Genomic DNA, 72089 nt, shown 5'->3' with positions numbered 1-72089 from the left:
TTTTCAAAATCGAATTTAAGTAATTTTTACCAAGTAAGCCATAAAGATTACCCTTAAGTGCTTGCAGAAGCATTAAGGCTATGATGCAAAGTGTTTATGATGCAATTTTGTGTAAGGGTGTTACACAAGTGACAATTGACAATTGAGATTGCGCATGGTTCCCGACAAAACCATAATCAAAACACATTAAGATGGTTAAGATACCATTGTGGCTATGTTAATTAAGAAGTAGATTTTCTAGAATCGTTCTAGGCAATAAAGAACAATGAGAAATATTTACAACAGAAATTGAGTACACTTGCAATCATGAGATGTGCAAGAAGGAAGAGTCCCGCACACTGTGAAAACAGTGGGAGCTATTCTTAGGCTAGAGGATCTATGTCTTGATTGGATCTCGACACGTGCTCAGAAAGTTTTGTGATGCAAATGTATACATTACAAAGGAAAACGAGTATGTAGTAAGGTTGAGTAAGGTACAAGAAGTTGATAAAACCTACTAACCAAAGCCTTCTCAAAGGCTAAACATGATGAGTCATGTCATTTCAATTGAATTGAAATGAACAACTACATACAAGATCAAATTAGATTATAGAACATGAAATAGTAATCAGGCATTGACTATCCATATGTGATAATCGCATTTGTCGTTCGAGTTTTACTTTAAAACTCTTTTATTATACCTTGTTACATCCAAACGGGTTGTAGAGACAACATTGAACCCCGTTAAAGTGAACCCGGATTAACATGGTATTTGCCCATAGTCACTTGTATGAGGTGAAGTCTCGAAGTGACTAGAGTGTGATGCGATTGATGGCAAGTTCAAGTGCCATAGAGTCATGTGAGATGACTAGTCGATCACATAGACAGACCGTTAGGAACACTTTGTCGGGCAGTGACCGCTTATAGAGTTCTGGCAAATTTATAAAGCCTGGTCGTGGCGAGAGCTACTATAGTATTCTAATGAGTCGATTCTTTTGGCTAAAGACTGTTCACCTAAGATGGCACAGTTTCAGATTAACTTTGATTTGTGTTACTACGACCTTCGTAAATGGGGTCAAATGGGCATATTTTGGGTTATGATGGCTGTGGCTAGTCGAAGGGAATAAGTGCGATAGGAATTGTCCACCCCCTTGTCAGGGTTAAAACAATATCTCAGGGCCACTCGAGGAGTAATGAACTGGAAATGCGTGGCCACGCTCGGAAGATATCCATGGTGGATAAATTCCGGTCAATCAGTTATTCTCTAGATCGAGGAAACCACTCTCGATATGATCACTTGCAAGTACGACCCGAAAGACACCTTGCATTGAGTGGGAGATAGTAATAGGACAAGAGAATTGGTGACGCACACTTGTCGAGGACAAGTGGGAGATTGTTGGGAAATGTGTCGTCAACAATAGTGCGATCACATGATTTAAATATCATTATTAAATCTCATTACAAGAATACGGAAGGGATGATACATAATATATATAGTCAACTGGTCCACACATATCGGTAATGATTGGTCAAGGCTAGAGTTTGACATTACCGTCGTGCGACGGTGGTGATCAGTTGATCCCTTGAGGTCACACCTAAAGGACGATTCCCTTAATTGAAAAGGTTAATTAATTGTATACCGATACAGATCAATTAATTCCTTAAAATTGAACAAATTATCATAAGAGAGAAAATGACATCTTATTATAATGTGATTAAATGAGATTTTATTTAGTAATTTAAGAAGTTATATTACTAAAATTAATCGGTGTTTTAAACGCGCGAGATGAGAATAATAGGTTAGTTATAATTACAAGATATTGTGAATTATACTAACTAGTAATTAAATGACCATTTTATGAGAAAGTAATTTTACATTACTAGTCAATTTGTTAAATATGATTTATTTAATTTATAAATGATATTTAATTTGTTAAATATGCATTTTTAATTAAAACATGACATAAGACATGTCACATGTCACATGACATACATTTGTACAATTGACAAAAATAAAATGGACTCCATATTACAAACATGTAAACCGAAATTAGGTGGGTTTTGGTCTTATTCATTTGTCTTATTCTTTTGTCTAAAGACACTTGATAGTGACTTGACCATGCAAAAGCCTTACACCTATTTGTCTTGTGAAGACAAAAAGAAAAATAATGATGGTCTATAATTGAGGAGGCCACCGGTTTTGTGGGTGGGTAATAGAGAATTTTATTCTCTTAATTCACTTAATCATTCATTCACACATCACATGCAAGTTGTTCATGTATTTTTCTCTCTTCTCTCTCTTTTATCTTCATCAAAAAGATGAGATTTTAATTGAAATTGTTCATGTAAGATTACTAAAATTATCAAAGTAATATATGAGTATTAGTAATCAAATTTAAGGTAAACCACAATATAAACATCTAGTATATGTTAGTTTGTGGGATTAAGGGATTGTCTTGGGTGCTACTAATTGGAGAATCTCTACTTTGGGATTTTGTATGTTCATCCATTATTGGAAAGGTCAAGAACTAACAAGAAGGAGATCTTGTTGGTGCCCATATGATGACCGAAATTTATATGGTGAGAATATGATTTCTTCCTTTAATTATTTTAGTTTGCATGCATAAGATCATTAGTTAATTTTATGACAAATTAAATTAAAACATATATGAGTATGTTAAGTATAGAGATCTACTTTTCCTTCAGCTTCTACTCTTTGAACTATCCCTTTAGGAAGAATAAACAATGAGGTCCAGTAGGAATAAAGACTCTTTAAAACAAATGGACCAAAACCAAATTACCTCGCATATGAGAATTTCCTAGCACCATAGTTATGGATTCTAGAGCAAATTTTTTCAACCAGGCATCACAATCTCTCTTCTCAGCCTAGTAGTTTGGATAGGCAAACCTAAATATCCGAATGGCAACTCCCTTCATCAACCCAGATACACTCAAAATCTCCCGCTGAGTTGATCGAGACCCCACGTATAAGCATTTGATTTTGATGCACTCACTTTTAATCCAAAGAGCATTTGAAAAAAGTATAGAAAGACCTCGCAAGAAGATCATCAGAGATTATGCATCTCCTCTGCCGAACATAAGGACGTCATCGAAACATCGATTAGTGAGCCTTAACTTCTTGCACATTGGATGAAAACCAAACTTATATTTAACAGCTGCATACGTGAGGGTTCTGGTCAGGTATTCTATACATAGGGTAAAAATGAGAGGAGAAAGAGAGTTTCCCTGTCTCGCACCCCTCTTCCCCGGGAAAAAACCAAACATCTCACCATTCGAGAGATATAGAAAAGAAGTTGTGGTAATACATTGCATTACCATGTTTCTAAATCTCAAGGGGAAATTCAACATGATCGTGACTTGTCCACAAACTCCCATTCCACAGTATCATAAGCTTTATGTAGATCAATCTTAAACATACACCTAGGAGAGGAAGAAGGCCTTTCATACAGTCTAATTAAATCCTAACAGATCAAAATGTTCTCTTGGATACTTCTGTGTTGTATAAAAGCTACCTGATTTTGGTCCACTATATGAGGGAGGACATCAGCCAATCTTGCACACAAGATCTTAGAGATTACCTTATAAATTACATTGCAGCAAGCAATGTGACGATATTGCATTACAGTCTGAGGTCTATCACATTTAGGCACTATAGTAAGATTAGTAGCATTTATTTGCTTCAAAATTCTACCATGTTGGAAGAAATCTAGGACAAAAGATTGATAACATCCTTGCCTATCTCACCCTGGCATCTTTAAAAAATCTACTATTATATCCATCGTGTCCGGAGATTTGACATCGTGGATACTAAAGAGAGTATCTTTGACCTCTCGCACTGGGATGTGTCCGAGTAGAAGGGCATGGTGAGCTTCAGTACACCTAGGGCCTTGATCAATGATCTTCCTGTGGATTCTTTGTACCCTTTGATTAGAGCCTAAAAGATGTTTATAATAATCCAGAAAAGCATTTTGCACCAGTCCAGGAGTATCACACATGTTGCCTTCCATATCCTCTATCATAATCACTCTATTCTTATTCCTTCTCTGCTTAATAGTGTAATGAAAATAAGCATTGTTAGAGTCACAACTACATGATTATTAATTACAATGAATTGTATCAGTCATTTAGTTCAACATTTAAAATCCATATCAAAATTATGTAGATCGAACCTAATCCAACTGAAGTTGAACTCAAATTACCCGTTTAGTTCACTCTTCCGAAGAGTTTTTTTTTTGTGTTGACCAGGAGTATCCCTACCGAGAGCTGTGGTAATCTCCTTCGGGGTACTGAAGGCAATTTAATGGGTTGACCCCTCCCATGTTTGACTTTTTCATTCGCAAGAGTCAGAAATCGAACCCCTGACCACTTGTTTAAGAGATGAGAGCTCTTACCACTCACACCAGTCAACTTTGATTACTTCCGAAGAGTTTGTAGCAAGTGCAATTGATGGCCATTTAAAATCCAGTTAGGCCCTGTTCTTTTGAAATGGCCGATCTGACGGAATCGAATCAATTTATAGGATCTCGAATCGAATCGAATCGAACTTATAGGATCTCGAATCGAACTTATAGAATCCGAATCGAATCGAATCAATTTATAGAATCTGAAAAGGATTTAAATTAATTGATTTAAGTCCAAAAAAAATAGGGTCTTAGTCTCCTTTAAGATGGCATTATCCGTCTTAAACCTAAACGGGTTAAATATATATCACTTGTGTATATAGGAACGTATAGAAAAAATAATATATTTATCTTATATATATAATAATATTATATTTTTTTTTTACAGCAAATAGTATAATACTTGATCCGTGTTAAATGAGAGTTTTAGTACCGTAGTGACACTACTTAGCTTGCATTGATTAGTGACCGTTGGAGGCATTTGTGTAAGTGTAACGCGATGGCCTACTGAAGGGAATGTTAGGATGTAGGCTTTTCGTAACAAGGTTTTGTAGACTTATAGGCTTTACAACTAAGTGAAGATTCTTTGTAGCTCCCAGTTTAGAGGAACTTAAATAGATTTTCATTCCTAGATACAGTAATTACCTTTCCCCCCCTACAGTATTATTTTCTTATCCATTTTTTTCCCTTTAATTTGTGTGCTATTCTACATATTCTCTACTTTATCTATTCCAAGATATATACGGAGTAATGTTGTTCATCGTATCATACCCTGTAGTCTGTACTCATTACCATATAAAATCCAATGAAAATTTATTAAAAGTAAATTCTCATAAATAACATATATAGAATTACCAATATAAAGTAATTTAATATATAATTTTTTTAGTTTCGAATCTACTATTTACATATGAAATATGTAGATAATCCAAAGATATTGTAAAATAAAGATATTGGATTAAAATTTTATTATTTTATTTTTTTTGTCATACATGTCGAGTATTTAATTGTTGTTTGAAGTCAAATATGTTAAATGTCGTGAAACGTTTATTAATCTAGAATTTACCAACAAGAACCAAAGGTTTACAACTAAGGCATGCCTCTTCCTGGGCCTCAAAAGAACCTCCCCTATCCCTCTACAATTCTACATCCATTGCTTCAATATTTTAAACTTGTTTGGAGCGACATATGTTATTTAAGCACTTTTGCCTTATACATTTGCCCTACTTTTCAGTTTTCATGTCATATTATATCATCTAATACACCAAAAGAAAACTATCGTATTATACTCCATACAATATTTCGGATGGACTGTAGTCTCAGATCACCTTTCCCAAGTACAAATTTGTTTCATTAGAATTATTTACTAATTTGCATCCAATAGGTATGCTAGTACTCCTCCCATGACAAGTAGAGTGACGTTTTTGTATCATTTTATTGACAGGGAGAGGAGTCGATTGAAAAGGAGGCAAATATAAAATGTTGAGGAGGGGTAACATTATATTAAAAATTACGACTACTTTTCATTAATGGTTCATTGTTATCCAGTATATAAGTTTTTATATAAAGACGGCAAAAGTATGCCTATTAAATTTACACATGAGGTCTAGACCACATCCACCAAGAAGGAAGAGTATCTACTTTATAAATCTGAGTAAATTAATTGCATCTCAAAATATATTGACAATGGGTTCGTTTATTAAGGAGATTATTCTCTCCTTGTTTCGCCTTTCATCGGTTGGGAATGACGTCGCCTTTCAGGTCTGTTAATAAATAGTTCGCCTCACAACTCATGTAATACTCATTTTAACTGAAAACGCTATTCGGATAGTGTACCCTATTGAACATCTATCTATTGGTAAACTCAGTTGACAAATTTAACTGACTAGTGCTTAAAAGGATTATTGAAAGTACTACTCTTTCATATCAATAAAGTGCACTTTCTTTTCTGGAAATCCATGATAACAAATTCATAGTTAAGCGTGCTTAGTGGAAGTAATAATCTTATGATGGGTTCGTTACCTCTGGGAAGGTTTACAAAATGCGCATGAGTGAGCATTACGAAATATGCTGAAAAGGTCTCGTGTTAATCTGTGGGCTAAGTACACAAATTGGCGAGCTTTCATGAGTAATCGTTTCTGGAGTTTTGGTCCAAGGTCTGGCCCGAGGAGTTACAACCCAGGTCACACAAACATGAGCTTTGCTACCAAATTAAATTTGCACATGGTTTGCGTCGCGTCTATCGAGAAGGAGAGAGTGTCCATTACTTCATAAATAAGTCAAAGAGGTTTCATCCCAAAATCAATTAAGAATGAGTAGTTTATTTAGATTAGGTTTATTTATTCAATGACTCACCAGTAAAGATTCCGTGCGAATGCGCGGTTTTGTAGATGGACAAATTAGAGAAAATAATAATTATATTAATAGTATTTAACTCCGGTTGACATTTAATTATAAAATTTAAATTAGTATAGTAATGTTTTGTATTAAAAGGTAGAAAAGAGTAGTTTCAACACTTTTAATCCGTATAAGATTGTCGGTTTTACTCGAATTATATTGTTAACTTTGTTTTAAAAAAATATTATTATTATATTCATTAAAGGCGTAATATAACAGTTAAGTAATTATTGTAGTCATCAAGTTTAGTTTTAAAAATAATAATAGTAAAATATTACTTTCACATTACTTATAATCAGTACAATTTTATTTATGTAACATAATAAGAATATTCTATTAATATGTCTAATCAAATTGAAAAATATTATCCCTTTTAAATGGGCTAGAATTATGTATTTATTACTCCGTGTATGAAATTAAACAATATGGCCCAATTTTAGATATGACATAATGAAGCCCAATTATAGAGTAGTTTTCATTTAGGCGGGAAAATATTAGAGATCTCTTATTCTATTAGTCTAAGGGGGGTGTTAAACCCCATAATAATAATAATTATGGGGTCTGTCCCAAGAAAATCTAAATAAAATAGAAATAAATCATGTAAAATACTTTATTTGATTAAATCTGATTCTTTACATTTTATTTTCTTTTATTTGGTTTAAATAAGCACACTATATCACGTATGAGAATCGAACCCTCCCAATTTCATGATTGGAGTAAGAGAGCTCTTTTTTTTAAAGTGGTACTAAAATAAAATCAAAATAGATCCAGTACATTACAATCAAGGTGGATCGGGTTGGGGAATAGGACTAGAGGTTCCATCGGCAGTTACATTCAATTTCCTTTTCTCGAATACAATTTCCCATTTGGGCGAGCCATGCAATAGTTCCCTATAGTCCATAATAAGGTTAGAACTAGCATTCAAAATCAAACTTTGGTGTAAATTAAAATATCAAATTTCATGATTATAGTAAAGAGAACTCTTATCACTTGCGCTAACTCTTGTTCTCACATTTTATTTTCTTACAAGGTGTAACTTAATTGAGCATAACGACATTGATTCTATGGAGGTATTGATTATTTTATTCTTATACTAGTTGGAAAGCCCGTGCGATGCACGGGGCTCCTAATAAGATCATCTGCAAAATTATATTTATAAGTTAATAAAAAAAAAGTCCAACTATGTTGAATCATTAAACTTTTCGCAAAATCAAATCCAACAGAATTAGTAGTCTCTAAATAACAATCAAAAATATTTGTGATTCTATTAAATAGAATGCAGGAGGCACCTGATAGTATCATCTTTGTTAACATTAGTTAGTAGTTTATGGCAGATCCCGTTACATAATCCTATTATGGAGTTAATGTTCCTCAATCTTGAATAACATAATCCACATACCATACTTGGTAGCAGGGGCGTGGCTAGTGTTGTAGCATGAGGTAGCACTTGCTACCCAAACCTTAAAAATTCTCGAGGAAGACGAAATTTTGCTACCCCAACTAATGTTGATTCAAAATAAAACATATAAAGGTCATAAGTTTAGCACTAGCACGCTTGTGGTTTAGCAAGTAAAAATGTAACAGATCTTCCCCAAAGGACGCGCCGAGGTTCAAATCCCGCGAGAAGCATTTTTTTCTTAAAATTTTTTAAGTACTATTAAAAACAGTTAAGTTATGGAGTACATTACATCACGTCATCACTATAATGAATTTGTGGCCTAATTTGACAATTATTCTATTGTTCCCATCAAGTTTTTCCACCCTGATTCTATATTTTTTATCCACATTTCTACCTTTTTTCTTGCACGGTTTACGTAGTACAGAGTAATATTTTTGATTTGTCAATATATTTTGTTAAGAGGTATAATCGTGTGTATTGATCATTAGCCTTAACACGGCTTATATAGAATACATAGACGATATGGGTTGGGCCTCAATACAATACAATGATATATTCCTAATACCCCCCCTCAAGCTGGAGCATGAAGGTCGAGAATGCCCAGCTTGCGGAGAAGGTAAGAAAATTGTGGAACACCTAAAGCTTTCGTAAAGATATCGGCCTGCTGATCGGTAGTGGACACGTGCTCTGGACAAATCAGACCATCAGTAATCGCGTCTCGAATGAAGTGACAATCAATTTCGATATGTTTCGTAAGCTCATGAAAGACCGGATTGCGCGCCAAATCTAACGCGGATTTGCTATCGGAGAAAATAGATATGGGTGTCACAAAGGACACGCCGAGAGTAGTGAGCAAGCCTTTGAGCCATTTCAATTCGCAAACCAATTGAGCCATAGATCGATATTCTGCCTCAGCGGAGGAAAGGGATACCGTCTGCTGTTTTTTGGTTTTCCATGATATAGGAGAGTCTCCAAGAGTCACAAACCAACCCGTAATGGACCATCGAGAAGTAGGGCAGCCTCCCCAATCAGAGTCACACCACCCACGAAGAGATAATGCACTATCAGCCCGAAGCAAAATACCTTGGCCCGGACTACCTTTCAGATAACGGACAACGCGGTGAGCTGCCAACATATGTTCACGGCGCGGATTACTTAAGAAACGGGATAGGATGTGCACGGCATAAGACAAATCGGGGCGTGTCACAGCTAGATAAACGAGACGACCAACGAGCCGTCGGTAAGACTCGGCATCGTCACAGGGAGGACCGGAAGCTAAACCAAGTCGATGATTCTGCTCGATTGGCATGGCCACGGGCTTAGAGCCAAGAAGACCCGTTTCAGCAATAATATCAAGGGCATATTTTCTTTGACTAAGATAAATACCAGCTTTGCTACGCGAGACTTCTAAGCCGAGAAAATATTTGAGTTTACCGAGGTCCTTCATATGGAAACACGCACCCAAGTAAGCTTTGAATTTAGCAATTTCAGCTGTATCATTACCCGCAATGACGAGGTCATCCACATAAATGAGCACGAATAAACGCACCGAACCATTGGAATAGGAGACTAAAGAGTAGTCAGAGTATGAGTGAACAAACCCAAAATTCTTCAACGCAGTGGTTAATTTAGCGAACCAGCATCGCGGTGCTTGACGGAGGCCATATAATGATTTCTTTAACCGACAAACTTTACCTTCCTTGCCTTTACTAAAACCCGGAGGTAACCTCATATAGACCTCTTCATCGAGATCTCCATGTAAGAAGGCATTGTGTACATCCATGTGATGTAATTCCCAATTATTGACAAAATGGCAACAGCTTAAGAAAGCGCGGATAGTAACCATCTTGACCACAGGTGCAAACGTCTCTCCATAATCCAAGCCTTCAACCTGATGATTACCAAAAACAACAAGACGAGCTTTTAGGCGTTCAACAGTACCATCCGACTTATATTTTATCTTGTAAACCCATCGACAACCAAGAGCCTTTTTGTCTTTAGGAAGATCAGTGAGCTCCCATGTGTCATTACGTTCAAGGGCATCAATTTCGGCCTTCATAGCAATGCACCAGCCGGCATCGTGTATAGCGTCCTTAAATGAAGGTGGCTCAATTCCCGTCGTAAGAGCTGCAATAAAATGACGGTGTTTCTCCGAGAAAGAATGACAATTAAGATAGTTTGCTAATTCATAGGGCGTACCTGAAGACGACTCAGACGGATTGGATGAGCTAGTGGAGGAGGATGGATTGCGTGTTGTGTCGAGCACATAGCCTTGTAAACGGGAATTAGGAAATTTAATGCAGTGTCCCCGGACCCCGGCCAACATGAGTATCGTGGGAAGTGCTGGTATTAGCATCAGTACCGGCTGTTTCATCGACAAGGGGACCTGTTTCAGTACCGGCTGTTTCATCGACAAGGGGACCGGTTTCAAGAGCAGCTGTATAGGTCTCATTAGCTACTGTACCAGCCGCGGGTGTAGCCGTATCAAACCCATTGGCAGCCATGTCATCGGAGCCATTGAAAGGTTCATCAGAAACAAGAGGTGAAGAAGGGTGTACAGGGTCCGTAGTTTGGGCAGTGAAGGGAAAAATACCTTCATGAAAAATAACATCGCGAGAGACAAAATAGGACTTCGTCTCAAGGTCAAACAACTTCCACCCTTTCTTATCACTCGGATATCCAACAAAAATACATTTGCGACCCCGTTTTTCAAATTTATCCCCGCGAGTATTTTGGTTGTGAGCAAAAGCTAAGCAGCCAAATACACGTAAATTGGCATAGGACGGGCTAACACCATACAAACATTCATAGGGGGTCTTATTGTTAATTAAAGGTGAGGGAGTGCGATTGATGAGAAAGACCGAAGTAAGTATACTTTCGCCCCAAAAGGATTTATTCAAATTGGCTTGAAATAACAGAGAACGAGCAACATTCAAAATGTGACGGTGTTTTCTCTCAACCCGGCCGTTTTGTTGTGGGGTTCCAACACAAGATTTTTGAAATTTAATGCCATGGGCTAAGAAATATCCAGCAAGACAATTGAATTCGGTCCCATTGTCACTTTGGACGACTTTAAGAGACTTAGAAAATTGAGTAGAAATCATATTAACAAAATTCAAGAACATGTCCGTCACTTCAGTTTTATCAAGCAATAAGTAAACCCAAGTGGCACGAGAAAAATCGTCCACAATTGTCAAAAAATATTTCGCACCACAAGAAGACGGGATACGGTAAGGACCCCATAAATCGCAATGGACTAAATCAAAAATATGCAATGCACGCTGTTCATTATTATGAAAACTATTACGATGTTGCTTCGATAAATGACAAACATCACACACCGAGTCCTTATTAAATTTGAAATTGCTAGCAAAAGAAATAGTCTTGATGACTTGATCAGACGGATGCCCAAGACGACGGTGCCAAAGTGTGGGTTAATATCCGTATACTACCCTTTAATTGCAGGACTATAACGTAAAATTTACATGTGAATGTTGTCATAAAACATAAAAACGATAAGGAACAAGAAATAACCTCGGGTCCTTTAAAATTGCGGCGTAAAGAACAGAAATCAAAGCAGATTTCCTCCTAATCGTTACACCCAAGACTTTGTCCGAGATATGCCCTTGTGCTAGAACAGTGTTCTCCGATTGCCTTGCAATATAGGGAGAACTGATGTGAGTTTTGTCGAGATGAGAGATCTCAGGTTTTTCAGAGGAGAATGCTCTTCAAAACCCTAGTTTTTCTACAAATGAAATTGTCTAGGTCAAAAGGAGAGGGAGTCTCTCCTTTTGTTTGGTTCGGCCGGACCGAGTGCATGCATGGGGAAGTGGGCTTCCACTTCCTCTTAATATTAGCTCGAGGTCCAGTTCACCAAATGCTAAAATGTATATGACGGGTTTATATTATAAACTGTTATCGGTTATCGGAAATTAAGGCATCAGCTAATAATACGGGTTAGCTGAATTATTAATACGTGTCCGACAAAACAGTATTGTATAATTATTTTTAATATACATTTAATTAAATATAAATCACGTATATTTAATTTTACGAATTAACTGGTTAATTCGCCTTAGCCCATGATATTTAATCCGTATTAAATATAATATCTCAACATCACATATTTGACTAATTACTAGTCAAATAACTCGGACTAACTGGTTAGTCAATTTTGGCATCTACATGACTGTATTTCCATACTGTCACGTCTCTCAAACGTATCCTATAGGTGTGACTTTTAGGGACCAGTTGATCACCGCCATCTGTATGACAATAACGTCAAACTTATCTAGCAAGCCAACCGTTATTGATAAACGTGGATCAACTGATAATAATACCAAAGTATGCCCTTTGATCCTTTTAGAGGTTTATAAGTCCTTGCACTAACTGTTAAGGACACCAACCCCAACAAGCTCCCACTTGTCCGTACAAGTGCATGTGCAATGACGTTATCCGCACTAACTGGAGGACACAAGCTCCAACAAACTCCCACTTGTCCGTACAAGTGTACGTGCGATAACCGATTCTCATATTCATTTAAAATTTCTCCCACTCAATGTAAAACTATTTGCAGATCTGGATCCACAAAGGTCGTATTTTACAATCGATCTGTATCTAGAGTGGTTTCCCCGACTAGAGAGTAACTTAACTGATAAAACGAATCCGTATCCGAGCATGGCCATGCATTTCAGTTACAGCTCCTCGAGTGGCCCTGAGAAATATCGAGTACCTGATAAAGGCTGAATATTTCCTTCAACTCGACTCCTTCCGATCTAAGCACAGCATGAAATGACCAGAAAATCTACTTGGCCCCCTGTTACGGATGACCGTGAGAAAGAAACCAAAGTCACCCAAAATCTGCCGTAGTCTCAAGAGACAACATAGTCAAAGAATCGACTCTTAGGATCACCATGGCGATCCCTATCCACGACCGGCAAAATGAATGTTATAAAACATTTAGGACTCCACGTCGATGTCACAATTGTGTCCTACGAGATATCCGTATAACTCGCCTCTGTGATTGGTCAGTCAACTGGTTGACTTATGGCTCGTTGAACCCACCATCAACCAACGTCACAAAATAATTGCCAGAGTTATCAGCTCATGTGGGTAATTAAGGACTGAAAAAGATATGATGTTTGTTCAGTTCACTTTGTGGTGTTCAAAATTGTCGTACAATTCCACATGAAAAACAAAATATATATATATAAAATATCAAAACGATGATGTCGTATAGAGTACAAGAGAGAATGAATCTGATCCATAAAAGAGTACTACAACTTAGGAACACGTTTAATTCCCATGGAATTAACGTGCCCTTCATGCTTATCTTGTCGTAATGCTTTAGTGAGAGGATCTGCTATGTTATCATCTGTAGCAATCTTTTCTATCACTACTGTCTTTTGCTCCACGTAATCCCGGATTAGATGAGCTTTCCGTTGTACATGTCTAGACTTGTTGCTAGACTTAGGCTCCTTAGCTTGGAAGATGGCACCACTATTGTCGCAATAGATGGTGATCGGGTCATTCGAACTAGGCACTACGGATAGCCCATGTAAGAATTGACGCATCCATATCGCTTCCTTTGTAGCTTCAGACGCGGCATAGTACTCGGACTCAGTCGTAGAATCTGCTTTGTAACAGTTTGTTTCGAACTCTTCCACCGATCGCAGCGCCATTAAGAGTAAAAACGAATCCTGACTGAGATTTCGAGTCATCACGATCCGTTTGGAAGCTAGCATCTGCGTAACCGGTTGCGCATAGCGTTTGAGAGCCTCCATAAGTCAATGCCCAATCTTTAGTCCTCCGGAGGTACTTAAGAATGTTCTTGACAGCCAACCAATGTGGTTCACCTGGTTGCTGTTGGAATCGACTTGTCATACTCAATGCATATGCCACGTCCGGACGTGTGCATATCATGGCATACATGATTGATCCTATAGCCGAAGCATAAGGAATCCGTGTCATGCGCTCTTTCTCTTCCGGTGTCTCTGGTGCCTGAGACTTGCTCAAATGCACCCCTGGAGCCATGGGAAGGAACCCCTTCTTGGAGTTAGTCATGCTGAATCTCTCTAGGACTTTGTCTATGTAAGACTCCTGACTGAGAGATAACATCCGTCGTGATCTATCTCGATAGATACGGATGCCTAGAATTCTTTGTGCCTCTCCCAGATCTTTCATCTGGAAATGGTTTTTCAACCATACTTTCACCGAAGTTAAGAGAGGTATGTCATTCCCAATCAGGAGTATGTCGTCAACATACAATATTAGGAAGACAATCTTGCTCCCACTCGACTTGATATATAGACATGGTTCCTCGACCGATCGAGTAAATCCATTTTCTTTTATCACTTGGTCGAAGCGATGATTCCAACTCCGTGATGCTTGCTTAAGTCCATAAATGGAACGCTTAAGCTTGCATACTTTCTTAGGATGTTCAGGATCGATGAAACCTTCGGGTTGTACCATGTACAACTCTTCCTCCAAAAAGCCGTTTAAGAAGGTGGTTTTCACATCCATTTGCCAAATTTCATAGTCATGAAAAGCGGCGATCGCTAAGATAATCCGAATGGAACGCAAAGATAACTACGGGTGCAAAAATCTCATCGTAGTGCAAACCTGGCACTTGGGTGAAACCTTTTGCAACTAGTCGTGCTTTGTAGATATCTTGCTGACCTTCCACAGAATGCTTTATCTTGTAAAGCCATTTGCATTGAAGGGGACGAACCTTAGCAGGTAAGTCAACAAGATCCCACACGTTGTTCTCATACATGGAGTCCATCTCGGATTGCATGGCCTCAAGCCATAGCTTTGAGTCAGAACTGGTCATGGCACCTTTATAGGTTGCGGGTTCACTACTCGTTAAGAGTAGAACGTCATCTATGTCATGTTCCTCGACCATACCGATGTATCTGTCCGGAGGAAAAGAGACTCTTCCCGACCTCCTAGGTTCCTCAGGAATGTTCACCGCAGCCGGGATTGAAGGAATAGGTTCCTCCAATAGTTGCTCGGTATTTGGTTCTGGAATCTCCGACAGGTCGAAGGTTCTATCACTCTTTGCATTCTCGAGAAATTCCTTCTCTAAGAATGTCGCACTAGCCGCAACAAAAACACGTTGTTCGGTTGGCGAATAGAAGTAATGACCACGTGATCCTTTAGGATAACCTATAAAGTATGTCTTGACCGATCGCGGGCCGAGCTTATCTTCAGGTCTCCACTTGACATAAGCCTCGCAGCCCCAAACCCGTATAAAGGACAAGTTAGGGACCGTTCCCTTCCATAGTTCATATGGAGTCTTGTCAACAGCTTTAGACGGACTTCGGTTAAGTATTAGAGCGGCCGACAAAAGAGCATAACCCCATAATGAATCAGGTAAAACCGTGTGACTCATCATGGATCGAACCATATCAAGTAGTGTTCGATTTCTCCGTTCGGACACACCATTCAATTGAGGTGTTCCAGGTGGAGTTAACTGTAGGGCAATCCCACAGTCCTTTAGGTGTTGATCAAACTCGTGAGAAAGATACTCGCCACCACGATCCGAACGCAGTGTTTTAATCTTTCTACCTAATAGGTTCTGTACCCTATTTTGGTATTCCTTGAATTTCTCAAAGGATTCACTTTTGTGCTTCATTAAGTAGACATAGCCATATCTACTCAAATCGTCCGTGAAAGTGATGAAATACCTATAGCCTTCTCGTACGGTGATTGACATAGGACCACATACATCCGTGTGTATGAGCCCTAATAGGTCGGCAGCCGCGCATTCCAACACCTTTGAAGGAAATCCGAGTCATCTTACCGATGAGACATGATTCACACGTGCCAAATGATTGAAAATCAAAGGCCGAGATAGTTCCATGTTTGATGAGCTGTTTTACGCGTTTCTCATTAATGTGTCCCATACGGCAGTGCCATAGATACGTTTGATCTTTGTCACCAACCTTTAACTTTTTATTCATTACGTGTAATATTTCCGAGGTCTGATCTAAAACATAAATTCCGTTCATGGAAACTGCCTTGCCGTAAATCATATCGTGTAATGAGAAAATGCAAGCATTGTTTTCTATTACAAATGAAAAACCAAGTTTATCAAGCGCAAACCGAAATAATATTTTTGGAAAGACTAGGTACATAATAGCAGTCATATAATGACAACTCAAATCCGCTTGGAAGTGGATCACATATGTCCCCTTGGAGATGGCAGGCTACTCTTGCTCCATTCCCGACACGCAGTCCACCTCACCCTTTACGAGGGGTTCGATGTTTCGGAGCCCCCGCACATGATTACACAGATGAGAACCACAACCAATATCAAGTACCCAAGTTCCGTAACTTGCGTGGTTAATCTCAATCATATGAATAAAAGTAGAAGAGAGAGAAGACATACCAACAGGTTTAACACGACCTGCCTTTAAGTCCTCATGATAAACAGGACATGTGCGTCTCCAATGCCCAGTCTTGTGGCAATGATGGCATTCCATGTTTTCACTCTTGCTCTTTGTCATGCCTGATGAGTTACTCGCCTCACCAGGACCACTCTTCCCCGAACCCGACTTCTTGAACTTCGCCTTACCTCTTTCGTTAGGTTTGCCGGAGCTTTGCCCTTACCTTTCCCTTTGTTTGACACAACGAGAACATCCTGTTTCGAACTCCCACTGAACTTCATGTCCTTCTCGGTCTGTACGAGGAGGGAGTGCAATTCATGGGGAGTTTTCTTCAAATCATTCATATAGTAATTCGCTCTGAATTGCGAATAACCATCGTGGAGTGAGTGAAGAATACGGTCGATAACAATATTCTCGCTGATGTTACAGTTAAAGGTCTCCAGTTTCTCGACATTCTCAATCATGCTGAGAATGTGTGGGCTAACCGGTTGGCCCTTCTGGAGTCTCGCATCAAAGAAGCGAGTGGTATGCTCATAGGTCACGATTCTCGGTGCTTTCGAGAATTCCTTAGTGAGCGTGGTGAAAATCTTGTTTGCACCTTGGGCTATGAAGCGTTTCTGCAAATTGGGTTCCATTGCAAAAATAAGTACGTTCTTTACCGCACCTGCTTCTAAAGCGAAATCGTTATACTCGTTGATTTCGTTAATTCCAGCCGTGGGGCCTGGGTTTAACGGCATGGGCTCAAGCAGATATCTGAGCTTCCCGTCAGCAGCGGCAGCATTCCGTAATGCTGCCTCCCAGTCCGCGAAGTTGGATCCGTCATTCTTCAGTCGAGTAGACTGATTCATCTGACTCATGAAGATCCTAAGCCAGGACTCACGGTCCAATGTGGCACTTGGCATTGGGTTATCACTTGAACCAGCCATTTGTTGTTTAGCAGTTTAATACGTGATCTACACTGAAAAAGAAGAAAAACAAAACGAAATAAGCAACTCATCGAGGTGATTTAAGTCTATTTTAAAATTCATTTTAAACATGTAGACTCTTGCACTTGCATAATTGATCTCCCTCAAGAATGATACAAGTGATCCCAAGACTCAATTTCAGTAAATTGATAAGCCAACTGTTTAGCTAATTCTTCCGGAAGAACTCTTGGTCGATAGATTTCTGTAAATCCTATCTATAGTCCACCATGATCACAGGATCGTACGAGTGACCATAGTGTTGAGATAAAATAGGTCAATTGGTTCCAACTTGCCCGACGTAGAAGGGGTCATAGTATGCCTACCGACGAAGAAGGGACTCATTGGAGTTTGACCTATAAAGACCGTTCTCAATTTTTGGTTTATACGAGGAAGATCCCATCAACTAAGTTTTAATTCATTTTAAGTGAACGAATAACTAGCGTCTGTCGTGAATGAATTAATTTAGATGATGGCTTAAAATCGTGTGACATGAGAATGTCAATGAAAACTAACTCGTGACCTCTATATGTGTCAGTTTTCATGCAATAAATTGTAGGTGGTTTGGTTTTTAGGCGGAATATGATGCAAATAATCGTTGCGAAAAATAAATAAAGGAATGCAATACGTAAATAAAAATTCCTAGTGTGGCCTATCCTAGTATAAGAACAAAATACAACTTTGGAATCCACCGTTGGACCCGAAAAGCTTGTCTTGATGTTCCATCTTGATCCAAGTAGCGGGAGTGAGCATCTGGTCTCCATCTTTGGTCTTCTCAAAAATTACAATTTAAAATTACAAATATAAACCTATTTACATTCTAATTAGAACTGTAATTACAAGTGAAAAATCCAAAACGGAGATGCGAGATCTCAAAATACAACCAAGACCGTGTTCCATCATTACGGTAACACGTTCTACTAAGGCCACACTAAGTTACAACTGATTGCAAAATTAAATACGTAATAAAAGGCATTCACGGCATTCATAATTAACGATAAATAAAATGCATCAACTAAAAACAAATTCATTCGTGACATAATTCCGTAATTATGTTAAAATTATCCAAACCACCTTTTAATGATTAAAATTCATGTGATAAAACCGCTTCTATCATTTAATTTTAATCCATTACAATCCGTCATTTTAAAGACGCTTTAAAACAACTATATGGTACGTGAGTGAACCGATTCACTATTAAGCGAGTGTACTATATCCGTATAAAGTACATAAAGAAGCCAAAAGAAAATTTAAATCAAAAGAAACAAATTTTCAAAGTCATTAAAGACGAAATCCCTCGATCCAGGGACACAAGTGCTCGATCGAGGAACAAAGGGCTCGATCGATCAACTGCAAGTCGATCGAGGGGTATGCTCGAGTACTCGATCGACTAACCTGGAGGTCGATCGAGTACCTATATCAAGAAATCTGCTCGATCGAGTACGAGGACAACTCGATCGAAAAGCGAGGGGTTTTGAAGCTGGTCGATCGAGTACAAGGACTCGATCGAGCAAAAAGTTTTGGAACAGGGGTCGATCGAGTACGGCGGGGGGATCGATCGAGCAAAAATTATACAGAAAAGCCACTCGATCGATTAAAAACATGGTCGATCGAGTGCTAAAATCTCTGGAAAATTCAAAACCCTCGTGAAAACATATTTCGAGACAAAATCAATTTCAAATTCGATCAAAAACGCATTAAAACAAATTTGACAATTGACAAAAACTTGACATGTTGCTATAATCTCTGTATAAAATAACAACATGTAAAAACAACAAGAAATTTGAAACAAGACAGCCGTGTAAAACATGGCACGGTATGGTTTTCGAGACAAAACAACAACAAGAGCAACCGTGTAAACAAGACACGGTTCCCAATGCAACCAAAAAACGCAGCAAATTAAAAAATTTCTGCCGAGTGAAAAAAAATATGGCTGCCGAGACAAATTGTTAACCAAAATTCATCGTTTCAACAATCGTTTGATGAAAAACACATATAAAAATTTACGTGGCCTCGCTCTGATACCACTTGTGGGTTAATATCCGTATACTACCCTTTAATTGCAGGACTATAACGTAAAATTTACATGTGAATGTTGTCATAAAACATAAAAACGATAAGGAACAAGAAATAACCTCGGGTCCTTTAAAATTGCGGCGTAAAGAACAGAAATCAAAGCAGATTTCCTCCTAATCGTTACACCCAAGACTTTGTCCGAGATATGCCCTTGTGCTAGAACAGTGTTCTCCGATTGCCTTGCAATATAGGGAGAACTGATGTGAGTTTTGTCGAGATGAGAGATCTCAGGTTTTTCAGAGGAGAATGCTCTTCAAAACCCTAGTTTTTCTACAAATGAAATTGTCTAGGTCAAAAGGAGAGGGAGTCTCTCCTTTTGTTTGGTTCGGCCGGACCGAGTGCATGCATGGGGAAGTGGGCTTCCACTTCCTCTTAATATTAGCTCGAGGTCCAGTTCACCAAATGCTAAAATGTATATGACGGGTTTATATTATAAATCATATTATCGGTTATCGGAAATTAAGGCATCAACTAATAATACGGGTTAGTTGAATTATTAATACGTGTCCGACAAAACAAATATTGTATAATTATTTTTAATATACATTTAATTAAATATAAATCACGTATATTTAATTTTACGAATTAACTGGTTAATTCGCCTTAGCCCATGATATTTAATCCGTATTAAATATAATATCTCAACATCACATATTTGACTAATTACTAGTCAAATAACTCGGACTAACTGGTTAGTCAATTTTGGCATCTACATGACCGTATTTCCATCTTTCCACGTCTCTCAAACGTATCCTATAGGTGTGACTTTTAGGGACCAGTTGATCACCGCCATCTGTATGACAATAACGTCAAACTTATCTAGCAAGCCAACCGTTATTGATAAACGTGGATCAACTGATAATAATACCAAAGTATGCCCTTTGATCCTTTTAGAGGTTTATAAGTCCTTGCACTAACTGTTAAGGACACCAACCCCAACACAAAGGTCACGAGATCCTAGAGCACTTACTTGATGAATACCCGCCGAAGGAGCACACGCGCGAATCCAATACAATCCATCCCTTAGCTCACCAATCCTAATCGTCGTCTTCAAAGAACGGTCCTATATCAAACATGAACTCTTAGCAAACTCAAAAATTAAATCACTATCAGAAGTAATTTGCGGTACGGACAGCAAACTACAAGTGAGACTTGGGACATAGAGGACTCGGCTAAGAGTAAGAAAACTATTAATATAGACCGAGCCCATAATTGTGGACTCAACCTGGTGCCCATTCGGGAGACCAACGGGTCGAGCTGGTATCGTCTGACAGTCCTGCAAACAAGAGATATCACCGGTAACATGATTAGAAGCTCCAGTATCAATAATCCAAGAAGGCATACCACTTAAGCGATCCGAAGTAAGGACGGTATTGGTAGAAATCATATTGGCCTGAACAACAGGCTCCTTATTAGAACCCGAGGCACCCGTGGTCCGACCAAAGAGAGGACGAAGTGCTAGGAACGGACTGACCCACGAGTGCTTTTAGCAGCACGAGCACAGCGTAAATCAGCAAGGGTACGCGGACGATCACCCCACCATTCCGGGAATCGCTGTGATTTAATGAAACAATTTGAAGGTTCATGACCACGAGTATCACAAAAGGAACAAAACAGACCTCGACGTTGTGCACTCTCCTGCTCACGCCTGTCACGCCAATTAGGAGACTGTCGTGGCATAGCATACGCCACAACATCAGCCGCATCAACTTCGGTCGTAGAGGAAGAGCGAAGTCGCTCCTCTTGAAGCACAGCATGATAGGCACGAGTCAAAGAAGGTAACGGGTCGAGTTGAAATTGTTGAGACCGAATGTTACCATACAAAGTAGAATCGAGTCCCATAAAAAATTGGTGGAGACGCTCGTTATCGAGTCGTTTAATGGCATCGGGGCCAATATTGCAGCTACATTTGCCACATTTGCAGGAGAAAGGAGGCTCATGAACAATTAAAGAGTCCCAAATCATTTTAAGTTTGCCAAAGTAAGTAGTGACATCCATACCTTTAGTTTGAACACAATTTTTGAGTTGAGTTTTCAGATTGTGAATTATTGTACCATCGACGACGGAGAATTGCTCGGCAAGATCATTCCATAAAACCGAAGCGTCCTCGACATAAGAAATCGAGTCAAGCAAGGACGAATCGATAGTGTTTCGAATCCACTGCACAAGAGTACAGTGTACGACTTCCCAATTTTCAAGAAGGATTGGGTCAGTCGGCTTCTTTATAGTGCCATCAATGAAACCGAATTTTCGACGCGATTTCAAGGACATGCGCATAGAGTTCTTCCAATCATCGTAATTATCACGTCGTAAAACGACATTCCAAATTTTGGCCTCGGGAACAGCATTGGAACCGAGGTAATAAGGAGATTGTGAGTCGATCTTAGAGTTGGGAGCGACGTCGTCATCGCCGGCCATTGTGGCTGCGGAAACGATCTTCGTCGTGAAGAAAAGAAAGGGTTTTTTTTTTTTTTTTTTTAGGGTTTTGTTAGGGTTTCGTGAGGAAACCTGATCCTGATACCATGTTAAGAGGTATAATCGTGTGTATTGATCATTAGCCTTAACACGGCTTATATAGAATACATAGACGATATGGGTTGGGCCTCAATACAATACAATGATATATTCCTAATATATTTGCAGTCAACGCTCGATAACTTCGACCTTAACAAATGCAAAGGAAATAGAAAAATAGAGAAATTATAATATTGCATCAGATAAAATGCTACCCCAGCTAATATATACTCCCTACATTCTTTAACAAATTATGTAGTAACTGGTTAGATGTGATAATTTTTATCTTGACATTTTTGTTAGTTACACTTAATGGCTGTATGAGTTATTCGCATAAACTATATGATTGCAGAAATGACCAAACTACTACGACGAACTAAGCTGCAATTATCAACAACCCAAAGCAATAATTGCGAAAATATTTTGTCTTGTTTCTTCATGCCGAGCGATAAGATTGTTATGAATAACCACAAACAAGTCATTTCTTAAGAAGTACTTCGTCTGAGTATATGTTTTAATGTTCTCGCCTCTTTTAGTAGAAAAACATATTATAAAAAAATTCGCTACCCCGTTTTATATATCCTGCTGGCTACGCCCTTGCTTAGTAGAGCATACCATTATGAGTTATATTAAAAAAATCATCATGTATATTCCCTCCCCTTAAACATCTTCCACCTTATTTCTTAGGGTCAAACTTTAATAACCCTTGACCATTATAATGTCTAAGATCATGGTCAAACTATTGCATTGCCGACTGTGTAAAAGCAATACAAACGATCATTACGAAGAGGATGAAGTACATTTAGTATGAAATTCCTAAAAGTGATAAATTTTGCTCCCAAAGTATAACTCGACTAAAATACTTTGTTAAGTCTTGCAGAAAAAAAATTAAAAAACGACTCCTAAAAGAAAATATGTCATGCGTAGGAGAGGACAGAACGGATGTAGCTAGACCTTATTATATCCGTATTTAATAGAAAAATTGCATGCCCGAAGTTGTCGGGGAGTAAACATTTTATTTTCAAAACCGTAACCGCCTCAACTTGTGGAGATCTTAAAATAGTTTTGTTCCATCTAAACGTTATATACTTGTTTATTCTATAACTTTCATAAATAATTCTGATATTATTTTTATTTATCCGTGTCCAAATCTCGTGGTTGACATGATTTAAAATTCAATTTGAACCTAAAATATTATTTATATTCGCTGCATCCAAGATAAATGTGATAGTTGGACACTTGTGATAGGTTTCCTTTTTCATCAAATTTTCTTTTTCTTATTGTAGAGCTAACAATTTTTATTCCTATATGTCAAGCTAATTAACATTTATTTTGAATCAATTACTTTTTTATTCTGTTCCTCGTGATGATGGACTATATACATACTTTGTGTTACAATGTCTAATTGCTTATATTTAATTCTGAACCAATAAATATTTATTTTATTAATCAAGGTTATAAAATTAAAAAAAAAAAAAGAAAAAACTAAACTTGAGATCAACTCCTAACAATATGCTCAAAACAAGTAAACATGGACAAAAAAACATCAAAAAGAAATCAATTTAGAAAGAGGATGGTTGGGAGATCATGGAAAATCTCTTATTTAAGCCATGTTTCCAAGAAATATGCTTAAGGCTCTGTTTGACAGAGCATTTCAGGTACCTTATTTGGTCAAAGTAGCTTATTTGACCAAAATTTCAGGTAGCTTATATTTTTGCAAGGGTTACGTACCTAGAGTACCATTTGGGATTTCAGGTACCTGATCCTAGTTTATATTCCCTTTTTGCCCTTCAATCTACCTTTTCAGTTAATTGTCAAACACTTTATTTATATAATCAGTTACCATATCAGCTCTTAATTTTCAGCTCCCTTATCATCTACCTTTTCAGGTTTCCGATAGCTTATCAGTTTTCAGATCGCGAAAGTGGTAATTAAACCCCTTAACTCTGTTCAATTGTGAAATTAGGGCCCATAAGTTTTATTTGGAGCAATCAAGTCCCTTAAGTTTCACCAAAAGTGAAATTCAACCCCATAATTAAAATTTTCACAAGAATTTTAGTTAAAAATATTTTATATTAGTATTAAACAATTGATTAAATACTAAAAATTACTAATTGTAACTTTACGCATTTCTACATAATTTATTAATCATTGAAGAACACTTTTACATACATATGTAGTAAATTGTTTATAATTTATATAGTATTCATACATATACAATAAATTGTCTATATACTATAAAATTCAAAAAAAAAAAACAATTCTCATTATTTAATATAAATATAAAAGTTCTAAAATTATAAAACAAATATTTTATATTTGATAAATTGTATTAAAAGTGATTTTAATATAAGAATTTGGTGAGAATTAGGAAAATGGTGTTGAATTTCACTTTTGGTGAAACTTAAGGGGCTTGATTGCTCCAAATGAAATTTATGGGACCTAATTTCACAATTAAACAGAGTTAAGGGGCTTAATTACCACTTTCACGGTTTTTAGGTACCTTTTCAGGTTTTAGCTACCTTTTCAGTTAGTTTTACCAAATAGAGCCTAAGCTTATTTGATCAAAATTTCATTTATCTTAGTTTTTAAAAAATATTTGGTAGGTAATTTATTTACCAAAATAAGAGTAACACATGAGAAAGCTACCAGTTTTTTTTAATCCTTAGATTTATAGTATTAAATATGGAGTACTTATTATGTCATTTTACAAAAAAAAAAAACAAAAAAAAAAAGCTACCTTTCGGTTAATTTGTCAAACATTTTTTATTTAACTAGTTAACTTTTTTTTTTTTTTTTTTTTGGTGACGAGGGGTTTAATCCCCCCGGGCCCAGGCAATCCAGCGTCACCACCTGGACCATGTAAACCACCCCAATTGGGGCCGCTAACTAGTTAACTTATCAGTAATTAATTTCCATTTGCAGTTTAAGCTACTTTTTTAAGTTTTAATTATTTTTTTAGTTTTAGTATAACTCAGATATAGTATATGAATAATCTGTATGTTATTCTTTCCTCCACCCACAAATGAGAATTTGTGTTGTTTTATATGTATTGATCACTTGAATGTATATGGAGGCATTTATGATTTATATACACACTCCAATAATTATTTAGTGATTGTATTTTGATGGAATCGTAGTTTATACTTTGTGTAACCATGTAAGACTACATTACATCATTTTAACATAACATTCTAATCAAATAAATTCACTATTTACCCGACAGCTTCTTAAATTTATTTTGATGTTAGGATACAAACTACAAATGTATTAGAGGTGATCATGGGTCGGGCCCATGTGGGCTTGGGCCGGGCCTTTCTAACAAAAACGGCCCATTTGTGTGGGCCGGGCCGGGCCGGGCCAGATGCGTGGGCTTATTTAGCAAGCCCAAACTCGGCCCTTATGGGCTAATGCGGGCTTTTGGGTCTAAATGGGCTTTTTTAGGCCCTAAAATTTACGACTTATCCTAAGAAATAATTAGCGTAATACCTTCAGTTACAACTTCTAAAACATACATAGTGTATAAAATTGCACAAAATATGATGAAATGCATATGAATTGCTCTCTAAAATAAAATAATGACAAAAATCGCCACTTTAGAATTCTTAATCATGCATTCTTAGATATGATTTATGTTATGTATACTTTGTTTTATAAATCTAAAAAAATATACTTGAGTTTATAAAGAGTTGAGTATAACTTTAACGCTACTTTAATATGTTTTATTAGAAAAAATATTCATTATTAATATATATGGGCCGGGCCGGGCCAAAATTTGGGCCAAACGCTTAGCCCAAACCCGGCCCCAAAATATTTTGGGCCTTTTTAGGCCGGCCCATGGGCTTTTTTGGGCCAAAACTAAAGGCCCAAGCCCTTCAAAAAACCGGGCCGGACCGGGTAAGGCCAATGGGCTTGGGCCATTTGATCAGCTCTAAAATGTATGAGACCATAAATGGTGAGACTAAAAACGATAACTTGAACTATTACAAATGTCTGTTATCTATTTGATAATTTTAATCTACTTATATTAGGATAATTTTATTAAAATTTATTTTCAATATTAAGAAAATCTGGTTTTCTTAGGATAATTTTATTTATTAAAGTTGTTTTGAAATCTACTCCTGTTAGGATTTCTTAAAAAGTTGGACTATCTAATATCGCTCGAAAAGTTCCTACTTTATATTGATGTATTGATTGATTGATTTGGGATCGTTTTGTACAAAAAAAAAAACTTATATTTGGAATCGTTGATCTCAATAAGCTCTTTAAATTGTTAGCGAATATATAAAATAAATTTAGAGCATATTTGGCCCTATTTTTAAAATATAGTTTCTGTTTTTCAAAAGTAATTTTCAAAATACCATTTTTTCTAAAAATTAGGGTATATTTGGTTAAACTCATAATAAGTGCTTTTTATAATTTTTAGTGTTTGGCCTAATTTACTTGTTTTAGTTTATTTTTAATTCATTTATTGTTGTATAAATATATTTTCCATCAACATATATAGAAATATAGAATCATAGATAAATGAAATAGGTACGGATTATACTATATTGTAAATTATACTATAAGACCGTTGTATACACTACTACAATTTAAGGCTACGAGAACGCCCCTTAGAGAACGGTTGATAGCGGAACCGGTGTGTTAGTTTTTTTTAGATATGGCGCGCATATATGACTCCAAAAGAGAACAGTTGTTTTTTTAACCGTTCTCTTAAATTAACAAAGAGACCGGTTAAAGTTGACCAACCGTCTTAAAAGATTTTAGAGACCGGTTACTAGCTACAACCGTTCTAATTGTAAAAACAAAGAGGACGGTGGAACCTAATCACCGTTCTTATTGTTAATCCCGTTCCAAATTCTAAAACTGTTCCTTACTTCTTTCAAACACCATTGCTTTCTCAAATAAACAGTTCCATTGCTTCTTTCAAACACTGACCATCATCGTGTTTTCCCTATCTAGCACGGTCTCGCCACTGTTGTCCGTCTCGCTCGTACTCCGGCCACCACGTAGTTGTCCCTCGTCGCTCGCTTTCTCGTTCTTTGATCGTTCTTGGTCTTTGGTAAGACCACTTTTCACTACTTTTTATTATTAGTTTAAGTAGTCATGATATTTTTCACTTAATTCATTAAATTGCTACTTTAATGAATTCAATTTTTGGTCATGTATAATGAATTCAATTTGTGGTCATGTTAGGGTTAATATTTGGTGATGTTAGGGTAGCGATAACAATTTAATGGTTTACTTAATTCACGGTTTGGGGTAGGGATACGGTTAGGTTGATGGTGAGAAAGGGTTTACTGGATTTGTGCTTGGGTATTGGGTTTGGGGGAGACGATGGTTACGAGTATATAGGGAAGATGAAGGTTCGGTGGTTGGGACAAAGAGACAAAGGGCGTAGGACTTTGAAAGAGGTTTATCTGCTTAGGAAAGGTGGGTATGATGGGAGGTCAACTGTGCATCGCAAACCTTGGTTATCTGTAATGCTAATCGTAGCTAACATTCACTAGCATTGGGACTTTGGTTTTTAGATAAACTTCTTGTGGTCTTCTGGGTTCTTGTGCTGCTAATCACAATGTTGCTTGTTATCTATCATACTCATGACTGTCAAATTATCTATTTTTTTGGTTTCCCTTGTTATTTCATGCTTGATGATAGTTCTTGGTTGTTCTTATTGATGACACCTTAGGGTTATGGCTTGCTTCTCCAAAAAATGAAGTTTTTTAGTGTAACCTTAGTTTTCCATACTTTTTGTTGGGCTGCATATTGATTGTGCCATTGCCTGATTGGTGGTGCTGTTGAATGCATTGAGTGCTGTCAGTCAAAGGGGAATCAGATTGTTATGATCATGGATGGTTGATCATAATCTTCTTCAGCTTCAATGGTTGTGGGATGTTGAGAAAAAAGAGGTTGTGTGTAATGAGAGTTATGATATTATTCAATTGTTGAATAGTGGGTTGAATGATTTGGCTCGGAATCCGGGGTTGGATCTCGAGCCACCGTCTTTGAAGGCGAGGATTGAGGGGTGGAATCGGGTTATTTATCCTAATGTCAATAATGGGGTTTATAGGTTGTTATCTTTAATTAGTATGTTAGAGTTGGATTCAATTGTTTGTTATGTTGTAATTTAGTGTATACAATTCTCGAGTTATGTGATTGGTTCTGAATGTTTGCTGATTGTACTCCTTGGTATATGAGCAATTAATGTGGTATTCTGTCCGTCCCAATTATTTGTTTACTTTTGATTAAATACCTCTCGTAAAGAATAGAAAAAGTAAACAAATGAGTGAGACGTATAATGTTGTATTGACGGAATAGGAGCTATATACCACCTCAGTATGGTTCTATAATATTTTCTCTCTACACTATTGGTACGTACAATGGTACATCCACTTTAGCTTGTGCAAAAGGTATTTAAATTGACACGTATAATGTTGTATTTCAGTATTTGTGTGAAAGTTCTTTTTATGTGATGGAAGGCTTATCTGGAAAGTTTGTCATTCATTTCTATCTTAGCACAGTCTCCGTTCCATTATTTTTGGTCTACCACAACATTAAGATTGAAGAGTATGATATACGTAGTATGTTGTAAGTGATGGTCTTCATTACTAGAATTCTGCAAAGTAGTTGCTTTATACATGGAATGATCTGAACATATCCTTTCTAAGGCCAATTCTTGGAAAGCCGAGCTTTCATATTGCCATATCAATTATCAACTACATTAATCATGGAAATTAATGTGGTGTAAACCATTCTAATAAAATATAATATATAGGATTATCAAGTAAAATTCTAATTAATTGTGTTCTATTATAGTCACAATTTGACACTTTGGTCGCTTTAGGTTTTATCATAGTGACTAGCGGACTAAGCCTGCACCTTTTCTTCTCGTCATTTTCGAGTTGTTTTTTATTTCCATCAATTTCAAGTTCTTGATATTTTTGAAACCTTAATGAAAACAGTGACTTATGTAACTTGTTTAACTGATTGAATCTTGTGCTTGCTTGGGTGATTTCTGCTTGACTGGTGAATCATGCTGATGAATTCAGTCCCGAAAGAAAATTTTTACATGACTCAAATTTGGTTAACTCAAAGTTTTACATGGCTGCAAATTTGTTATAGGAGTGTCGTTTTAATATGTCCTTTGAATCATGGGATTTTGATTTTTTTATTGAGTTGGTGTATATGGATTTATTTATTTTGTTTCCGGTACAAAACATTCTTGTTGCTTATTTTTCTCCTTGTAATATTTGTTGATTTTTTCTATTATATAGATCAATATGGATCGTACGTGGATGATAGATGGGAAAAGAGGTGATCCTAAATATGATGCCGGTTTAGCTGAGTTTTATGAATTCGTTAGAAATAATGTGAAAGACGCGTCTCATATGCCATGCCCTTGTGATATGTGCCTGAATATTAAATATATGAGTTTCTCGGAAGTTAAAATCCATTTAGAAAAGAATAATTTTAATCCAAGGTATAAACTTTGGAGGTTTCATGGGGAGTCTAGAGTGGTGCAGAGAATGGAGGAAGATATTGATGTTCGGTTGGGAGAGATTGAGATTGAGTGGGAAACTCTTCCTATGAAAAAAGGTATCGACTCACCGGAAGATTCGGATTGGGATATGAATTCTTGTGATATGAATTCTGTGTCCGCTGACGAGTTTGATGATGAGTTAGAAACAATATTAGAGGATCGGTTAAGTAAAGACAATGTAGAAGAAGATAACTCTGACCAATATCCCGATGATAAAGATGACATTCTAGGTGACGATGAAGATCTCGATGTTACTAATTTAGATGACATTACAAGCATTGTATTAGAGAAGTTAAAAGACTCCGAAATGCCTTTGTATAAGAGTTGTAAGAATTATACAAAATTGTCAGCCGTTGTTAAGCTATATAATTTGAAAGCAACCAATGGGTGGAGTGATAAAAGTTTTACCCACCTCCTCGAATTATTGAAAGACATGCTTCCAGAAGATAATGTTCTTCCTAATCGTACATATGCGGCAAAGAAGATACTTAGAGGAATTGGTATGAAATATGTGAAGATTCATGCATGTCCAAATGATTGTATATTATATCGCAAGGAATATGAGAGTTTGACTCATTGTCCAGTTTGTAATGAGTGGCGATATAAAAAGAAAGAGGGGATCCCAGCAAAAGTTTTGTGGTATTTTCCAATAATACCTAGGTTGCGACGACTCTTTGCGAATAAAGAAGATGCAAAGTTGTTAACATGGCATAAAACTGCGAAGGCTAATGATGGCAAATTGAGACACCCGTCTGATGGTTTAGAGTGGAAACATATAGATGTTAAGTATCCCGAATTCGGAAAAGAACCCAGAAATCTTCGACTTGCACTCTCTACTGACGGGATGAATCCTTATGGGAATTTAAGTAGTCAACATAGCACTTGGCCTGTACTTTTAGCTATTTACAATTTACCTCCATATGTGTGCATGAAACGGAAGTATTTGATGTTGTCTTTATTGATTTCTGGCCCTAAAGAACCGGGTAATGACATAGATGTTTACTTGGCACCCCTTCTTGATGATTTGAGAACATTATGGGATGAAGGGATAGAAGTCTTTGATGCCTACCAAAATAGTGTTTTCAATTTGAAAGCAATGTTATTATGCACTATATCTGATTTCCCTGCATATGGTAATCTTTGTGGACACACTGTGCATGGGAAAGAGGCGTGCCCCTTGTGTGGAGAAGATGTTGATTCTTCTTATTTGAGGTTTTCTCGAAAGCAAACTTTCTTAGGATACCGTCGATTTTTAGAAGAAGATCATTCATATCGCAAGCTACAAAAAGCTTTCAATGGAAAACCTGATAATCGTCCATGTCCTAAGTTATTAAGCGGTCATGATGTATATCAAAGGGTGAAAGATATTAAAATTACATATGGGAAGAAGGGTTCTAAATTAGCATCTCGTGGATACAAGAGGATGTCGCCTCTTTTTGAGCGACTCCCATATTGGCGGGAACTCTCCATAAGACATTGTTTGGATGTTATGCATATTGAAAAGAATGTTTGTGACAATATTATCAACACTCTTTTGAATGTCCCAAATAAGTCAAAAGACAACACGGCAGCTAGGAAGGATATGATGGATATGAAAATTCGACCCGAGTTGGCTCCGCAAGAGAAGGGACTACGGACATATTTGCCTCCTGCTGCCCATACACTCTCAAGAAAGGAGAAAATAGAGTTTTGTGAGTGTTTGCATGGTGTTAAAGTGCCAGAGGGATATTCTTCCAATATTAGTAGTCTAGTATCAATGCGGGATCTCAAGCTTAGTGGTCTAAAGTCTCACGACTGTCATACTTTGATGCAACAATTACTAGTTGTAGCCATACGTTCCATTTTACCTAAAAAGGTTCGATATGCTATAACCAGGTTCTGTTTTTTCTTTAATGCCATATGTAACAAAGTTATTGATCCTGGAGAGTTAGAGGCTTTGCAAAATCTAATTGTCACTACTCTTTGTCAATTCGAAATGTATTTTCCTCCTTCATTTTTCACAATCATGGTCCATTTGACTGTACACTTGGTTAGAGAGATCAAGTATCTAGGACCTGTTTATTTAAGGTATCAATATCCTTTTGAAAGATTGATGAAAGTATATAAGGATTATACGTCTAATAGATATCGTCCTGAAGGGTGCATTGCTGAGCGTGCTGGTACCGTCGTTTTGGTACCAAAAATAAATACCTAAGTTACAACTAACAGAAGTCAGCGGCAAGTAGGGTCGATCTCCACAGGGAGGCAAAAATGAGATTTATCTGTCTAATTTTAGTCTATGAGTACGGGTCACAATGTGGGGGTTTGAATATGATTTCTGACTAAAGAGAATAAGGAAGAGGGGAATAAAAAGAAGGGAGAAAACAGATAAAGGGGAACAGCTAAGACAGACGGTTCACCATAATCATCCGGTCAAGTAATCTAGGTCTCAAGTCAATGCAAATACGGTCTAAGGGGTAACGAATGTCACCTTTCGGTCCTTAATTCACCCTAAAGTGTAAACAGCTTAACTTTCGCCCTCACTGCAATACCCTATTGTTCGCTACTAGTCTTGCCTCTTCCAACCTTTCGGTCCAGGTCGAGGATCACTAAGAATTATAGGTCTAATTGCGTCGACTCAATCGACGGATACAATTAACTGCACATTTAACCAACAAAGACAATACCAAAGATTAACCCAATAAATCGATTACTCTCCCTTCATAATTATGGATCCCCTATAGTCTTAACATGAGAAAATTAGCTATTCACTACCATCGAATTAACAACAACAACAAATAAATAATTGAAACTGAACATAATGATAAACTGATAAGGATTGAATAAAAGCAATTATGATAATAAATAAGGGAAGAAGGAATTCAAGCAATAAAGATGATTAAAAGATTAAAGAAGAATAAATAATACCAATACAATAATTGATCCGAAAAATAGAGAATTGAAGAACAAGCAGTCGTCCGTTCCCTCTACTGACTCCAGGGAATGAATCATTCTTCTATTAGGTCTAAACTACTCTTATTTATACTAAGTAGTATCATTATTATTAACTAAAAATAAGATAAGCATAAGATAAATCTAATTATACTCGACAATAACCTTCTCGCTGTAGCTAGTACTCGATCGAGCGATTTATCCACTCGATCGAGTACTTTTCCTGCTTTGCGCACTGAACTTCAAACGGCTGCCATTTCTTCGTTACTTGGTCAAACAGGGCGATTCCGGTGGCGTTGGAAAGCTAAGAGGACAAAATTTCATCTCCAATTGGATTCACCTCAATATCAGTTGTAGAACTCGAGATATGGATCTCCAAAGTAGGCACTAGCAATTTGAAGTTCTTCCCTTGCTCGCCTAGCTATCTTTCTTCTTTGCGCATCCCAAAATAGCTACATTCTTGCTCCAAATTCACTCTTCCTTCAAATGCATGCTAAACGGACGGTAAAAGGCTCGATTTCACTATTTTCTGGTTCATTCCTGCATATAAGACAAAACAAACCAAAGTAGCATATTCGGGGCATTTCGTAGCATAAACTACGATAAAAGCATAAAGATACGCGCATAAATTAGGCTAAAAAAGACTATATAAAATGCACGTATCAAATCTCCCCAAACCAAACCTTTACTCGTCCTCGAGTAAACTAAAATGCAACTAATGGAACGGAAATGATAACTCAGAGCTAGCTTAACTTGTCTACTTGAACCAGTTTAATGCAACAAAAATCAACAATTACATCTACAATGGTCAATACGCAAACGAATTATAAGATGTCCATAAATTAAGCTGACATATCAACCCTGCAAGACCAACAAAATCGGACTCTCACGTGGTCACTCTTCTCTCATGAAGCAAAGGGTGAAAATATATGTATAAGAGAGAAAGAGAAAACAGTCGCTCACCTAAACTACGACCTACATAACATGCATGCAACAAAGATGATAGACGATTCAAGTACTACACATACATTCCAACCAACAATGTCCGTCAGAGCTGAGGGCTTACAAATGGTATGGGAAAGTGAGGTTAAGGTGAGAAAAGGCAAAACAAATTATGGAAATGTGGAGGTAAAAGCGCCAAGCTAGTTCCTAAACAGGACCATATAAGACCGTCCGAATCTCAACTGACTGAGAAATAAACACAAGTGCCCTTCATTTGGCACAAAACTCACTACCCAATACACAATCTCCTCAAAATGATATAGATAAAACAGAGGAGTAAGACCGTCACAAGATAGAGATAAACACAGTCGGTCTCTTTTATTCATACAACTCATTTTTTTTTCATACTTTTCTTTCTTCTGAATTTTCACGTGAATCACAAATTTTTGATTTTTTTTTTTTTTTTTTTTTTTTTTTTTTTTTGTTTTCTTTTTCTATCTCACGTAAATTTCTCTTTTTTTTTTCTTTTCCAATTTTTTTTTTTCTTTTTTCTTTTCTCCCTCCTTATATACACCAACTCCAATCAAAATACACACGGCCAATCTGCAGACGGAAAAATATACCACAAAAGACAAACTAAACTAGCTTAACTAGGCAGGCTGAGTTTTGGATGTAGCTAATGGGTCAAAAAGGCAAGATTTGGCTTAAGTGGAGCTATATGGGTGAAAAAATATAAGAAAAGGGGAAAATTTATAAGCACCTCCCTGCATGTGACACCGACCACAAACCCGAATGTACACAAGTGACAAGCAATCGAATTTCATAAAAGTGCAAAAGTGATAAACATGCTATGCAAGGAGTACTACTCTCAATTCCTATGTAAACCGGTCATGAATGTCACCAGTTATTAGGCTCTAAAACTCAGAATTTATAGAGTAGGTTGCCAATTTATCAGGTCAAGTCTAAACAGTCAGCTAAATTTGAACAAAAACTCGTAGATATGCGCAAGACTCAGCTAATAACCGTCAATAAAGTGCAAGGCTCAAGTAAAAAGACAAGTTAAAGTGCAATTTTATCACGGAAATTTACCGTTCCGACTCAACCTATATGCAAAAATAAACGTGAATATTTTTTGAATTTTTTGAATTTTTTTTGAATTTTTATGAGATTTTTGATTTTTTTTAATGAAAATAAACAACAATGCATACTGAAATTAAACGTGATAACAAAAATGCAATAAGATGCAGACACAGATATGGATGCATAACCTCCCCAAACCAAACTGTACAATGCCCTCATTGTACTAAAACATGGAAAGGAAATGCAAACTAAAGGAGAAAGAGAGTAAATGCGGAAAACTCACAAGATTGCGCGAAGAAGGGACCTCCCCAAACCAGCCAGCAACATGGGAGGTCACTAATAGCTCCGAAACATCATCACAGGAAGCTAATCCAAGCAATGGGCGTCCAAAACAGCTCGATCGAGAGGAATAGTGGTCGATCGAGTGGAATAGTGGTCGATCGAGTAAAAAAAAAAAAATTTTTTTTTTTTTTTTTTTTTTTTTTTTTTTTTTTTACTCGATCGAGTGGAAATATCACTCGATAACTCGATCGAGTAAAATCAGCAGAAAAAGCTCTCGATCGAGTACAAAAAGTACTCGATCGAGTAATCTCCAGTGTATTCCTGCAAAACGCAGTAAAACCCGCAAAACTAACAAAGCAAGCATACTGATATAGTCTATGGTACGAAGACCAATTATTACACACAACCGAAATAAAATGCAATGTTTGAAAAACAACTTAAAAAAAAAATCTCCGGGTTGCCTCCCGGGTAGCGCTAGTTTCGACAGTCTCGGCTCGACCTTCTTTTTCAACCAACTACTCTAATTGAACCCAATCAAAGCAACTCAAAGCTCGCACCAACTTTGTCAAATAGGTGCATGTGCTACACAAAACTGTAAGTAGCACCATAATATAGTAATAGCATAGGAAATTGAAATGCAAGATCGTTTAAGCCTAACAAATTTCCTATGACGACTCCCAAAATCATTCACAAGATAATTCCGCCTCCAAACTAAGGGCGGAATATAAAAACTCAAAATAACCGCAGGTGGAAAATGAAGGAGCTCAACAACATTCAACTTAAAAATAACGCGAGTAGAATTTAAATGCTCAGACGGGTAAGAACTGTGAGGTGAAGGAGTCTGGTCAGCTAAAGGTGAAGGTGGATAATCATCCCAGATGCAAGGGGTTGTAAAGTCAATTGGGTCAATTGGGTCCTCTATAATAGGTTCATCTACTATATCATCGTAAGTATCCCATTTGACCTCAAGACTGTTTAAATCTACCTCCTCTCTCTCCTTATTGCTAGACTCGTCAAGATGGAGATTCTCAAAGAGAGCCTTCAAATCACCCTCACTATCAGTGCAAGAATCATAAAGGAGTTCTAAACTATCCTCATAAAAAGGATTGTCAACCACGCTAGTGGTCTCCTCTATGTCTCCGTCAGCATTTCCTAGATTGGTTTCTAAGGTCTCACCCACCCCCTCATTTGAGTCAACATGAAGAGAAAAGTTGGGTTTAAGAGATTCAGCAGCAAACCAATCAAAGAATTCTAATACCTCATTTACGGGGATTCCTTCGAAATCCCACTTACCAATAGATTCTAGGTATGCTCGCATAGGGTCATTCATACCCCGGAAGATAGTCCAGCACAATTGGAGTTCAGAAAATGCATCTCGTCTGGGCTTGAGCCACTCCAAAAACCTGGCTAAATAAGTACCAAAAATTTCGTTCTCTTCCTGCGGAAAGAGAAGAACGAAAGACATAATAACGGTCTCAAGGAACCGAAGCTCCTTGAGACAAGAAATAAACTAAATAAAAAACAGATAAAACTGCGCTGCCTCCCCGGCAACGGCGCCAAAATTTGGTACCGTCGTTTTGGTACCAAAAATAAATACCTAAGTTACAACTAACAGAAGTCAGCGGCAAGTAGGGTCGATCTCCACAGGGAGGCAAAAATGAGATTTATCTGTCTAATTTTAGTCTATGAGTACGGGTCACAATGTGGGGGTTTGAATATGATTTCTGACTAAAGAGAATAAGGAAGAGGGGAATAAAAAGAAGGGAGAAAACAGATAAAGGGGAACAGCTAAGACAGACGGTTCACCATAATCATCCGGTCAAGTAATCTAGGTCTCAAGTCAATGCAAATACGGTCTAAGGGGTAACGAATGTCACCTTTCGGTCCTTAATTCACCCTAAAGTGTAAACAGCTTAACTTTCGCCCTCACTGCAATACCCTATTGTTCGCTACTAGTCTTGCCTCTTCCAACCTTTCGGTCCAGGTCGAGGATCACTAAGAATTATAGGTCTAATTGCGTCGACTCAATCAGACGGATACAATTAATCTGCACATTTAACCAACAAAGACAATACCAGCATTAACCCAATAAATCGATTACTCTCCCTTCATAATTATGGATCCCCTATAGTCTTAACATGAGAAAATTAGCTATTCACTACCATCGAATTAACAACAACAACAAATAAATAATTGAAACTGAACATAATGATAAACAGATAAGGATTGAATAAAAGCAATTATGATAATAAATAAGGGAAGAAGGAATTCAAGCAATAAAGATGATTAAAAGATTAAAGAAGAATAAATAATACCAATACAATAATTGATCCGAAAAATAGAGAATTGAAGAACAAACGTCGTCCGTTCCTCTACTCGACTCCGGGAATGAATCATTCTTCTATTAGGTCTAAACTACTCTTATTTATACTAAGTAGTATCATTATTATTAACTAAAAATAAGATAAGCATAAGATAAATCTAATTATACTCGACAATAACCTTCTCGCTGTAGCTAGTACTCGATCGAGCGATTTATCCACTCGATCGAGTACTTTTCCTGCTTTGCGCACTGAACTTCAAACGGCTGCCATTTCTTCGTTACTTGGTCAAACAGGGCGATTCCGGTGGCGTTGGAAAGCTAAGAGGACAAAATTTCATCTCCAATTGGATTCACCTCAATATCAGTTGTAGAACTCGAGATATGGATCTCCAAAGTAGGCACTAGCAATTTGAAGTTCTTCCCTTGCTCGCCTAGCTATCTTTCTTCTTTGCGCATCCCAAAATAGCTACATTCTTGCTCCAAATTCACTCTTCCTTCAAATGCATGCTAAACGGACGGTAAAAGGCTCGATTTCACTATTTTCTGGTTCATTCCTGCATATAAGACAAAACAAACCAAAGTAGCATATTCGGGGCATTTCGTAGCATAAACTACGATAAAAGCATAAAGATACGCGCATAAATTAGGCTAAAAAAGACTATATAAAATGCACGTATCACGTGCCATCATCGATGAAGCGCTTTCTTATTGTTATACACACTTATCGAATTCTGAGTTACTTGGGATTCCTAAGAATCGGCATAGTTCGTGGATGATGGGCAAAGGTCTGAGAGGTCATGTTCGTCAAGATATGGCATTTGATAAGTGGCATACAGCACACACATATGTTCTTCATAACGATGATGAGGTACAACCTTATATTGAAGAACACATGGTTTTCTTGAAGGATATTTATCGAAATAAATTCGAGATGTGGATCGCAAGTGAGCACAACAAGACGTTTAGAGCTTGGTTCAAGGGTCGAGTGATAGAAAATTTGCAAAAATATCCTGATTATATTTCTTCCAGATTAAGAAGACTTTGTTTCGGCCCAAATACGTATGCATCTTCTTATAGTGGTTATGCCATTAATGGGTGCACCTTTTACACTCGTGAGTAAGATGACAAGAGTACGATGCAAAATAGTGGGGTTTGTGTAGAAGCTGAAGCAATGCACTTTTCTAGTTCAAAAGATAAGAATCCAGTTTTAGGTAAGATGCATTATTACGGAGTTATTGAAGAGATTTGGGTATTAGATTACACAGATTTTGAAATCCCTATATTTGGGTGCAAATGGTGTCAAAGTAATTCTGGTGTCCGTAAGGATGAATTAGGATTCACTTTGGTGAATCTTGATAAAACTGGACATAAGGAAGATCCTTTCATTTTAGCCACATAAGCAAAACAAGTGTTTTATGTCACTGATCCATTGGATAAAAAGTGGTCAGTTGTTTTATCCGTAAGGAGTAGGCGGGATGTGGATAGTTTTGATGAAGATATTGTATTTGAGGGTTTTGATCGTAATGTATCAAGTTTAGATGATACGGACAGTGTCAATACTTCGAGTTTATATACACGTGATGATCACAATGAAGGAATATGGATTAATACCGACACCCCTTCGAGAAAACGCCCTCGTGGTGAAGACACATGAGTAAGTTTTTGTTTAAGATAATTATTTAAGATTATGGTTAAAACTGCTTTATAAATACTGCGATGTCACTGACTTGTAAGTAATTTTCTACTGCATAGTTGTTTGTAGACTTTCTTTTCCATTTTCAATGGCATTAGGGCTAGCTATTATTCGGTTCTGAGTTATGATAAACTAAGCAAAATGGCTCATCATTTTTGATTGCGTTTCTTTTTATCATTTTGCAGGGAAGTTTATGCAGTGTCAATTGTGGGACCTTTTCCTATTGCTGTGACTAATCTGCTGGATCTTCAACGGCTGTAAGTGTCTTTATTAGCCTTGCTTCATAGTTAGACAGAGTCTGGTCCTTGCCAATAGAGTATTCAATATTATATGCTACTATAGTAGCGTATCATCTCAAGATGAATTTTGATGCAAAACAGCTGTGAGCAGAATTCTCCCCCAGAAACGCAAAACAACTCTCTCCAACAACGCAAAATTTTAATCAGTAAATAACAATAAATCGTAATGTTAGACAGCAGTCCGGTCCTTGCCAATCCGGTTTGACCCACTCGGGAACCTTTCACAATTCACAATAGGACATAACCTCCAGATTACAGATGAAACCAAATTCTTCTATTGGAAAGATTTTTTTTTTTTTTTGTGTAAACCACTAGTCCAGATTCAAGCTGAATAGAACTACAAGGCGGTAAATTAATCCAACCCGAGTTTTAACCTCGTTGCATTCTGAGGTTCTTGAACCTGATTTAAGTGCTCAGAGGTAGGAAACAATTATTAAGGGAGAGGGAAAGGAAAAGGGAAATGATTGATCAACATTAGTCCCATCAATATGGATCGTACCTGGACCAGCACCACAGCCCCACAGGAGACTGTAAAGCTCTCTGGATGCAGCGAGCTTGGACAAGAACATGGTCAGCCTGCTCAAGAGATTGATGTGGCAGGAACTGGTGCACTAGCTAGGGGTGTTGCCTCAGCTGTGTGTATCCTATCTCCAAACAAATTTCACCTAGTTGAAATGTACTTGAACTAAATGTAATGGTTGCATTGGTTTGAATGATATAAAAGCTTACATTTTCACCAAAAAAAAACAAAATTAACACGTCTTATTTATGTTAATATGTTTATAGAATTTGATGAATTTGTAATTTGTTAATGCAGGTTGATCGATGGGCCCACAAAGGCGTAAACGAACTGAGAATAACTCTGATGTCTCAGGCAAGAAGAGGAAAAGAAGGTGTAAGGAGAGGGGTCGAACAGTATTGGACTTAGTGACAAAAGCTCTGAAGGAGAAGAAACCTATTGAATTGGAGTGGGATAAAGTGCACAGATTGCCTACAGGAACTTTTGCTGGAACGTTTAGTAGCTGGATTGGCGTTACTGCCCGGAGGCATGTTAGTTGCATAGTGGAAACGTGGGACGATGTGGATGTTGTCCTGAGGAAAGAAATTTTGGATAGTATCACAGTGAGTATAAAAATTTGTCTTTCATATGTAAATGAGAGCATATGTTTAATCTTAAGAGAGACTTATTATTAATATAGTACAAAACTTTATTTAATTTGTCATTTGTGTAGGGCGCTTTTACCGTCATCAAAGACCGTCATGATTGGTGTCTCATAAAGGCGGGTAAATTATGGAGAAAGTGGAAATGCACCTTAGTCTGTAAGTGGTTATATGACGAAACGGGAGCAATACGGAGGACACCACCAGAATTGTATGACCACATAACACCAGAGGAGTGGAATGCGTTTGTGGCGTCTCACACTACTGAGGCATTTAAGGTAATATTCACTTACCATCATGTTTACTAAAAGCCCACCTGATGAATTTACTTGTCCACCTGAAAGAACTTAAAATTCCCTAAACTGATAACATAAGGAATTTTTTCATTTTTAGTCCTGAAAGAAGCCTCGAGAAGGTAATAAGTATTGTATGAACTTAAAATTCTATGTCAGCTAGTAAAACTACTTTGTCAGGTCAAGTTGGTAAGGTCGTTAGGAAATTATCTCACTGGTTCAAAACTAATCCAAGGGTCGCCAGTGACATGATGATTAACTTTACATTGAGGATTATACTAACTCAGAATTTTACAAAGGTGGTCCGTGTGGGCATGTGGGGCTTGCTGAGTTACAAGTTATAAGTTTGAAACCAAGGTGTTCAGAATTATGCTCAGACCCATCTCTCAATGATTACAGCCTCCCATTCATTATGGAGCTGTTTTCAGTGCTCGCATATCAACTTGAGCTCAAATTCAGAACTAAGTTTTCAGTGCTAAGAAAATCTGCTAAGTGCTAAGGAAATCTGCTAAATTAACTGGCATACTAACTGCTACTACCAAGTATTATTCTGTAAAAATTCTGACGCCTCACTGAAAAGAAATTGAAACAGCTTAATAAGGCAGAGTTAGTCCTCTAACTATTTTATGTTTTATATATATTTGTGTAAAATGTAAGGAAATAAGTGCAATCAACAAGAGGAATGCTTCGATGAATAATACAAGGTTCTATGGCTCTCGAGCAGGATATCGTGGGATTGAAGTTATAGTCGTAAGTACACCTAGACATATCTTTATAATCTTATAATTGTATGATGGAATCTAATGCTATAAACAATTATAATTTCCATTTATTTACACTTTGTTGTACTCTTCACAATGTTATTTTTGTAGAAGAAAGACTTTGCCTCCAAAGGACACGTATTGGAGAAAGTTGACCGACACTTAACTTGGCTAAGGGGTCACACGCCTACTAATGGAGATATGACCGAATATGACAAGGAAGTCGCTTTGAAAATTGTAAGTCCTTCAATTGTTACGATAATCATTATTTATTTCTAAGATTTGACACAAATATGTAATTGTATAATATAATATAATCAATGGGTGTAGAAAGCAGTAGAAAAAGAGGTGGCAGCAGGTACATTTAAACCTGAAGGACGAGAAGATATACTTGCTAAGGCAATCGGCAGACCTGAACATGGTGGCCGTGTGCGAGGAGTTCCTGATGGCATATCCATAACTGAGTATTTTGGGAGGGCTTCCAAAAAGCCGACGACTGAAGTAGAGCGTCTCAAAGAGACGGTAATTTATTATGTATACATAGAATAAGACGGTCTCAAAATATTTATTGTTTGTAAAATATTTTACTTTAAGCATGATTTGAGATTTTATTTATTGCACGCAGATAAATACTATGCAAGCACAAGTATCAAATATGCAAACGATGTTTGTGCATTTTTGGCAACCGGTGAGAAGCCAAGCCAAGAAGTATTAGAATGTTTCATGAAAGGAATGTCTATGAGTACTCAAGGATCGAAGGCTTGTGCATCTATGGATGGTTCTCATAGTATTTCAATACAAGAGAATGAGGAGCAATCCCATCAAGAGCCACACCGTAAAGAGAGTGAGGAGCAATCCCGTCAAGAGCTACCCCTTGAAAAGATGCCCCATGAAGAGCCATCTAGTGAGCAGCAGGTAACATCTTTTTATTTAACACGCACTTTGATTTGAACATAACTTATTACTATATATGTGTTAACTTATTACTATATATGTGTTAACTTAGTTTGAAGTTTGATTTTACTAAAATTTCAAGGGTTGGAGAGACTGTGAATTATCATTACCCGGAAATTTGAATAAGATGGTGGCATCAGGCTTCATGTACATGGAAAGTAAGGAGGAATCAGTAACTGTTCACGGCATTGCACTACTTAATGGTTATAAGAAAGTCGAACTTAAGAAAATACATTCTGGATTTGAAAATGCTAAGCTGCCTGTGCCTATTAGGGATGAATTGATAGTATTGATTGATGCGAAGGACTCGTATGTTCAATGGCCTCAGAATCTTATTCATATTACTCATGAGGTAATTTTGTATTTTTTAAAATTAAAAGAATTCTTTTGTACTAAGTTATTATAAATGTTAATTATTTTGACCAAAATTAATAAAGATGGAGATTGTAATGAAGAAGAAGAAGAAGAAGAAGAAGAAGAAGAAGAAGAAGAAGAAGAAGAAGAAGAAGAAGAAGAAGAAGATTCAAAGGGTTCCACCACCTTTGGTCCCGACTTTTCTGGGTGTAGAAGTTAGTGCTGAGTTTAAGCAAAAGTTAAGAACCCCGCTGATGAAATCTTTAGTTCTTGAGGCTCGCATATTGAAGACGAGCGGAGCACTTATTAACGTTCCTATTGATGACCATGTATTACACCTTGATAAATACACTTCTTTGATTTCTTATGAGGAGCTTATTCATTGGTGTGATGAAGCTGAGATAGGTGCCTCTCACATTGCTATTTTTATGAGGTAAGAACTTTTAACATTTTGTAACATTAATAGTAAGTTCCATTCTTATTTTGAATTTTGTTTAGTTCACTTATTTTTATGAACTATTTGAATAAGTGTACTTCAAATTGTTGTAGGTATTTGAGTGATCTTAGTGATACTATGAAGTCTACTAGTTTATATGGATTATTGTTGCCCGAGCCATTGTCTAAATTTGCAGCCGTAAGTGAAGATTATCGATCAGATTATATTGCAAGAGCTATGACATGTACGGAGTGTGGCAGGGGTCGGAAACTTATATTTGCAGCTTATCACGAAAGGTATACATAGACTTTCCCCTTTTCAAACTTCTATTTATTTATTCCTTGCTAATTACGTGAAAATATTCTCATTGTTCGATTTTTTAATTGAAGGGATCACTGGATGTTGGCTGCGATTAGTCCATCAGAAAGTAACGTGTATTGGTGAGATCCTGCTGGACATATGGAGCCTCCTCAGTTTTTCGTGAAAATAATTACTAGGTAAATAATGTATATTTGATATTAGTGATTACTGATTAGAATTATGTTTGAAGCGATGACTAATTTTAATTAAATGAAATATAGAGCCTTCGAGAAAAGAAACTCCATCGATCCACTAGCCGGCTTTGAGGCAAAACCACTTACATGGAAATTAATTAAGGTACGTATATCCATAGTGAAATAGAAACAATCATTCTTATTGTTCTAACTTTGTTTTCTCGAATTCTGAAAACCGAAAAAAAAAATATTACTATGGACTCAGATCCCCTATCTCATTATGGATTTTTATTTCAGTGTCCTATGCAGCCTCTTGGGAGTGTGTTATGCGGATATTATGTTTGCCGATATATGTTGGAGCTTATCAAAGGAAGATATATTAATATTACCCCAAATGTAAGTTTTTTTTATTCTTCATTCTTCAGTTCAAACCCTCATTATCATCAACCTCCGTTAAATTGTTAACCCCAACCTCAAGCTTGCGCCTAAAGCTGCTAGTGGTGCTCCTAATATTCCTGGCGATTGTGAGCCTCCTTCATACTTGCGAGTTATTTAATTTCCCATCAAATTATAATGTTTTGATGACATACATTTGATGAAAACCCATGTGCAAGATCTGAAAGAAAACCCCAAATCAACAATACCCAACTTGTAATATTCCTCATTTTCATTGATTAATTGATTAACACCCAACTTGCATAACCATTGTCCTGAACACAAGTCCACAAGTACTGAAAGTCTGCTATTATATCTAGAATTTGGAGGATTAGAAAACACTAAAGTTGACTTACTCTAGGCCATCATTCATGATCATTTACCATGCATACACTACTAAACGATCACGTTTAGCATTTCATTCCAAGTGTCGGGAACACTAGGAAGGCACCAGTGACTACAGTCGGAACCATGTTTTCGAATATGTTGCCTCGTTTCCTGGGCTAGATCCCGGTTGTACACAGATGGATGGCCGTCTCTTCGAAGAGCAGATATGTTAGTAATGTCCTGAAGGTATACAGGAAATCTCATATTTCTCAGAATCCCTTTGAGCACAAGCATTGGCTCTGTAATATGTGGACGGGTGAAGTACAACAAGGGCTCCCTCTGGTTATAGCATTTCCACCCATTTTCCCTGACATACAATAATCCTTCACTGAATAAGATGCGATCATTTCCGTTACTGTATTGCCTATGAATCTTGGTGAATGCTTGAATTAATTACCTGTTGTGCCTAGGGGACATGCTCCGAAAGATGACTTGGGTTTTTCGAGGATCAAGGTTTGAATCCACCCATTTAGCCCAAGTCGCTAGTCCTTTTTCATAAGCAACCATTGGATTCAAGTTGCTAATGATTGTGTCTCCTTCCATGAAATAATCCTTCATTTAAATCATTTTCATTTCTTTTGTTTTTTCTCATTTCTATCTTACTACTTGTTTTACTTTACACATCATATATAGTGTATTAACTACTTGGATGTATTATTTATGTAGTTCATGCTTAACGCCCCAAAGACATATACGGTTGAGCAAATTGACGAGGTGCGGAATATTTGGGCCGAATTCACACTCAATTTTAAGCCCAGAAGTAATGGTGAATGAAGACGATTATTAGAGTTTCTTGATGTTTTCATTATTTTTGTACTTAGATGCGACTAAGTGATGACGATTGAAGGAATTTATCTATGTTTTACGTATTTTGATATTTATATCCTAGCTTGTTTGTATATTTTTCAAGGATTTTTCCTTATGAATTAATATTAAATTTGAAGAACTTTGTTGCGTAAAACATGCTGGAATTTCTGAATTGTAGTGCAGGTTGAATTCTTTTGAGTTATACGATTCAATCGTGTAGGGGTTATGGTAAAAACAAAAATATTTTTTTAAAAAAATGCGAGGATCAAAGAGAACGGTTCGTTGTAAAAACTGTTCTCTTTGAAATTAACAAACAGGACGGTTGTAACATTTACCGTTCTCGTTGAAAATTTAAAACAAAGGCGCCAAATAACCCGGGAAGATTATCAACGAGAGCAGTTTATCAACGAGATCGGTTATAAAGCACAACCGTTCTGTTTGTTATATCAAAGAGAACGGTTATAAAGCACAACCGTTCTAAATGTTGTAACAACGAGACCGGGTTGACTATATATTAACCGTTCTCTTTTATCTAAGAGAACGCCTGGCCACAGGCCGGTTCAAAATACCTTTAAGAACGGTTAGAGACCGTTCTCTTTGATCATTTTTGTAGTAGTGATAGTACGAGTGCTTAAAAAGTTGCCATTTTATGTTAAAAAATGACAATGTTTTATTTTTTATCAAGTGACTATTTTTTATTAATGGTCACTTTTTAACAAAGAAATGAGCTATTTATCGTAAAATGCTCACTTTGTGTCTCTCGCAGTCTCGCTCCATACGATGGTGGCGCACAATAGTTCTGTACTTAGTACAATACTCCCTCCTATTCTAAATAACTCTCCCTATTTCCTTTTTCGTCTATTTACAACTAGTTTGAATGCCCGTGCCTTGCAACGGGATAATTAACTTATTTATAATGCAAAAAAAAAGGTTATAAGGGTTTAATGTTTACATTCTATGTCTTATGATTTGTTTACATATTATTAAAATATCTCTTTTAAAAAAAAAAGATTAATATATATACGTGAGTTAATAACATACTCAGAATTACACCATCTTTTTTGCACTTAGTTCGATATCCAACCAGATCTCGAATACCGAATACAGACAATTGTTACTCATTATATCTAATAGTTATATTTAAATTTAATAATATGATCAAGTACTCTCCATTAATATTTGTACGTTGTTTTTCTACAAAAAAAAAATTTAACATAATTGAGATACGGAAATTTCCCGTGGTACCCCTTAATTTTGTCAGATTTTTCAAGTTACCCCTACTTTTAAGAATCTGTCTATGATACCCCCTAATGTAAAGGCTGTTAAATGGACGCTAAGTTTGATGGCGTGACAATAAAATAACAATTAAAAAATAATACCCCCTTAATTATTTTATTGGTACGGATATCTCTCTTTTTTAAATGAAAATTTAATTAACTATATCATTATAATATTGGAAATTTCTCATGGTAACCTTGAATTTTGATAGATTACACATGCTACCATGGACGTTTGTTTTCTATTTTTTTTATCATAATTAAAATATGTGCAAATGATAGGAACCTATACTCTAATTATAAAATATTTTTTAACACAATTCTAATTATATTATTTAAACGTAGTATATTTACCACACCTACATTATTTTTCAATATGAGAAATAAAAAATCTATAGGTAAAAAATATAATGATATAATCTTTTAAGAGCTCTCCAAAACAATATTTAAAAGACTCAAAAGATTTTGTGTAGATGTCTAAGTTCCAAGGATGCCTCCTATTTATAATCATAGAATCACCCACCTTATGCTATATTTCGATGTGGGAAAATTTATTTTTTATATGTAGTTTATCACACCTATATTATTTTTCAATGTGGGACATATAACATACCATGAAATACACCATCTTTAATATGTGCAAATTATATGAAATATATATATATATATATATATATATATATAGGGTCAGGATCCGGTGAGAACCACTAATATAATGAGAACCGTGAGAACCATTTATAACTGTCAGATCTTAAGTAATTTAATGGCTACGATTAACTCAGCTAATTCCCACACTCACCCCCAAACCCTCCAACCCTGTCATTAATCATTTTATACATTTTTCATTCTCACCCTTCTCTTTATTTCTCTCTCAGAACGACATTTTTTTCCGTCTGTTCGAACACCAATCTCGCGAATCCGCAAAGCTCACTTCGATCACATTCCAGACTTTGTGAATTCAACTTTGTCATGCTTTTTTCATCGATGGACGCTGTGGATTTATGGAGGTAAAGACTTGAAATTGATTTAATTTTTGTGAAATTAGGGTTTATATTTTTATCTGTATTTAATTTTACGACTCATCAACTAATTAGTCGAAATTAAGGTTTATTTTCATCAATTAATTTGTATTTCATTGTTGATGAAACTTAGCTTTTATAATCATCGATTTAGATGATAATAATTCGTGGTCGTCACTTGTCGTTGTTGAATTCTAGTGTTATGTCCGAATTATTTTATTGTTCAATGAAAAACATCTCATTTGGTGAGCATATACACTTGTGAGGAGATCAGTACTTATTGTTTTTGAGTTTTACAGTTTTCCATTGTTCTCCATTGTGGGATGGATACTTAGATGCTGGGTTTTTAATTCCCCCTATTCTGTATTGGAAAGTAGAATGGTTTAGCGCCGGTGAGAGATACGTATTCCGTATTACCTTGTTATTTGCTAAGTGTTAACCCTCTTAGGCTCTTACGTTTTAAGGTCAAAATCAAAAGTGTGAGACTGACATCGAGAGTTTTTATTTCTACAGGCTCAATGATAAGCCATCATATTTTGGTTTGTCTATTATATGTTTGACTAAGTGTGATTAAGTTATTTATCAGATATGTATAAAATGTTTGTTCTTCATTTATGTGCCTAAGAGAGTGTAGTCTTTTGTATTGTACTTAAATTACAATAAAAAAGGATGTGAACTTAGGCCATTATGGGATGATGTTGGAAGAAAAAGAATAACAAAAGTAACAAAAAAATATGACTGAAAGCAGGATATACGTGCATACAGTCTGTTGTATATGTGCGGCTATTGCCTCTTAAAAATGAGTGAAGACAAGAGTCTAGGCCTCTAGGCCCTTTGATATAATCAGCTAAAAGTTTGATGTATTTCCTTTGATTCCCTTTTTTCATTGGTGGATTTTTGTGTGTCTACGAGACTTTACATATTTAATACACGTGCAAGGTTGTTTAATGCACATATATTACTTTTTCATGCATCTACAAGGCTTTTTCATACACTAATAGGCTATTTCACCCAAAACCCTTGTCATTCATTTAGGACGGGAAAGGATTTAGGGTTGGATTAGGCGAACCCTGAACCATTTCCCTTATTATCGATACGGGTTTAAATTAAAATTAGTGTCCTTAACTACGCCGAAAAAGGGTTTAGAGCTAAACCCTTTTCCAGAAAACTCATTCGAACGACCTCAAAACCAAAAAAACAAAATTTTAAATATTTCATGCATGTACAAGGTTGTTTAATGCACATATATTAGTTTTTCATGCATCTACAAGGCTACTTCATGCAATGATAAAGCTATTGCGCCCAATACTCTTGTCGTTGTTTTAGGACAAGAAAGGGGTTTATGGTTGGATTAGGCGACCCGCTACGCAGAGCCACCTAATCCAACCGTAAATCCTTTCCCTTATTATCGAAATGGGTTTAAATTAAAATTAGTGTCCTTAACTAGGTTGAAAATCGGTTTAGGGTAGAAATAGCTAACCACGCGGTACCTAAACCATTTTTCGGAAAAGTCATTCGAACGGTCTCAAGACCAAAAGATACCCTAGAGGGGTAGAGTGAACCCTTTTCGAGGGGAACAAGCTTAAAATTATTGGACCGCCTAGTGCAACTCTAAACCATTTCCCTTATTACAAGGACGAGGATAAAAAAGACAACCCAAACCCTAAAATGGGAGGCTTTATGATTTAGGGTTGGGTTAGGCAGTAACCTTGTTGTCACTTAGCTCATTTTAATGTAACAACAAGAATTTACATATTTCATGCATGTACACGGTAGTTTAATGCACATATGTTGCCTTTTCATGCATCCACAAGGCTACTTCATGCACTGATAAGGCTATTGCACCCAAAACTCTTGCCAATTTTTTTTGGACGGCAAAAGGGTTTAAATTAAAATTAGTAACTAGACCGAAAAAGGGTTAAGGGTCGCGGGGTTGGCTAATCCAAACCTAAGCTCTTTTGGTGGAAAAGTCATTTGAACGGCCTCCTCAAGTAGGACGGAAAAGGATTTAGAGTTGGATTAGCCGTCTAATCCAACCCTAAACCCTTTCCCTTATTACGAGAGGTCAAAAAGACCTAAACCCTAAAATGGAAGGGTTTAAGGTTTATGATTGGGTTAGGCAGTAACATTGTAGTCGCTTAGCTTATTTTAATGTAACAACGAGATTTTATATATTTCATGCATGTACAAGGTTCTTTAATGCATATATATTGTTTTTTCATGCATGTAGAAGGCTACTTCATGCACTGATAAGGCTATTGCACCCCAAACTCTTGTCATTCTTTTAGGACGAGAAAGGATTTAGGGCTCGATTAGACGGAGCCTCCTAACCAACCCTAAACCCTTTCCCTTATTAATATCGGAACGGGTTTAAATTAAAATTAGTGAATTTTATGATCATTGTCAAGAGTTATTTTTCATAGGTAGGGTAATAACCAAATTGCTACTCATACCTTTTATCTGATGCTCTAACGCCGTGATAAGAATGACTGAGGTTCATTGCTTGGAATAATCTGAATATACCTATACATTTGTTTATTTTCTGGCTAAATATGATCACTAATAGGCTGCAAACAAGGGACCGTGTGATTGGAATGGGCATGATGGTGGAGAGGTTTGCATACTTTACGGAGTAGATAAAGAGACACACTCACATCTATTCTCCTGAACTGTTAGTAAAGGAATCAAGCTAAATTGAAGAGGAAGTTTATTTGGCCTTGTCATGTAGCTCTAGCTTATAGTATTTGGAAAGCGAGGAATCAGGCTCACGTTCTATTCTTTATCCCTCACTCAAGGGTACATGTAAAAGAAGTTGTGCGTGACATTGAAGATAGGTTTTGGATTTTTGAGCAACAATACTGTTGCTCTTCATTCAAAGGATAGCAACTGGTTGTATAATATTAATGTTGATCTTATAATGCTTTGATATTTGTTGAAAGAAGGGATGTAATTAATATTGTGATGTTTTTGGTTACTGGTTATTAATATGTTTACATTTCACCTGGAAAGAAATTATCAGTTTTTAATATCTTTGATATAGTCATTACCGCTTCTACATTACGAATATTTACATTTACTTATTTTGAAAGCCAATTAGCTCAAATAGTAGAGCATTGTGTAATGCACAAGATGTGGGTTCAACTCCCATATTGGCTATGAAACACTGGTATTTTTTTACATTTATATTGCCAAAAACCGAAATGTATGTTCATCGTTTTTTTTACAACAGTTTCTTTACTAGTCTTTTAACTTCTGATCACTACAAAACTATTACATATGATCCCTCCTTGGCATTCTTACTGCACTCGCGAGTATAATTATGGCATGCTCGTCTTTGCCGGAGTATGATAATGGCAAGCTTAATCTTAGTTGTACTGTACTTGTACCACTTCATCTCGACAAGTTGCAATCATGTGATTTGTTATTTAATAGGCTATATGGGATTCGAACCCATATCTTTGTGCAAAATTAGCACTTCGCTCTACCATTGAGCTAATAGCCTTTAATATACACTAAACAAAGATGAAATAAGGGCTATACATAATACTATTGCTCCAAAGAGAAATCAAAACCCTTTTCCGTTACTCTAAAGATCATGGTCTAATATCTGTTAGTACACATGATCAACCGTCAGACCCCTCACCTGCATCACAACTCAAGCCTTTCACCGGCATCACAACTCAGAACTCAGGCTCCTTAACAACATCATAATTCCCAGATTTATAAGAATTCAAAATTCTAAAAGCCCGAAGATATATGTCGAGATCCAGGAGAGGGTTTTCTTAAAGTATCACGATTTATCATTTGCTACATTAAAACAAGCACAAATAAAATGATAATATTACACTTATTTTTCATAGGCACACTAAAATGTTTATAACATACATTAAAATAGGTAGTAGATACACTAAAAAGGTTAGCAATTATATAAAAAGAGATATAATCACACCAACTGCAAAATAGAATTTTTAAAAGTCTCACACAGAAAAGAAATTGCTCCACTGCTCCAGCACATATATAAGATCTTAATTAATCAACCTCAAAATTTAGCACCAAAGACAAAGACTGACTTCAACAAAAATTAATGTAATGATGAATTCAGAGAAGTTGCTACCTTCTAAATTATTTTTTAATAGTCATATTATAAATGTAAGGGCAGTTTTTATGAGGGGCTGGAGTAGGAGGAAACACATTAGCACCCTTCCGATTAAAAGACACCTCCACTGTTCCAGCTAAGCATCTAATATCTGGAAGAACTCCATTTGGAAGCGATCCAGACTTGAAATGCACATACTTCACCCTTGCCCATGGCTTTGCGTTGGACACAAATGCTCCATAGAGACAGTCTTTTTGTAATACTCCGTATTTATAGTCTTGGGGGTACTCTATCGAGTAGCCCTTACTCTGTCGAGTAAGGGTATGTTGCAGAATAAAATAGTTTCTGACCTGTTGGGCACTCGATCGAGTAGTCGGGCACTCGATCGAGTAGAAAATACTCGATCGAGTACCTTGGGTACTCGATCGAGTGTCCTATTTACGGGAGTTTTTCGCAGGTTTTGTTAATTATGCGATTAGGGTATTTAAACATAATCGTCGTTGTTTTAATTCACTTTTACCAAAACCTAAAACCTGTTTAAGAGAGAAAGCAGTCAGTCATCTTCCTAATCGCATCCTTAACAATTCCCGGAGTTCAGACGGTCAGTTCGTATCGTAGTTCGTGTCGTTGGATTCCTTGCGTCGAGGGTAAGCTTTTAATATAATTTATATAATGTTTTGCTAGGTTTGGTTAAACCCTAATTTGGGATTTGGGGGTTTTATGAATAGTAAGTAATTGGTAGTCTTTATATGTTATATGTTAGGAGGAGAATTCATAGAAGAGGCGTTTTGAGACAGCTGTAGATATCGTCTGCGTGTTGTGCTTTCCAGGTAGGATTTCCTACTCAGTATTAGTCCCATAATGGGATATTGGTGATGTGCTGTAGTTAGTTGCTTGATATGATGATTGTGTTTGTAATTGTGCTTGTGGTTGTGTTGTTGATGGTTCTCGAGATGCGTTCTCGGCTGAGTGGGGTCACTTGCGGGAGTGATCTCACGCCCTAGTTTCGCCCTTCGTGGAACCCGCCACGAAAGGGGATGTGCACATTAATGGACAGGGTTATCGCTCGTACGATGAGCGGGGCTTAGGTGGGAACGGCATTGTCCCCCATCGGGCAGGATCGGTCCAAAGGGACGATCGATATTGAGATGATGGGAGTTGGTGGTGTGTGTGTGTATGACAGTTCAACTGTCTATTTGTCTTATTGTTGTTATCTATATTGATTGTGTGATTAGTACCGACCCCGGTGTTGTTTTGTAAAACTGCGGTGATCCATTCGGGGATGGTGAGCGATATTGAACAGTATAGAGATGATCTTTGGGATAGCCGGGATGGCCACGACATGACGATAGAGTCTTCCGTTTGTAGTTTAGTATTTATTTACATTTCGATTGAGAAAGATTTTGGAATAATGTATTGTACTTTCAGTTTGGTTTTGAGGATTGTACTTATTCATTAAATTACTTATAATAAATGTTGTTTCTGTTTTGTCTATTTGATTATCATACCTCGGGCAACCGAGATGGTGATGTCTTCATACCTGAGTGGTCCTGGTAAGGCACTCGGAGTATGGGGGTGTTACACTTTTTGAGAATGAATATCAGACATAGATGGCCTCACCTGTAAAAGTTTAATACTTCAAAGCAAGCACAATGCAACGTGGTAGCATTAAACAATTTTTGACATTCCACATATCTTCCTATTTACACACATTGGATAATAGTTCTCTACTTTAGAAGGTAGGAGCAGGTACCCATGTGGGATAAGAAGTAGTCCTACAAAAGTTAGTTTTTGATAACTATTCCTTGAATTAATGTTAAGATGGTTGAACTACGCACTAATCTAGCATAAAAGTAGTGTTGGGATGTTTACAACCCTGACACATTCTGGCATACTAGCATAAAGTGGTTTTGGATGGGCTAAATCAAAGCTAATACCCGCTCAACTGCTTGAGACTTTTTTCTAGGATAGATCAGTGAATAAATACGTAAAATAAAGAAATCAAAAACTGCAAGGAACAAAATTATAATGATAGATCAGTAAATAACTACATAAATTGAATAGACTAATAGGTAATAAGCCAAAAATGCAGGTAAATTGAAAGCAAACGACATTTGAAAGCAACGAAACAAAAAGAATGTAGAACAACTAAGGAATAAAACCCTAATCAATTAATTTGAGGCATTAAAATAGTAAAAATTGAGGAATAAGAAATAAATAAGGGAAATTGAGAAATTACCTAAATTTTAAGGAATAAAGCAAGAGTATCGTGTATAATAAATCGGTTGATCATCGTAGTCTGTTGATGAAGTCACGGTAATGGCGGTTTAGTGTACAATTAGAGATGAATGCTAGGCGATGTGTGATGATACGGAAGTGAGGAGAGAGTAGAATAGAATTGCGAAGGGTTGTAAAATATCGAAGTGAGAGAAAGACAGAGGAACGAGAAAGCATAACGTGTGTGTTTAAAATGACAGTGTTGGAGTGTGTGGGTTATGACTCAGGATAGAATAGGCGAGTCAATCTATATCGTCCATATTTACTTAAAATCTAATGGCTATGAGTGGTTCTCATGGTTCTCATTATCTCGATGGTTTCACAACAGGATCCCGAATCTATATATATATATATATATATATATATATATATATATATATATATATATATATATATATATATATATATATATATATATATATATATATATATATATATATATATATATATATAAAGATACTTATAAGTCTACCATTTTAGGTTGAGTCCATGAGTCCTCATCTCTCTCTCTCTCTCTATATATATATATATATATATATATATATATATATATATATTGACACATCACAATCTCTCCTACATTCTCGATCTATCGATGAGGACTCATGACTCAACCTAAAATGGTAGACTTATAGTATCTTATATATATATATATATATATATATATATATATATATATATATATATATATATATATATATATATATATATATATATATATATATTGACACATCACAATCTCTCCTACATTCTCAGTCTATCTATTATCATTATTCAATATCATTCTCTTTCCTCCTACCTTACTTTTTCTATATCTCTCTCTTGGGTGTTGAATGCTCATTTAATCCCGTACCCTTCGCCGCTCTCCTCTCATCCTCCTTCATTCAATAACCACTTATCAACTTGAAGAGATCAAAACACAAGATTCATTCAATTCAAATCTCCCATTTTTATCACTAATAATTAGTGATAATAATATACTAATTAGCTTTTCATTTCACCACTTATTAAGGGAATCATCTCTTCCAAGTGAATCTTTCCTTATATTTCAAACTTCAAAATTCCCTTCCATATAATTAGCCTATATAAACATGTGTACCTTCTACTTAACCATGTATAACATCCACTATTATCTCTCTATCTCCCATAACCTAAATTTTAGTTTAAGTTGTTATTAGTAACAACTAAACATTTCACAACTCATTACAAATATTATATTATATTCGATATTTCACTAAATTATATAATTTGCTACTAACTTAAATTACCATGGTTTATGATCACTCCTATAACCATTTAAGGGAAATTGAAGGCAAGCTAGCACATGATCCGTATCGTTTCGACGACAATATGTCAAAATCGAACCGTTGCATGCTCGTATCGGGTCCGGTAATTGTCGGGGCAGGCCCGTCCGGTTTAGCGGTGGCGGCATGCTTAAAGGAGAAGGGTGTGCCAAGCTTAGTATTAGAGAGATCAAGTTGTATAGCCTCTTTATGGCAACTTAAAACATATGATCGTCTAAGGTTACATCTTCCTAAAAGTTTTTGTGAACTTCCCTTAGTACCCTTCCCTCCACACTACCCTACATACCCTAATAAAGAGCAATTTATCTCATACTTGGAAGGGTACGCTAGTAAATTTGACATAAACCCTAGGTTTAATGAGACCGTTGACCAAGCCGAGTTTGACCAAACCCTAGGGTTTTGGAGGGTAAAAGCAACGAAAAAAGGCGGTATGAAAGGCGAGGAAGAGGCTACAGAGATGGAGTACGTGTGTCGGTGGTTGATCGTGGCAACGGGGGAGAATGCGGAGGTGGTGACGCCGGAATTGGAAGGGTTGGAAGGATTTAAAGGGGAAATAGTTCATACAAGTTTGTATAAGAGTGGTGAGGTTTTCAGAGGTAAAAAAGTGTTAGTTGTGGGAAGTGGTAATTCAGGAATGGAAGTTTGTTTGGACCTTTGTCATCATGATGCTATGCCTTCTATTGTGGTCCGCGACAAAGTGAGTACCGTTTTCAATAGTAAACTATCGTCTCACTCATTTATTTATCTTTAATTAGAATATTATTCTGGTAAAAAATTATAAAACAGAATAAAGAAAGGGTTAGAGGAATATCGAATTTTCCCTGAATAACGCTGTTTTCCATTTTAGTAAGTCTTTAATAATGCGGTAGTTAGGAGCAAATTTATCAGATAATAATATACGGAGTATACATTAACTTCATCTAGATCTTAACCACTAAGCTAAATTTTCGAAACCATTTATATTGTGTCGAGTCGTAACATGAGATAGGTTTACGTTCATAAGAGTTTATTATAGTCACTAGGATCATCTTCAATTCTCTATTTTGATTAGGGGATGCCAATCTTGGCATTACATTAATGTAAAGGAAGAGATAACTAAGAAGATTTAGTAATTATTAAGACGGCCATCAGGCAGTGCGATAGATAAAAAGTAACCATGTTATGAAAAATAGTAATCATTTTATGTTAAATAGTGACCACTTTAAAATGATGATTATTTCAAAAGTGATTACTTTTTACCTGGTCGCATCTTGTACAACGGACTTACACTATGATTTATAAAGAAGATTAAGAGTGAGGGAGGGTGTATATAGTTCAATTGCATTCACTTATAATCATAACATCCTATTGAATGTTCAAAAAGGCTAGTGTTGGTTTAGCCTTTTAACACCCTCCTAATACACGCCCAACTTTTAATTCTCCACTAAGACAAAGAGAACTTGTATTAGCATTCGAATAATTTAGGCTTATTTTTGAAAGTAAATGGACCATACGAATAAACATTATAGTATTAATTAATTAATTAGTAAATTTGTAATGGGGTGCTTTTCTTTTTTGATCATTAGTTAGTAATAATCTTCTTAATTAGGTTGTCAATCAACAATAGATTCTCAATCATAACAAGAGCACTCTAACCATATGTTATTAGATAATTTTTGAAAATTTAGTGTGTGCGTGTGCTCTTTTGTTAAAAGTATAATGCAACAAAGAAAACTTTATTATAAACACAAGATTAAAATATTAAGCACTTGTTTTATTTGTTTGTCAAATAAGGCCAAAGGTCAGTTGAATGTATAGGAAGGGATTTGAATGTGACTTATTATCACGATCTTGATCTTTTACTATTAGGCTAAGACCTGATCTTTGATAAATACTAGGCACTTGTAGTAGTCATAATAAAAGGCTAAAATATATATTAGTAAAAATGTTTGATGGGATAGTTAGTGAGTTCAAGTTCCAAGCACTATTCTTTCATATTTTTTGCAAAATGTAAAATGTTTCACTTTCTTGGGATGCTCAAGCATGCGCAATATTTGGCTGAAAAACACACTTGGATCTTACTTGGCCAAATTCCAAGCTTTTCTTTTAAAGATGCACAATTTGCCTGGAAACACCTTGTTATAATCTTGCACTAGGGCACTTGCAAGTTTTTTAGTTCCTTTTTCCTTTCCATTTCCACAACTAGCAAATACTTAAAATCTTTTATTTATTTATATAAATGATATAAGTAGGTTGGTACAGCTAAGCTAATAGTGACGCTGACGGATTACAAGTTCAAGCTAGAATACGTATTATTAGCTCAATGATTTTATCTGATAACCTAGTTAACACTTATAATTGGTATTGCTAAGCAATAATGTTATTTTATCAGATAACCTAGCTAACATCTCTACTAGTAAACTTCTAATTGATTGAGTTTTATAAATAATACTCCATACTTGTTATTAAACTTACAATGGTTGTATCTACTATTTAATTGAAGGTTCATGTGCTACCAAGGGAAATGTTTGGAAGATCAACATTTGGATTGTCAATGTGGTTAATAAAGTGGCTACCAATAACCATGGTGGACCGACTCCTGTTAATTGTAGCATGGTTTATACTTGGTGACACATCCAAACTAGGGTTGACTAGACCTTTAATGGGACCCCTTCAACTCAAAAATTTATCTGGAAAAACACCCGTCCTTGATGTTGGAACTCTTCACAAGATTAAATGCGGCGAGATTAAGGTAATTTTCGTATGAATCAGTCTCATGATAATATTATTTTTAACTGCAAAAGTAACAAAGAAGTATAACTAAAATGCGATATTTTATATATTAATGTAGGTATGTCCCGGCATCAATCGATTATCAATTCACAATAATGTTGAATTTGTTGATGGAAGAGTGGAGAATTTTGATGCTATTATCTTAGCAACTGGATACAAAAGTAATGTGCCATATTGGCTAAAGGTATAATTATTATCGATTTGATATAATTAGAGATATATTAGGATTATATTATTAAAGATAATATTTCTCAAATGCATGTTGAACTTTGTTTTTTTTTTTTTTTTTGTAGGAAAAGAACATGTTCTCACATGATGATGGACTACCACGAAAGCCATTTCCTAATGGTTGGAAAGGCGAACACGGGTTATATGCAGTCGGATTCACAAAACGAGGGTTGTTAGGTGCATCTATCGACGCTAGGAGAATAGCCGAAGATATCGGGCAATGTTGGGTTTCTGAATCGAAGCCATCTTACTACCTCTAATCAGGATCGTTCTCACTTAATCACTTTCTTAAGCTAATTAATTAATTAATCATAATTTATTTTGACCATTTTGAGAAGTAGAGTAGATGCTAATGATGCTAATTAGAGAAAATTTGGTAGATGGGTCCTAATAATGGCATAACTTTTGGTACCAACAATGGTTCACATCCCCACCAAAAGAAAAAAAAAAAAATAGAGATCTTTATGTTGGGCTTCTGTAGAATTTGTAAATATTGTACATTAGTAATTTTTTGATCACTAATTAAGCAAGATTTGTTAGCTGGGAAGGTTTAAGAACGTGTGTCAGTGTGTGTGTGTTTGGGGATTTTTTTTCAGTTTTTAACAAATTGTTGTTTGGAAACGAAGATGTCTTAGTTTAGTGGTTAAAACGGAGGTATTGTGGGACAATAGATTTCAGGTTCGAATTCCCTCTTTCCCTCTATTGTAATGCGACTAAATACATGCTTTTTTAGACAAATAAAAAACAAATCGTTATGTGGATCGTTTACAAAGGTTGCGACTTGTAGTTTTTACTGATGTATTATTATAGTGATTTGGAGTTTGAGTAGTTTCAACTTACGAGTTGAGTTGTTTACACTTGATTATCTAAACTTTGTTTCAGATTTTCCATTTTATATGATTTTGGGTTATTTTGATTGAAATAATTTGGTTTTGTATTTAAGTTGAATCATAATTTACAAGTTATGTTAGATTAATTTAATTCGAATAACGTACAATAGTGGAATATGAAGAGATTTTCGTTTGTTCTTTAATTACATTCTAGTATTTCAATAAAAGCGGAATGAAATTTCACCTACGATAATAAATTTATACATGTTCTTATAAAGTTTTAATCTTACTTTCTTTTTATCTTACCCAAAATGTATTTGAAAATAGTTATATTCTCTTACATTTTCCCTAGTTATATTCTCTTGTTTGGAGGGAAAAGCTGAGAAAATTAGAGAAAAGTCAAAACTTGCTCTCTTCTATAGTTTTATGTGAGTGCAGCTCTAGTAACAAATTTATATCATAGTGGCAGAGCTGCTATGGTTTTGTGGTACGGGTTGTGAGTTGGATATGGGCCAATTGATTAACAGACTCGAAAAGAATAGTGTTCCCATTTGTCTAAACACAAGTTTGAAAAGAAAGGCATTCATTGATAGAAAATGGGACCTTACATGTGAGAGAGATTGTGAAGGTAAAGTTTTAACTCAAAAGATTTCTCATGTATAGGTGTTTCTCATTGTAATTTACGAGTAACTCCATATTCAATTAATTTTGGAATAAAGTCTCTTTGAACTTATCAAAATAAACTCGCTCCCATGTCAGAACGAAACTTATCATTAACTGAGATAAATAAAATAGTTACATAGCACGTTGCACCAGCTGGTCGTGGTCCAGGCAGAGGACGATATAATCCACAAACTAATGATAGGCGTTCTCTTCGTCCTCCCTCTAATACACGTACATGGTACACATGGTATATATCCCCCACATTTAATTTTGGACCATCTCAATTTGATCATTGGCTTCCATTTTTTTTTTTACTTTTTTTTTTTTTTACTGTGGTCCTATGTTAGGCTTAGGCCGTCTAAATGATTTTAGAGCTGTGAGCTATACTTGTAAATAGATTTTGAAATAATTTACGATAGTCAACCAAGAAAACATCGAACAACTCAAAATATATAAAGATATATTTTTTTTTTGATGACGAGGGGTTGAATCCCCCCGGGTCCATGCATTCCCGCACCACCACACGACCATGTAGGCCAATAACCCTTCGGACCAGGGCTGCGGTGGCCAAGTGATCATCGCCCCAGCTGGTAGTCGAACCCGAGACCTCTCAACTCCTGCACTTCTGCAAGCTTCAAGGTTTAACCCGACTACCACTGGACTAACACCACTTGGTTCGAATCACTTAACATATGAAGCAGAAACATGCAAACCGATTGCAAGGATTACAAATATAATCCCTTGATTATTCCGGTCATTTATTTATCAATTTTATTTTAACGCATTTCGGTTAATCATTTACCTTTCTATTTTGGAAATACTTTTGATGAACAATATGATCGATCCTCCACACTCAATTTTGTCTAGTTATCATCAAATAATTGGTCCTCTCATCTTTCATTGGTCATTGTACCAAAAATATAGGTAAATAAATGACAGGACGGAGGGAGTACAACCTAGCAACATTATAAAATCAAAATAACATATTACATTATACGTACTCTCTAATTGTTTGGAATTCCCCTAACCCAGGACGAAATTATGGGAGCGCATCGGAGTCGGAATTTATCAAACCTTTAAAGAGGCCCTTCTCCGGTGGCATATTTTGGCTCAGTACAAAATGTTAGGCTCCAATACAATGTTAAATCATGAAAAATATATTAGGGCCGCACCCACAAGGAGGAGAGAGAGTCCACTTCACAAAACCAAAGAGCCTAAAACAAATTTACAATAGAAATAATAGTTCACTTTGTTTACGAAGTGTACAATCTCTTTTTTTTTTCAACCAATATTGAGATACTTCCTCAATTTTTTTATATTTAACCTCATAGATCGATCACTTTTCCTCACAAAAAGTGGATCAATATAATGGGGGCTAATTACCAAAAATAAAGAGAATAATATGATATTAAAATATTTAAAAATGTATTAAGTGATAAAATACTATTTAGGAAAATTATACTTTTATCAACAAAAGGTAATATGTAATGGTAATTCTTCTATAAAACGATTTTACACAAAAGTCATTGTAAATCATTAATTATTTTACTTAATGACCCCCCAAATATGTTGAAAAATTAGCATCAATCTCCCACGCGCAACGAAAGGAACCAGAACAAGTAAATCGTAAAAGGAAAGAATTGCAAGCAATGATAAAATGAGACGGTATTTAGGGTCAAACTCAGGTCAAAACCTTTTAAGCCGTAAGTAAAGCCCATTAGCCAAATCAACTAGAGCCCACTATAATAATAGTACTAGTACAACATAACCGTCCCAAATAAATACTAATTTGGAACCCACAATAATTAAAGTAAGACACCCTCTAGACCTTCGGTAATATTGATAAATGCCGCCAATAATAATACCCCTAGAGGAATCCCTCAATTATTGTATTAATTAGAACATCCGTTCTACTACCGCTCACACCTTCAAACCCCCGACATTCTAGTCACCTTGTTTGATACTCCATTCATTCAACTTTTATCACCCCACTTCTCCAATATACGTAAGTATTATATTGAAGTGTGATGATAAAATTTGAATGAAGGAAGTATATATTTTGTGAGATTGTTGTGTGTTGTTTACAAATAAAATCCATCATTTATATAGGAAAGCCTATGAAATAAATTCCATGTACTAACATCTTCATAAAGACATTAGTTGTCCCCCTTCTCCAGCTAATCTAATTAACCAAATTTAATTTATTGAGCTCTACCATATACATTGTAACTTTGTAGTGCATGTATATATAACAGCTTGTGACATGAACCAAACTTGTGCTGGATAATTGGGTGTTTTCCAACACAATCTAATAACCTCAAGTGATTACCATGAGTTCATGATTGACTAATAAAGACATTAAAGATACTTTATTAATGGTTTGCAATATTTTATCGTTAAATTGTTTTACAAGAAACTTACTCAATATATTAATGGTGAAAAAGATATGATTAAAGTGTGGTTTAATAAACCTTAGAGAGACAATAAGCAATAACACACTATTACTAACACATACGGGTAGTTAAAAGGTAAAATGCGTGGGTTAAATGTTAATTTATTTATGATGTAGTATAAATAAGAGATGTATAATAATAATTTTGATTAAAGTAGTACTCCCTCCATTCAACTCCACATTACAAATTTGTGATGATGAAATAAAGTAAATGTAAACGATTGATTGAGACGAAAGGAGAATATGTATACAATTTGTAAACTTTTGGGTATGAAATAAGAGGCCAAGGTTGTCTTAGGTCTCAAATATCAAAGTCTTATTAAATGGTACAGTTAAAAATCAACATCGAAATCAGAAGGGAAAGAATAATGATGTAGTAAACGCAGTCAAATTCAATGATTGATGTGGAATTATCTGCTTATGACTATGAGGGAATGTTTGTCCACGACATGACATATAATCACGAAAGGACAACGTCGTCCTACAACATATAGTTACTTCTCTTTACGCTTAACGGTTTATGGGCCATTTCTTTTTGGTAAAGAAAGTCAACAATTTTAATGTCGAAGAATCATATGCTCAAAATGTGATATAAGCTAATTAAATACGTGTTGTGTGGAAGTGTTAGACTTTTGTTGGGTTGGTTTTCACGGTTATAATAGTACGATATTTTTCGTTCAAAATGTGATATAAGCTAATTAAATACGGAGTACGTGTTATGTGGAAGTGTTAAGACTTTTGTTGGGTTGGTTTCCACGGTTATAACTAGTTTTATACCCGTAACATATAATTAAGCGTGATTAAGTGTTCAATATCGTGACAATATAAATAGTTCATATTTGGAGATTCGAATATTTAATAAATATTAGAGTTGAATATCAGATAATATATAATCTGTTGTGAAATAAGGAGAAGGGAGAATTGTAGAGAAGAGAAAAGAGAGACCGAATGTTAAGTTATGGAAATATTCCATATTCATGTGATCTTATTATATTATTACCTTGAGCAATAAGTTATTCTAATTGTACTATAAATACTTGGCTTATGATTAATGAAAGAATAAGATTGATTTTTACCTTAATACGTATTCTTAGCATGGTATCAGGAAAACCTAAAAATACAAAATAAAAATCATCAAACCCTACCCCTCCTCTGCCGTCATGAGCGGTGTCGACCCACCACCACCGCCGCCTAAAATCGAACCTACTTCTCCCTATTATATCGGCTATCACGATAGACCTGGCGATCATATTACTGGCGCTCGCCTTAATCTGCATAACTTTGCGGAATGGAAAAACGAAGTTCGGAATGCTCTCAAAGCTCGTCGCAAATATGTTTTTCTCGACGGGACGATTACGGTGCCTCAATATCCGTGCACGAAGGACGATTGGGGCACTCTTCATGCTATGCTCATTGCTTGGCTCATGAATCTCATTGAGCCCGAGGTAAAACATCTGCTTTCTAACTACGATAATGCTAAAACCCTGTGGGACGATCTCCATGATCGTTTCGATGTTGTTGACGGTTCAAAAATTCAGCAACTAAAGAGTGATCTTCGTGACTGCAAACAAACTGAAAATATGTCCGTCGCAGTTTATTACGGTACTTTAAATCAATTGTGGGACAAGCTAAATACCTATGAACCTATTATCACCTGTACGTGCTCCTCCGATGTCGGAAAGCAACATATTGAAAGACGAGAGAGTGACCGACTGCATCAGTTTTTACTTGGCCTGACTAAACCTTACGACACTTTACGATCTGTTATATTAGCCCAATCTCCTTTGCCAACGGTCAGTCGTGCGTTTCAGATGGTTAGTCAGGAGGAACGGGTCAAAGGAATTTATAAACCCGCTGAATCGACTCCCTTGCCCGAACTCTCTACCTTCTCTGTTCGTCCATCCGGTTCACGCTCTTCCCCGGCTCCTCGCCCTTCTGCTCAACTATCTCGATCTGAAAGACAAAAATTAGTATGCAGTAAGTGTAATAAGTCCGGACATGATCGCAGTATGTGTTTTGAACTAATGGATGAAATACCCGATTGGTGGTATGAATATCGTGGCATTAAAAATCCGCGGGACAACTCTAGCAAAGGCCGCGGGGGCAGTCGTTCCGGATCTCAGGCCAAACAACCTGACCAGGCTGCCTCTTCCAAGCCCGAAAGTAGCAATGCAATCCGCACTGACGCAGACACTTCACCACCTGCTGTCTCGATATATGGCACCCCGTCACATAATTTTTGTGGTAAGTGGCTTATTGATACATGGTGTTCGCATCACGTTACTGGAGATTTGATGGCCTTACACAATATTCGGATCATCCCAAACCGTGTTGTAGGGCTCCCTGATGGCACCACTGTACACGCTTCTCGTATTGGGAGTGTGACCTTATCGTCATCCATTTTTCTTGATCCTGTTCTCTATGTCCCTCAATTACGTTGTAATTTAATTTCTGCGTCTCAATTAAGCGATGCCTTAAGTTGTGAATTCGTTACTAATGCTACTAATTGTATTATTCAGGACCGTCTTACGAGGACAATGATTGGCACGGGTGATCGTTTGGATGGACTATACTACCTTCGTCTGAATCCACGCGTTACTACAAATGTCGTGGGGCTTGATGATGGCGTTAATTTATGGCATCGACGGCTAGGGCATCCGTCTGAAAAAGTAGTTAAATTACTTCCCTTTGTTAGTAGTAAAAGTACTTTGATAAACCCGTGTGATATATGCCATCGTGCTAAACAAATTCGTAATTCTTTTCTTTTGAGTGATAATAAAAGCCCTGGAATTTTTCATCTTGTGCATTGTGATTTATGGGGACCGTATGAGTCTCCTTCTACTAATGGTTCGCGTTATTTTTTAACCATTGTTGATGATTTCTCGCGTGGGGTATGGATCTATTTACTGCAATCTAAAACGGAGGTGCGCGATAAATTCTTACTCTTCATAGCCATGATAGCTCGACAATTCTCATCGACCATTAAAATTGTTCGGAGCGATAATGGAACTGAATTCCATCCGCTCCAACCATATTTTGCATCACAGGGTATCTTATTTCAAAGCTCCTGTGTTGGCACACCGCAACAAAATGGGAGGGTTGAACGCAAGCATCAACACCTTCTTAACGTTGCTCGTGCGTTAAGATTTCAGGCCGGTTTGCCAATTAAATTTTGGGGTGAGTGTGCTCTTCCAGCTGCTTACCTTATTAATCGAACTCCCTCCGCCTTACTTGGTGGCATTACTCCTTATGAGGTTCTATTTGGTAAGCCTCCACCTTTTACCCATTTGCGCGTCTTTGGGTCTCTGTGCTACGCTCACAATCAACGAGCAAAGGGTGATAAGTTCTGTAGCAAAAGTAGGAAATGCATATTTTTGGGATATCCATCCGGGCAAAAAGGATGGTACCTCTATGATTTAGAGCGCGGGGATTATTTTGTGTCTCGTGACGTGGTCTTCTACGAGACCCATTTTCCCTACTTGGACGCTGCGGGTTCTTCTCATGGGGGGGAGTCACCTCCTCTGATAGACGAGCCACCTCCAACTGCTGATGCTGCAGCCCTACCCGAATCCCCTGCCCCCTCTATCACCGAGTGTCCCTCGGCCTCTGATGTCCCTGTAACGGGACAGTGCCCTAATAACGAGCAGCCCATCCCCCTGGAACACGCTGCTGACCCTGTCAATCATCAGATGGGGCGTGGTCATCGTCCGAAATTTCCTAATTCTACGCTCCGTGATTATGTTCTCGAAAAAATGGTGAAAGGTAGTAGTCCATCCAATGCATCCTTCATTGCTGTGCCATCATCCTCGTCAGGTACCTTATATCCCCTTCTTAATTATGTTAATTGTGAAAAATTTACTGCCGCGCATCGCACCTTTTTAGCGGCTATTATGACACATAAAGAGCCGAGCTCTTTTAAGGAAGCAGTAAAGGATGATGGTTGGCGTCAGGCCATGGACGCTGAGATAAAAGCTCTTCATGACAATGGTACATGGGATTTAGTCCCGCTTCCTGATGGAAAGCGTGCTCTGGGAAGTAAGTGGCTATATAAAATCAAGTACAAATCCGATGGTTCCATCGAACGCTTGAAAGCACGCTTGGTCATATTCGGGAATCATCAAACTCACGGGATTGACTATGAAGAAACTTTTGCCCCCTAGCAAAAATGACTACTGTTCGGACTTTTCTTGATGTTGCTTCAGCTAAGAAATAGATGTTGCATCAAATGGATGTGCACAATGCTTTTTTACATGGTGACTTACATGAGGAGGTGTATATGAGGCTCCCTCCTGGCTTTCACTCTGATACACCTGGTATGGTCTGTCGCTTAAAGAAGTCGCTGTATGGGCTCAAACAAGCCCCCCGTTGTTGGTTCGCCAAGTTCGGCTCGGCCCTTAAAGATTATGGTTTTATACAGAGTCAAGCGGATTACTCCCTCTTCACTTATACACAAGGCACGGTTCAATTATATGTGCTCTTGTATGTTGATGATTTGCTCATTTCTTCTAATGATTCCGCTGCCATTACTATTTTCAAGAATTATTTACATTCTCATTTTCATATGAAGGACTTAGGCGTGTTGAAATATTTTTTGGGTCTCGAGATTGCCCGTAACTCTGATGGGATTTTTTCTGTCAAAGGAAATATGCACTTGACATTGTTGCCGAATGCGGTTTACTAGGCTGTAAACCATCCCTCACACCGCTTGAACAGAACCACCAGCTTGGTCGTTCCACCCATCCTTTGCTCTGTGATCCCGAGCGCTACCGTCGCCTAGTTGGGCGGCTCGTATATCTAGCTGTGACTCGGCCTGATTTGGCCTATACGGTTCACATTCTTTCACAATTCATGCATGCTCCGCGTACAGATCATTGGGAAGCGGCACTCCGTACAGTGCGCTATTTAAAAGGCACGCCGGGCCAAGGCATTCTCTTACGCTCTGATGCTTCATTATCTCTTACCGGTTGGTGTGATTCGGATTACGCGGCGTGTCCACTTACTCGTCGTTCCCTCACCGGCTGGATTGTTTTTCTAGGGACCTCTCCTATTTCCTGGAAGACTAAGAAACAAGTTACGGTCTCATTATCCTCCTCCGAAGCGGAATATCGATCCCTTACTGCCGTCACTTGTGAGTTGAAATGGCTCACAAGTATACTGTCAAGCTTGGGTGTCTCTATCTCCACGGCTATTCCCGTGTATTGCGATAACAAGTCTGCCTTGCATATTGCTAATAACCCCGTTTTTCATGAGCGAACAAAACATATCGAAGTTGACTTACATTTCATTCGTGATGCTATTCTTGACGGCCTTATTGCTCCTTCTCATGTTTCCACTACGATTCAGCTCGCCGATGTTTTCACCAAGGCTCTTGGCTCACCTCGTTTCTCGACTTTGGTTGGCAAGCTGGGCATTCTCAATCCGTATGCTCCATCTTGAGGGGGGGTGTTAAGTTATGGAAATATTCCATATTCATGTGATCTTATTATATTATTACCTTGAGCAATAAGTTATTCTAATTGTACTATAAATACTTGGCTTATGATTAATGAAAGAATAAGATTGATTTTTACCTTAATACGTATTCTTAGCACCGAACCATATTATCATTCCATTATGAAGGGTATATATATACAATACAATGGGAAAGAGTTTCCATAAGATAATATATTCTAGAGTAGTCTAAGATATAGACATCCATATAATATCTATATTAATAATATTTCATAACACTCCCCCTTGGATGTCCATTACTGAAGAAGATGCCTCGTTAAAACCTTACTAGAAAAACCCTGTGGGAAAAAATACTAGAAAGGAAAAGAGTACAATAATCTTCAAACACGCATAATAATACTCCCTCCATTCAACTCCACTTTACATGTTTGCTTTATCACGTTTGCCAACGCGAGTTTTACGCGTTAAATATCTTTAGCTACGTATTTACAAAAATTATAAAAATTAGATATTTTTAATGTACTCTTAAAGACGAATCAAATAAGATCTCACATGAATATATTTTAACTTATATATCGAGAGAAAATTGAAGTTGAATTTCCGCTTGTGAATAGTGTGCAAATGAGAAACCTGCAAAGTGGAGTTGAATGGAGGGAGTAGCTATCTCGTTAAAAACCTTTCCATGGAAAACCCAGTGGGACAAAACCATGGATAAGGAAAAAGAGTACAACGCGTGTCAACTCCCCCTGATGATTACATAACTTGATAAATCTTGAAATGAACCATGCTTTGACGTAACTTCTCGAACGTTGAATAATAAAATCCATTGTAGTTGATAAACTTGATATCTCCAAATCCTTGATAATTTCAATCTTCATATTTCTTTAATTCTCACAATCTGGGTGTAGTCATTTGTGATGACTCTTGGATCTTCATTTCAAATAATATTTCCACAATAGTGATAGGGAACTTCTTGATAGATGGCATAATATTATATGTTAAGAATAACTCATCTTAATAATCATAGCGTATCAATGCGCTTATTGTGCTACCTCGTTAAAAACCTTGCTAGGAAAAACCCATTGGGACAAAAAACCTATTCGAAGGGAAAAAAAGTGTAGCCATCATTCCTTAATTCCTTATCTTAAGGAGAATCAATCCGATAATGATTGAATAAATCATCAAATACTTTTAAGCGATTTTCTTTGCTAAACCACATATGTATGAATTGGCATTCTGATTATAGACTTTGACTACATTATTTTCCAATCGTTATGGTACTTCTGGACCATAAAGTAATTTCACATGTTTAGCATGGAGCTCATTTAAATCATTATTTTCATATGCTCAAACTTCAGGTTGAGACAATAATAATTTCCTTTAAGTAAACTCTACATGAATTTAAATATCCATTTTGGAAATAATCACGATAACATTTCAATCGTGTCGTAGAGATTCATATATAATCATGAGTTCCCAAAACTCAAGAGGCTCCTATAGGGAGTTATCCTCGTTGGAGTACCTCGTAAGATAACATTTTAGCTTTTTAAACATTTATCCAAATAAAACAATATTATAACACATGTTCATACATATGATATAAAACTAATTCTAAACAACAGTTATATAACAATGTAATAATTTATATAAAATAAAACTAATTAACATGCAAAGGATGAACTTAATCTCCAAAGTACAAGATGATGACTCGATAATGTAAACTGTTCAGTTTCATTTTTCAATATTCATAACTTCAATTAACTTAAGGTCAATAGTTGGACATTTAGTCCATGATGTAACACCCCCGCACACCAGGACGCCTTACCAAGGACCATCCCAGTGCATGAAGGTGTCACCATCTCGATTTCCCGAGGTAGTAGATCAAATAGACAATAATAGAACATTGTTAATACATTAATGGGCCTATACAACATAACTTATCACAAGTATTTATACAAAGATGAATACTACTATAACTCTTGATACAACACTTCTAGATTGGCCTCGTGATAACTCGATCCCTCCCATCCTAGCAGCCACAGAGCAACAACCAACTGTACCTGTTAAGCCAACTGCTCACCATCCCCGAATGGATCACCACAGTTTTGAAAATATAACACGAGGTCAGTTACTGAGCAATCAAAATAAGACAAGTACGATAAATAACCAGCTGATCATCCACCAACCCCCGGTCTCCCGATCTCACACAGTAACCGACTACACACCAAAGTGTGTAGCTCTGCCAGATTACCCATCGCAACAGGTAATCCTCGCCGCCAATGGGTGACCGCAGCCCATCCCCACCAAGTCCAGCTCATCAACGAGCGACTAACTGTAACACCCCCATACTCCAAGTGCCTTACCAGGACCACTCAGGTATAAGGATGCCACCATCTCGGTTACCCGAGGCATGATATTCATAAGACAATAACGAAACAACTTTAAATAATATAAGTTTAGTGAAAGGTTACAACTGAAACCAAATACCAAAATACGATACACGTTCTCAAACCAACTGTCTACTGAATTAACTGAAATGTTATAAAACTAGCAAAGCTACAGCGGAAGACTTCTATCGTCAGACGGTGGCACATCCCAGCTATCCCAGTACTCAACTCAAACCTGCTCAATTGCTGCTCACCATCCCCGAATGGATCACCGCAGGTTTTACAAACAACAACCGGGGTCAGTACTAATCACACAACTTATATATATATCAACAATACGACAAACAGACAGCTTACACCGTCACACACACACACACAATCACACCAGTCCCATCAATCTCAATCACCGATCGTCCACTTTGGACCCACCACCAGCCAGTGGGGGACCGCAACCGTTCCCACCTAAGCCCCGCTCATCATACCGAGCGATAACCCTGTCCATTAATGTGCACATTCCTCCTGTGGCGGGTTCCACAGGAGGCGAAACTAGGGCGTGAAGCCACTCCCGCAAGTGACTCCACTCAGCCGAGAACGCATCTCGAGAACCAGAGACAAACAATCACAATCACTGCCATCACAATACAATTACGATATTAAACAATCAATCTCAACACATCAACAATCATCCCATTATGGGAATCCTACCTGGAAAGCACAACAGTCAGACGATATCAACAGCTGAATCAAAAAGCCTCTTCTACAAAACCACCTCCTATCATACAAACACATAGACACTACCAAATCACAATCTACACAAAAACTCCCAAATCCCCATATTAGGGTTTAACCAACTTAAAGGAAAAACTATAAAAACGGTACATAGATCTTACCCTCGACGCAAGGATCTCAACGGTATAACGAAAGGTGAAATCCGACCTTCCAAACTCCGGGATTTGCTAACATTACGATTAAAGTGATGAACGTACTTGCTTTCTCTCTTGACAGTAATTTAGGTTTTGAAAAGTGTTTAAGAACAATGACGGAAAAGATTATATACCTTAATCGCATAATTAACAAAACCCGAGAAATAACTCCCCGTAAACCGGCTACTCGATCGAGTAGCTAAGGTACTCGATCGAGTGCCCCCTTACTCGATCGAGTACCCACGTTACTCGATCGAGTACCCACGTACCGATCGAGTACCCAACAGGTCGAAACTATTTTAAAACGCAACTCACCCTTACTCGACAGAGTAAGGCCTACTCGATAGAGTACCCAGAGGCTCATAAATACGGAGTATTACACTAACAATCTCTGTTCCTTAATGTGCACATCCCCTCCCGTGACGGGCTCAACGGAGGGCGAACTAGGGTGTGAAGCCACTCCCGCAAGTGACTCCACCACAATCACACACACACACACACTGCATCACAGCTGTCACAACACCACAACCGTCACAACACAACCACACCAACACCATCACCACAACACCCAACCTCCGATGATCAGCAGTTAACAACAACTACAAACAAACACAGTCTTAAATCAATTAACAGTAACTGAGTAAGGAAACCCTACCTCGTCGCAAGTCGTGAAAGACATCCACACATAGCCAAGCAAGACTCCAAAATGCATCCTACAACGATAGCCATCCCCTATTATGCAACTATCCTCAAATCTATCAAAGAAGACACGAGACAGAGACTTACCTAATCACATGCATCGCCGACGTTGTAGACAACGACCATGCACGCAACCTTCCTAAGTGAATCCCGTCTTTCCCCATGGTGGAGGTGTAGGCTACCTTATGAGAGTGTATAGAGATAGGGATAATAGGAGAGAGTGGTAGGCTAGGGTTAGAGAAAGAGGAACTGTCAAAGAAAATGAGGAAAATGAAATGAATCTCGCGAACTTGTGTTTTATATTAACGCGTCGACAGCAGCCACACTCGGTCGAGTACTGGAGTACTCGGCTGAGTAGGCTCTACTCGGTCGAGTATAGGCGATACTCGGCCGAGTAG

At 36.9% G+C, this 72089-nt stretch overlaps 3 protein-coding genes and 1 long non-coding RNA gene across 4 annotated transcripts; all 4 read left to right on the top strand.

Moving 5' to 3' along the window:
• Positions 1-27423: 27423 nt before the first annotated feature.
• Positions 27424-31875, top strand: LOC141651653 (uncharacterized). Its single transcript, XM_074459354.1, has 3 exons — positions 27424-27621; positions 28018-28203; positions 29416-31875. Exons 1-3 carry the CDS (start codon positions 27424-27426, stop codon positions 31873-31875), a joined length of 2844 nt encoding a protein of 947 aa, XP_074315455.1.
• An 8179-nt stretch (positions 31876-40054) lies between these two features.
• LOC141651652 (uncharacterized) lies at positions 40055-43191 on the top strand. The gene is made up of 8 exons (XM_074459353.1): positions 40055-40353; positions 40464-40670; positions 41343-41435; positions 41558-41683; positions 41777-41954; positions 42072-42361; positions 42483-42752; positions 42838-43191. The coding sequence occupies exons 1-8, from the start codon at positions 40057-40059 to the stop codon at positions 43189-43191; spliced, it is 1815 nt and encodes a 604-aa protein (XP_074315454.1). The 5' UTR covers positions 40055-40056.
• Positions 43192-43768: 577 nt separating this feature from the next.
• Positions 43769-45284, top strand: LOC141652296 (uncharacterized). Its single transcript, XR_012547114.1, has 3 exons — positions 43769-43847; positions 43982-44080; positions 45173-45284. It is a non-coding gene; the product is annotated as an uncharacterized LOC141652296 (long non-coding RNA).
• A 9457-nt stretch (positions 45285-54741) lies between these two features.
• On the top strand, positions 54742-58840 carry LOC141653579 (indole-3-pyruvate monooxygenase YUCCA6-like). Its single transcript, XM_074461400.1, has 4 exons — positions 54742-55983; positions 57769-58017; positions 58117-58242; positions 58352-58840. Exons 1-4 carry the CDS (start codon positions 55252-55254, stop codon positions 58544-58546), a joined length of 1302 nt encoding a protein of 433 aa, XP_074317501.1. The 5' UTR covers positions 54742-55251; the 3' UTR covers positions 58547-58840.
• The last annotated feature ends 13249 nt before the right edge of the window (positions 58841-72089 follow it).

Source organism: Silene latifolia, chromosome 4, assembly GCF_048544455.1.
Source record: "Silene latifolia isolate original U9 population chromosome 4, ASM4854445v1, whole genome shotgun sequence".
Taxonomy (NCBI): Eukaryota; Viridiplantae; Streptophyta; class Magnoliopsida; order Caryophyllales; family Caryophyllaceae; genus Silene; species Silene latifolia.
This window is presented reverse-complemented; position numbering and strand designations above follow the sequence as displayed.

Excerpts from the sequence above, each read along its gene's own strand:
- LOC141651653 (XM_074459354.1), top strand. The coding sequence starts at position 27,424 with ATGGTGAGAAAGGGTTTACTGGATTTGTGCTTGGGTATTGGGTTTGGG. Across the intron at positions 27,622-28,017 it reads ATCGCAAACCTTGGTTATCT|CTTCAATGGTTGTGGGATGT; the intron begins GTAATGCTAATC and ends AATCTTCTTCAG. Across the intron at positions 28,204-29,415 it reads ATCCTAATGTCAATAATGGG|ATCAATATGGATCGTACGTG; the intron begins GTTTATAGGTTG and ends TCTATTATATAG.
- LOC141651652 (XM_074459353.1), top strand. The coding sequence starts at position 40,057 with ATGGGCCCACAAAGGCGTAAACGAACTGAGAATAACTCTGATGTCTCA. Across the intron at positions 41,684-41,776 it reads AGGAAGTCGCTTTGAAAATT|AAAGCAGTAGAAAAAGAGGT; the intron begins GTAAGTCCTTCA and ends CAATGGGTGTAG. Across the intron at positions 42,362-42,482 it reads AGCCATCTAGTGAGCAGCAG|GGTTGGAGAGACTGTGAATT; the intron begins GTAACATCTTTT and ends TAAAATTTCAAG.
- LOC141653579 (XM_074461400.1), top strand. The coding sequence starts at position 55,252 with ATGGTTTATGATCACTCCTATAACCATTTAAGGGAAATTGAAGGCAAG. Across the intron at positions 55,984-57,768 it reads CTATTGTGGTCCGCGACAAA|GTTCATGTGCTACCAAGGGA; the intron begins GTGAGTACCGTT and ends ATTTAATTGAAG. Across the intron at positions 58,018-58,116 it reads TTAAATGCGGCGAGATTAAG|GTATGTCCCGGCATCAATCG; the intron begins GTAATTTTCGTA and ends ATATTAATGTAG.